The sequence below is a fragment of the Thalia democratica genome, chromosome 2 (assembly GCF_965202585.1).
Source record: "Thalia democratica chromosome 2, ktThaDemo2.hap1.1, whole genome shotgun sequence".
NCBI classification, from domain to species: Eukaryota; Metazoa; Chordata; class Thaliacea; order Salpida; family Salpidae; genus Thalia; species Thalia democratica.
This window is the reverse complement of record NC_139166.1, coordinates 40501343-40573431: the sequence shown is the minus strand read 5'-3', so window position 1 is coordinate 40573431 and position 72089 is coordinate 40501343. Positions and strand designations below refer to the sequence as shown.

Sequence of the window (72089 nt, the reverse complement as noted above, 5' to 3'; positions counted from 1 at the left end):
TCAAGAAAGAAAATTGACAATTGTTATGACAGAACTTGACGAGACAAGAAGCGCATTAGAGTCAAACGAACGTGCACGAAAACAAGCTGAAAATGAACTTCTTGAGCTTACTGATCGTGTTAATAACTTGTCTGCTCAAAACTCAGCTCTTTCAAGTGCTCGTAGAAAGCTTGAGACGGAAAATGAACAAATGAGAGCTGAACTTGATGAAGCTCTTGCTGAAGCTAAGGGTGCTGATGAACGTGCTAAGAAGGCAGTTGCTGATGTAAGCACATACTATACGTATTTCAATTTATATGTAATCAAAACAATATTTTACTTCAACATTAAAACAGGCTGGACGAATGGCAGAAGAACTGCGTCAAGAACAACAGCATCTAGTATCTATAGAGCGTATTAAAAAGACTTTGGAAGCGCAAATCCATGAACTCACAATTAAGCTTGAAGAAGCTGAAGCATACGCACTTAAAGGGGGTAGAAAAGCACTTGCAGCGGTGCAAGCTCGCATGAAGGACATCGAAGGTGAACTTGACGGAGAACAGCGTCGTCACGCTGAAACTCTAAAGAATTATAGAAAAATGGATCGTCGTCTGAAGGAGTTAACCTTCCAAGTTTGTTTTTTGAAATTTAAACAAAACATTTATTTTTATTAACTTATACTTATTCATAAAACAATGTTTTACTCTATGAATCAATAAGATTAATTATATCCTCAGTTACAACAAAATTCTTAGTTTAATAAAATAGTAAATATTATTTTTTAGTAAGAACGTTTCAAAAGATACTAGAGTTAATAGAAGAAGTAAAACATTATTTTTAAATTAACTCATGAACTAATAAACATTTCTTTTTATTGGATTTAAGTTAAGAACTTCGTTTAATAATCTTGAAAAAAATGAATGTTTACTTCAATTTACATGTTTGATTAGGCCGATGAAGATCGTAAAAACCAGACAAGAATGCAAGAACTAGTTGAAAAACTGCAAATGAAGCTAAAGCAATACAAAAAGATGGCTGAAGATGCAGTAAGTTCTTTTCTAAGTTTTAGTAATAAAAAGAAAGTATCTAAAACAGATAGGGTAATAATATTGAGAATAAGAGTAGTAATAAAAATAAATTAAATAAATATTAAAGGAAGAACAAGCTAATCAGAATTTAGCAAAGTTCAGAAAAGCAACACATGATCTAGAGGAAGCGGAAGAAAGAGCTGAAATGAGCGAGTCGACTCTTAATAAAGTGAGGTCGAAATCTCGCTACACAGTAAGTTAATTCTTAATACAAAATATATTGTTTTTTATTGTTTGGTATATTGTTAAAAAAACTATCAATTTTTTTAAAGCTTACTGATAAGAGCGAATCATCTTCAAGTGGATTTTCGATGTCACTTTCAAGAAAGGTTGTTCAATCTTCAGGCAAAAGCTCTTAGCCAAAAGAAAACTAGCTCCGATTTTTGTTGACTGATATTGGTTAGTTTTAGACTGTTTTAATAACAGGATATTTTATACAATACTCTATAGCTTTAGTTTACTTATACAAAGTTTAAAAGTACTTTTTTCAGCTCCCGACTTACGATTAAGCAAACTGACTTTGTAAACGTTGAATCAATTTACAAAACTTCACCCTAGAAGATAGCTTTCATTCACAGTTTAAAAACCGTTACTTTTTAATTGTTTGAGGAGAGATCTTCTTTCTTTTTGAGCGCTTAAAGAAAATTTATGTTGGAAAGATTTGAATTGTACTCTAGTTGTTAAACACATACATATTCGATTGATAACTATTACCTCTGTATGTAACTGTTCAATGTTTCAATGTTTACATTTATTTATTTTATGTTAATAAACCTTTGCACTAAAATGTATTTCTATTCATTTGTTTCGAGAAAGTAATAAGTAAATAATTAGTCGTATACAAATAAATATACTTAATGTATTTTTTAATCAGTTACAACACTTTAAATTTTATGTTTAAGCGTATAAACCTTTAGTTTTAAATTTGTATAAATAAGTTAAACTATAAATGAACATTTTCTGTAAAACTTGAAGTCGTTTTACTAGCTTTGGCTTTCAAAAATGTTTTACATGCAAAGAAAAAGTTATTTAAAAAAGTTTAAATTAAATGTTTATTTAAAAATCTAATAAAGCTAACTTTGACAAATACATTTTATAGTTGTAGGGTACATTATTAAAATTTAGTGCTATAGTCCTCGAAACTTTATAAACAATGCTGAGAAAAACTTATTTAAAATATAAGACCAACACACTTACGTAAATTTCAAGTTTATTGTTTGAACATCAATCTTTCTTAGAAGTTTCTGAATATATTTGAATTTGTAACTTATACATAAGTTAATGTTATAATTAGTTAATTAAAAACGATAAAATAATCAACGCTCAAATATTTCGGTCAAAGGATTTATTGTATAGAAAGACCTTTCGGTCATCAAGCTACACACTAAGTTTTTAATTTATGTTTTTTGTGTTATAAAACAAACTAAGACTTAAAACTCTATATTATGATCATAAAACGGACCATAAGGAGCTTTCGGATCGACTTTTTTCAAAAGTTATTCTTAAGCTTTTTCTAACAATCCCTTTGCCTATGATTTACTTTAGATGCAGGCAACGTTTTTAATCGGCAGGCCGGATCTGAAAAAATTTAGCCCTTGGCGGGCTGGAACATTTCGAATTAGTTATCTACCGGATCCAGTATTTGAATCCGACCGGATAATGCCTTTTTAGATCCGGATCCTAATTTGAAAATACTACTTAGATCCGACCAGATTCTAATTTTAAATTTAGATCTGGATCCGGTCGGATACTATATTTATGGATCCGAATAATCACAATTTCGAATTTAACTAACTCAAAAAAAATTCTCAAGCATGACATTTTAAGTGTTTATGAAGTATTCAGAATTCTATATCTATTACATCCCTGGACAGAATTAATACTTATTTTATAATTACAAGAATTTTTTTACTAAAAACTACTCGAGCTTAACAGTTAACATAAAAAAAATTATTAAGTATTTGAAATTATATATTTTAGGCGGGAACAGGTCACTTTTGCACGGTGTCATTTTCGCACGCAGGGTCACTTTTGCAAAAGTTGACAATTTTGCACGGCGACTCTTTTGCACGAGCGTCACTTTAGCACTAGGAGACAAGGGGACACTTTTGCACGGCGACTCTTTTGCAAACAGAGTTACTTGTGCACGGCGTCACTTTTGCATGTCCACATTTGCAACATTTTTGTATAACAATATTTTTGCACGACGTCACATTTTTACAGTGATATTTTTGCACAGAGACATTTTGGCACGATGAATTTTTTGTACGAAACATCTATTTTACATGCAGGCCGATTAAATGTTTTTTAGCTAGTACCAAATCTGTAACATAAAAAAAAATGAAAACTAAACTTTTATAACAGACTTATATCGAAGACATAATATCAAATATTTAAAATATTAAACAGTAAAAATTAATGTGAGAAATCAAAAATAATTAAAAGAAAAAAAATATTTTCAAAAGAATTGAGTTTATTTAGAAACTAAGATGAAAAAAATACAAAAAATGTGATATAAAAAGTTCTAGTTTATTTTGAATATTACTTATTAATTAACAACAATGCCTTTTTCATATTTTTCTTACTAATACAAGTTTATTGTCCATATGGTGGATCTAGGCCACTTAAACTTATTAAAGAATAAAAAAAATAAAAAAAAAGTTTATTTATTAAAACAAAGATAAAAACTAATTTATTATAAAATTTATAGATTAACATAAAATGCAAAATTTTTAACCACAAACTTTTATTTATTTACGCTTTGATGTAGAACGATCAACATCAAATATTTAAATGCATTGACTAACAACAAAAAAAAAACCTAACGCCCCAAGGACATTAACATTAGAATGGCCAGATAAACAATCATTAAACACATTGAAAAAGGACTCATCATTAATAGAGTAAAGGTCCTGCTAATAAAATTGAACTGACACCATGCAAAAAATTTCGACGTGTAAAAATGTTGCCGTGCAAAAGAGTTGCCGTGCAAAAGTGTCCCCTCGTTGTAAAGTGACGCTTGTGCAAAAGTGTTCTCGTGCAAAAGTGTCCCCTCTTTAAAAAGTTTCACCTCGTTTAAAAGTGACACCCACCAATTTTTGGCACCTTTGGCTGGAGTATATTAAATTTAATAGAACAAATTTTGTGATATTGATCTTGGTGGGCCGGATTCCATTAAACTTAAGAAAAGTCAGGGGCCGGTCATTTTCAATCCGCGGGCCGGATCCGACTCACTTCCTTCTACATATCAAAATATCATTTTTATCTATGTCAGTTAGACAACACTAGAATTTAAAAATACAAAACAGTAATAAAAATTTAAAGACTATTTTTTTCTTCTTTAACAAACATCAACCCGATATACCAATCATGACTATCAGAATTTGGTTCTGCACATTTGTTAAACTGATTTTTTCTTCATTTATTTATATTGCTTTGCCAAGAAATAATAATTACAACTGAAAATGAACAATTTCACAATTTGACAAATATAACATAACACATTTCATTTTTTCCTTAAACTAATTTGAGATCTTTCGTAGTAAGTCTTATCAAAAATTGCATCTTACTAGATTAAACTGAATTAAAATTTTAATAAGATTATACTGTAGTTTTGAGTTTTGAAATATAAAATAAAGTAATAATCGATTGTAAAAGTAACTAATTGTAAAAGTAAGAACTTTGCTGTACTAATAAAACTCGTTAGATTAAAATCAAACTAAAATAAACCAGCGATAAAAATGAAAATATAACTAAACTTTGAAAATTTTTTACGAGAAACAAGATAAGCTTCATTGAATGTTATATGTGTACACAAAATTTAGATTTATTTTTTTAACTGAAACATGGTTAAATTCAAATGTTATTGATTCAAATTTTTGTCCTCAAGGGTATAATATAATCCGTAATGACAGAATAGGCAGGGGAGGAGGCGTTGCTGTTATATTTAAAAACTTTTTAAAATTAGTTGAAGTAAAAACTAATTTTGTTTCATCTGATGGTTTTGAATTTTTATGTTTTGATTTGATTGTTAAAGGACTCAAATTGAGATTTTTATGTGTCTACATCCCTCCAAGTTCCTCTAAATCTCTAGCTGTTGTTTCAAACATGATCGACTTAATCAGAAACCTTATTCAAAAACAGTCTCCTTTTTACATTTTAGGTGACTTTAATTTGCCAAATATAGACTGGAATATCCCAAGCACAACCTACAATGACTGTCACAAATGTTTTATTAAATTTTGTTCAGACAATCTCCTTACACAACTTTTTGACTCACCTACCCATAAGAACGGTAATATCCTCGATTTACTGCTTTGTAATTATATGGCATTAGATAGAGTTAAGTTTCATTTGGTTGATTCACCTTTAACAAATATAAATGATCACAATGTTATTTTGTTTGGGATAAGTGTTCACAAAAGTAAAAAACCATCTCCTAAATCACTCTATCCAGATTTTCGTAGAGCAAATTTTGAGAATATTAATGAACTTTTTTAAGAAATAAATTGGAAAGTTCTTTTTAACAACTCAAAAGATCTACAAATGTTTTATGATAAATTTATCAAAACAATAAACTATTCAATCGAACAATTTGTGCCTTTAATTAAACAAGACAGAAAAATGAAAACATATCCTTCTGATATAAAAAAGCTGTAAAGAGAAAAATTAAAACTCTACAAACAATGTAAGTTAGAAAAGCAGATGATACAAAAATACAAAACTGTATCAGAAAAAATATGAAAAAGCAGTGAAAGTGTTCAACATAGAACATGAAAAACGTTTTTGCCGAAACACAAACTCAAAAAAATTCTACAGCTATGTAAAATCAAAGCTCAAGTTAACACCTTCTTTACCTGTATTAATTAATGAAAATAGTTTTCAAATAATATCAGAACTTGATAAAGCCTCTTTTTTTAACAGGTCCTTTCAAAAGGTATTGTAACGCCTCTGGCTTTAAATTAAATTCAGCAAAAGAGTTTTCTCTAATTAGGGGTTTTTTTGTATTAATTTGTTAACTTTCTAAATTGCCGCCTTAGATTTGGATTATTAGATTTGTAAAAGCTCAAGCTGAACTTCCTATGTGCTAAATTGTGAGTATTGTAATTAATCTCTTGTTTTTTAATTCTGTCTCTTAAATTGAAATTTCTAATAAAGTTAAATTGAAGTTAATTTTACTGTGATTTTGCATAAATTTAAATAACTAAACTTTGGGGTTAATAGATCATTATATTGAAATTATCTGTAAATTGGTTATATAAAATTGAATAAATAAGCTTTGTTGTGGATAATTAATTAAGAAGCAAGCTGCTTTTGGTGCTCTTAATAATCTCTGAAATTTACAAATCAAATTTAATTAATTTAAATATCTAAATATCTAAATATCTAAAATATCTAAATATCTAAAATATCTAAATTTAATTAAATAACTAGTGGGCCACACCTAACTCTTGGTATAGCATATAAAGTAATAGATCCAAGCACACCAAAAAGGATAGTATGTTCTCTAAAGAGAACATACATCACACTTTAGACAAGGTCAACAACCCCGAAACTCGCTGTAGCCAGCGAAACATTGACAGAGGAATCAACAAAAGGGGTGTTGACCCACACTCTTCGCGCCGTAGCCAACCTGGTCCATCAGACCAACCACAAGCATCGTGCGAAAGATATGGTGACCATGACGTGGAGGAAGAGCCCCAGGCAGCAATGGGCAGTTATCAACAACCTAGAGACCAGCCTAATCCAAGTGGTCTGCCAAGACAAAGCTACCCACCCCAACAAAATTCTACACCTAGCAACTATGGGCCTCCACCAAGGGTGACAGGACCACCTAGCAACAGCTCCATTCCTCCAGCAAGAACCTCACCCTTGCCACTCCAACAGCAACTCCAACCTAACAACTTAAACATGGACTATTCCCTCCAAAACAACAGGAGACCCCCTATTCAAGTGCCACCTCAAGAACTGGGTGCCGAGGAGTTAGTACAGGGGATCAAAGATTTGAAGGAACAAATTCGACGGGCTAAACTTCTAGAGGAATTTCGAAAATTACAAGAAGAATTACATGAATTGAGAAGTCTAAATCCATCCACAAGGACAAATCACGACATCTCAACTCAGGTTAGACAGAATACATACATGGATCCTCAAATCCAGGTTCCCCACCAGGTTTCACACACCTCAAAGGCTCAAGACCTACCAAGGAGCCAGGTGATATCTCCGCCTCATGCAAAAAACGAGCTCCCAAACTCTCCGCAGTGAGAGGGAGAGTGATTGGGGCTACACTATCTCACACCATAGCTGTCCAGTTTGTAAATAAAACCGCCCCTCGACAGCAACCCCCATCTCAACCGAGACCAACCAGAAATGCCTCAAACTGCACTATAAGTCATCCAGGAAATGAAGTGTCCACACCTTCAAACAAACCAAAGATGACTTTTCATATAAAGCCAACAGCCTCACGTAGTGCAGCAGAGACACCTGATGAGAACCAAAGTTCTGAGCAACCGCAGCCAGCATCAACAGGGCCAGCGTCAACGGTCAGCGCCGCCGAAGCCAGCACCTCCACGACAAGCGCCAACGATCCGAGCTACCTTAGCCAGCACCACATCGGGCAGTCCCGACGGTCAGCGCAAACACAGCCAGCATCACCAGGGCCAGCGTCAACGGTCAGCGCCGCCGAAGCCAGCACCTCCACAACAAGCGCCAACGATCCGAGCTACCTTAGCCAGCACCACAATGGGCAGTCCCAACGGTCTGCGCAAACACAGCCAGCATCACCAGGGCCAGCGTCAACGGTCAGCGCCGCCGAAGCCAGCACCTCCACGACAAGCGCCAACGATCCGAGCTACCTTAGCCAGCACCACAATGGGCAGTCCCAACGGTCTGCGCAAACACAGCCAGCATCACTAGGACCAGCGTCAACGGTCAGCGCCACCTTAGCCAGCACCTCCACGACAAGCGCCAACGATCCGAGCCACCTTAGCCAGCACCTCCACGACAAGCGCCAACGATCCGAGCCACCGCAGCCAGAACCACAACAAAAATCTCTCGACACTACCAATCACAATAAAGACAAAAGTGTAGAAAAATGGACTTTTCAACTGAATAAATTCCCTGCACCCAAACCGAAGAACCTCCCTCAGAATCTACTATTTTTAGCGGATTCAAACACAAATGTTATCTTTTTGGTTGACAGCGGATCCGAAATTTCAATCCTGCCGAAGGAATTGACTAACGGTATAGACAAATACTTTCCTAAACAAAGTAGATACATCCAAGGGTTTGGTAACAAAACAACCCACCCCATTGGTAGCGCGGATGTCGAACTTCAATTGGGGAGTTTAGAACCAATCAACCACTCGTTCTGGGTTACTCAAGAATCACGCCACTTTGGCATTATTGGCATGGACCTGTTAAGAAAAAACGAACTAGCGATCCTACCATCTACCTCTCAACTATGCAAGATGGGGTCAAACGAATCAGCTAGACTGTTCGCACCTGCTGAGTTGCCCACCCCTATAGTCGCTTCAGTCAACCACATCAATCTGGGTGGTAAGAATACGACTCCGTTAGAAGAAAAATGCAAAAGACTATTAATGGACTTCCCTGAAATTACCAGGAAGCCAACCTACCACGCAAAGCCAAAACACAACTACGAGCTCGAGATAATATTGGATAATTACAAGCCTGCCATGGTCAAAGCCAGGAGACCTGGTGTTTTTTTGTACAAGCATAGAAAGATATTTGGTACTTTTTAGATGAATACTACTTAAGGGCTTATTCAAATAAGCAACAGTTGATTTTCACTGATTATTTTGTACAACACCTAGAAGCTGCTTGCATTTTTTATATTATTGTTAAATGACTTAACTTTAAGATTTTTTTTAATTTCAAAATTAATGGGGTTTTTGATTTTATATTTATTTGTACAACCATTAAAAATTGGTATCTTATAGACATGTATTTTTTTTTTTGTAATTATCTTAGCTAAAATAGGTACTGTGTGATATTTTATATAAAAATCTAAAATTTTCTATATTGCATTGAGTTTTGGTTGTCTCCTGTTTAGCACTGGGAAAGCTTGCCAAGCAAATTGTAAAAATCATGGCTCAGTAACTTTCACTCATCTAGTTTGGTGGGGTAAGTCGAACTGCCACACCCCAGAGACCTCAGAATGAACCATTCTAATAAGAACAAGCTGCCACTACGTACAGCAGAATTGTAGTGACGATGTCGATTCGTCTGGAAATGCATACATGGCAGCACACCTTCGGATCCCATGGGGGCAATGCCAACCCGTCTGCTGATGATGTCAAGCAGACCCTCAAATCCGTTGGCGTTGATGACGATGGTGAACAACGCCAGGTCGCCAGCGATTAATTCGCGGAGAAGGACGTCAGTGGAGCCAAACTTCCCGCCAGAGTTCCGGGAGAACCGCTACAAGAAGAGCGGCCGCAGCTGGAGCAACCAGAGAAGAGGAGGAGAAGGCGAGTAAGAAGAGGCCGAGCCTCAACCTCCAGTGTAAGAGTAAGGAACCATCATCATGAACGGTAAACATTGACTTTTAAACAAACTTTTGACTCATGATTGTAATTAGGAATTTGTAAATTTATATTCAAAAAAAGTCTTTTCTTTACAATTTCTTTAGAATTTCTTTTTTATTTTGTTAAAAAAAACATTTTTACCACACTTTAAAAGTGTCTTAAGCATTTACTACATTTAAATACTTATAGTTTTAATTCTACTTTAAAAATAGCTAGTAGAGTGTTTAAATCCAGATTTTGAATTAGCTCAAAAATGTTGTTATATGCAAGTACCTTTTAGCACATAAAGTTGATGATCATAAGTATCTCTTAAAATATTATTTCTGATTATTACATGTAAATTACAAAAAGAAAGTTATAAACTTATGTTGCATGCTTATATATCTCTAAGTTGAGTGCTTTAGTGTATAATGGTTTTCACCTGGACTATATTTAAAGTTTTTTTTTCAGTTTAACAAACGTTTAACACCTTAAAACTAATATTTATCTAAAAAAACCTAAGTTAAAATTCTAAAAATGTTTAATAAGAGGGGAAAATGTAACGCCTCTGGCTTTAAATTAAATTCAGCAAAAGAGTTTTCTCTAATTAGGGTTTTTTTTGTATTAATTTGTTAACTTTCTAAATTGCCGCCTTAGATTTGGATTATTAGATTTGTAAAAGCTCAAGCTGAACTTCCTATGTGCTAAATTGTGAGTATTGTAATTAATCTCTTATTTTTTAATTCTGTCTCTTAAATTGAAATTTCTAATAAAGTTAAATTGAAGTTAATTTTACTGTGATTTTGCATAAATTTAAATAACTAAACTTTGGGGTTAATAGATCATTATATTGAAATTATCTGTAAATTGGTTATATAAAATTGAATAAATAAGCTTTGTTGTGGATAATTAATTAAGAAGCAAGCTGCTTTTGGTGCTCTTAATAATCTCTGAAATTTACAAATCAAATTTAATTAATTTAAATATCTAAATATCTAAATATCTAAAATATCTAAATATCTAAAATATCTAAATTTAATTAAATAACTAGTGGGCCACACCTAACTCTTGGTATAGCATATAAAGTAATAGATCCAAGCACACCAAAAAGGATAGTATGTTCTCTAAAGAGAACATACATCACACTTTAGACAAGGTCAACAACCCCGAAACTCGCTGTAGCCAGCGAAACATTGACAGAGGAATCAACAAAAGGGGTGTTGACCCACACTCTTCGCGCCGTAGCCAACCTGGTCCATCAGACCAACCACAAGCATCGTGCGAAAGATAGTATTTATTAAAGATTGTGATGACAAAAATTTTAAACTTGTTAGTAAAAAGTGTTTGGAAATGAAAAACTTCTTCATAAGCAATGATGAAATAATTTAGTCGGTTAATCATTTAAAAGATAAAATAATCAGAACGCCTGAAAGCATTCCTTCATATTTTTTTAAACGTACTATTTATTCCCTAATTCTTCCAATTTCACTAATTTTTAATTGTTCACTAGCTACATCCTCTGTACCAAACCAGTGGAAAGTCTCATATGTCATACCAGTGCACAAAAAAGGTAGTAAGTACAATCCTTTAAACTACAGACCCATTTCTTTGACAAGCAGTTTTTGTAGAATTTTCGAACATATAATTTCTCTAAAAATACTTGATCATCTTTTTTTAAATAAGCTAATTTCACATAAACAGTTTGGTTTTCTACCTAATCGATCATCTAGTTATCAACTGTTGAATTGCTTACACTCATGGTTGGTTTCATTTCTAAGCAATAAGTCAACTAAAGTTATTTACACAGACATTCAAAAGGATTTTGACTCTGTATCCCATTTTAAACTAATAAAGACGTTAACTCAATACAAAATTCATAAAAGTTTAGTTAGCTGGTTCAAAGAGATGGTTGAAAACAGAACCCAAAAAGTAGTTATTGGTAAATTTTTCAGAGTCTTTACCTGTTTTCAGTGGAGTGCCTCAAGGAAGGGTTATTGGCCCACTTTTATTTATAATTTATATCAATGATATAGCTTTAGAAGTAGATGTTGATAGCAACATAAATCTCTTTGCAGACGATACAAAAATTTTTAGCCATTCTAAAACAATTCTACAAAAATCTTTGGATAAAATTTATCATTGGCTAAAAGAAAGAAAACTAGTTTTAAATCCTAGTAAATGTCAGGTTCTAAACATTCAAAAAAATACATCTAGTATCACTTCTGAATTTAGAATAAACAACATAAGGTTACCTTCAACTAAAGTGTTTAAAGATCTGGGAATTTTTATTGCTGAAAACCTAAAATGGAACTACCATATCAATAACGTTTATCAAATTGCATCAACTATTTCTTTTCAAGTTTTAAAGAGTTTTAAATCTACAGATATAAACATTCTAAAAAAAAATTATCTCGTTTACATTCGTCCTAAGTTAGAATACAACACACAAATTTTGTCTCCATACTTAAAGAAAGATATTAACCATCTTGAATCCATTCAAAGAAAATATACAAGAATAGTCTTCAACCGTTGCAACATTTCATACACATCTTATTTTGATAGACTCTCAAAACTTGGTATTAAGTCTTTAGAGTATAGAAGGGTTGAGTTTGACTTAATTACTTTTTTCAAACTAATTAATAGTGAAACTACAATTAATTTACAGTCTATTTTTGAACCTCATAAATTTACTTATTTACTGAGAGGTAACAACAGAAAATTTACATGCAGACATAATTTCAATAATAGTGTTTGGCATAATTCTTTTTTTTATCGTTCAGTTGAATTATGGAACAAGCTTCCAAACGAATTAGTTTCTTGTAAAAAAGTTGAGCATTTTTGGTTAAGGTTAAAAAAGTTTGATTTAAATAAATATTTTCTCAGCAAAATTCATAAGTAATTTTTTTTTTGTATTTCTTCATTAACCACTGGTTGTATTTGTCTAATTTGGTTTAACCTATAGCTTTATTTTATTAGCGGCGGCCTTTCCTCTGTGTATAACAAAACCTGTTCCTTAATACATAGTTAATTGGCCTATTAGTGCTTGGGGCCTTGGGTTTTTAAGTTTTGTTTATAGTCAGTGTTCTCAACATTTATCAGCTACTACAAAAGTCCAACAAACGCTGAGTTATTTGAGTATTAAAGATTTGAAAGTAAATATGAAGCAGGCTCTCCTAACAAAAGTGAAACACGTTGTTCAGATAAAAGCGGTTTTAGTTATACAAATAAAATGAAAAAAACAAGTTGTATGGATAAAAGTTAAACCAGTTACTCAAATGAAGGCTGAACCAGTTGTTCAAATAATGTGAAGCCAGTTTTTCGAATGAAAGTGAAACCAGTTTTGGAGTGAAACCATTTGTTCGGGTGAAGTTGAAGTAGGATATTGTTTTTCTCTTTTCGGAAGCACCGGAGTTATAAATTTTGTGTTATAATTTTTGTGTTTTTATGTTAATTTTAAACTTTAATTAGTTAAACTCAGTTTTTTTTTTCTTTTTTAATGTACGATTTTGGTTTATTTTTGTCTTTTTGTTGTATGTCTTTCTGTATAAGTGGCCTAGGTTTTGATGCCTGGGTCCTTCGTATGACAATAAACTTATAATAATAAACTAGTTACTATAAAATTACTTAATATAAGGATTTAAAAAGTCTAGTTTGGTATACGAACTTATTCTGCTTACATAAACTGGGTCTTAAAGATTGAATGCATAAGGATTCTAGAATATGTAGCTGAAAAGAGTTCTCTGCTCAAACTAAAACTAAAAAATTCTCTTTTATATAATTTTTTGCGCACTCATGATTGTCCAACAAATGTTGCTAAATCGCCGAGAAGTATTTTTTCGTAGGTTTCTTCGAACGACCATCAAACAAGCTTTTCAAGATTTTCGGAACATGCTGATCGATTCTTACGTGAAACATCTAAGACTTTTTTCCCATGTAGTCACTACTCACTACCTCAGTGACAACTAAATTTATAGATGATGTTACTTTTTTCTTGGGTGGGAGAAACACCTTTTTAAATTCCACTTAGAGGTCGATCAGTATACAAAATTGTTCTTAAATGAACAGAGCTGAAAACCTAGCTTATTTCTCAGAAATTTTCTTAGAAAACCTCTCAGAAATATTTCCAAGGTAAGGAAGTTTTAAGTATACTGGACACTTCTGAGGGCCAATCATTTTTAAAGCTGTTGAATTTCTTGCTCTTGTTTTACGTCATTTTATATTTTGAAAATTTCAAACTACAGTATAATCTTATTATAATTTTAATTCAGCTTGATTTAGTAAGATACAATTTTTTATAAGACTTACTACGAAAGATCTCAAATAAATTTAAGGAAAAAATTAAATGTGCTTTGTTATATTTTTTATATAAGTTATGCACCGGAAACAAGTTGTTCAAATTTCAGAATACAGGTACAGAAAATTATGAAAAAAACATTAAATATTTAAATGCATTGACTAACAACAAAAATAATTATAAACACAATTAATGTTAATTCTTTAATTCAAAAATATGACAAAACAAGAACTTATTATTTAAACTGTTTAAAAGAGAGAACATTCATCTACACAAATAATATACAATTTCTTAAAATGAACCAACTAGCTATGTTAGAAAAAGGTTGAATGTATGTGTAACAAAAAAGCGTATACATTTAAAAAGTTTGTTTAGCACAAATTTAAGGAATATGTTTATAAGGCACTTAAAAATTGTGGTTGTAAATTGAACAAAAAACATTTCAATTTTTTTTATTTTAAAGTATTAAATAATGACATGGTTATTGAACTTTGTGAAACTTTTTATTTTATTATACTAGTTCAACACTTATTATTTCACGACAATAAACAAAACTAATATCTGTTATTATCACGAAAAATTTACTTAATCAGCTAGTTAAGTTTTTTATTATGTTTCTGTATAAGTTGATGAATTGTAATATATAGTTTATGAGTGTTAAAGTCTTTATGTTTTTACAACTTTAAACATCATTTTTTACACATGTCTTAAACAGTTATCCTAAAATTGTTACAAGCTATTCTCTTTAGAACTTCATAATTTTTAAAGCATCTCCTATCTCCATAAAACAATTATGCAAATTATTGTAAATTGTCCAATATTATCTATTTAAGCTTTATTGTTTTTAAGCTGGCTAAAGTTTAAAGCTTTTTTTTTTCGACAAATTATACTTTTTTTATTTCTTATAGTCTTTTTTGTGTGGGTTTAGAGTTTAAAACATATTTTAAATATATCTTTTTTTTTATAAAAAGTGAAAAATTGGCTTGTAGTAGATATAAATAAGACTTACATACATATATTTTTTTTTTTTTCAAACATACCGCATTTTTTAGTCTTGACTCTTTAAAACCTTTTTTTTTGAATTTAAATTGTCTGTATTTAAATAGTCGTGCACCCGTCAAAACTATTTTAGTAAAAAAGTCAAATAAACTTTACAAAAATTGTAATTATATGTAAAAAAAATAAGAGAGGAATTAAATTCTGAATTAGATAAGCTTAAGATTTGCACCTACTTGATTAACATCTTATATAAAGTATCAGTTCAACAAAACAAAAATTAAAATAAAACTTAATATAGGTAAGCTATCTTTAAGTATATGTTGAAAAAATAATTATTATTTTATGTACATGATCTACTTGCAATTAAAAAGCACGTACTTATACATAGCTTCTTTATACCTTATATACTTTTAAGTTCTTATACTTTTTGTACATAACTCTATCAAATGACCTTAATAATCATAAAAGAGACACATTGTTAGTTTTAACAAATTAAGTACTTTTAAAGTTGTTGTTATTCAATTCCAACAAAATTGTTTCATTCCGATATTTTGAAAAACATTTATTAATAAAATTTTAGCAAAATAAATAGTTATTATTTTATTAACTCAATAGGTTAAAACATTTAAGCATAAAAAACTAAATAAATTTCAAACCTGTTATCTTTTAGTATCATTCGTATTTTTAAAACACTTACTGAGCTAAATTTATAGTTTAACAAGTTTAAATTAATTTTCAAATGATACGTGCTGTTTAGTTAGTTTTTATTTTAATACTTATTTAGTTGTTTAACTTTTGTAGTACACAAAATTAAATTATATTTTAATTTTTTTGTTTTTTTGTAATAAACAAAGTTTATATAATAAGTTACTTTCATTACAAAGTTTAAATAAAATTATAACTTAAATTGTTAATTTTATTGTATTAAAAACAGTACACTTTTAAATAATTAGTATCTAAAAAAACTTACAATTTTTTTTTTAAATCAGTTTCTGATACAGTTATAATACTGTTTATTTTTTCAAAAGCTTGTTTGGCGAACTAGCAACAATCAAACGTATAATATTACAATTATTTATTTATACTATTTTTACACGAAAATTTGTATTTTAGTTTATTATGAAACTAGTATTAAGCTTTTGTGCCTCTCATTAACAATTTTATTTTTTAAAGTCTAAAATAAATAAATAAACTGAATTTTCAAAAGTGTAAATTAAATTTAAGTTGAGCAACAAAAAACAATAAAAATAAGTTGCTTCAAACTTGATATACACATGAACTGCCGTACCGAGTGCTTTTTCTGTATTTTTTTCTTAAAGTAGAACAAAGTCTCTCTCAACGCTACTTTTTTTGTCAGCAGTTAACTCTGTAGAAAAAAATATACAACAGAATTCGTTGAGCGATATTTATCGAGTTTGTTTGCCTTAAAAATTTTAGAAAACTATTTGTTAATTAAGATAAAATTAATTTTAAAACTAAGTTTTTAATTTTTGTTTCCTAACAAATCAATTTTGTTAAAAAAAAATTTATTTTATTTATAAACAAAATATGTTTTACTTCTTTTGAAATTTTTTTAAAATGTATAACAATTACTTACAGTTTAGAAACTAAAAATTGTTTAATTTTATTTTAAAATGTTGTATCAGTTAAGAGTTTTACTCTTAAATATTGTATTACTAGTCCACAGTAAGCCGATACAACTCAATTTTTCTGAAAAAAATGAAACATTTAACGACTCAAACTTTATGATGTACGATGATCTGATTACAGAAGCAATAATGACATCCGCAGTATCATATTTATCCGACAACCCTAGAGGCGAAGACTCACCAATTTCGCGTCGTCAAATAGAACCATTCACCCCGACAAAATTGTTTGAAGTCTTTTACAGAGGAAAAGATGCAAGCTCTGTTGAATTTGAAAAATCCATGCGAACATTTCGTAATTCAAAGTACTTAAATGACACATTAGTCGACAGGGTACAGTTTCGCAAAAATCTATACAAAACTGCGCGTGCTGGAAGTTGGGAACTCTCCCGGTCAATAATGGCCCACTTATTGCTTATGGTAGTCTCTGATTATGCAGATAATACATGGTACTGGCAAAAGTACAGATGTGTTCCTTTAAATAGAACAGCAGGAGCTAAAATGGCAATCACTATTGAATTATCAAGGTTAGTCCGGTGTAAAATGCAACATTTATTTTTTGTTACTAAGCTTTCAAGCTTATATAATTATAATAGCTTATAAATAAACTTCCTGAAAACATCCTTTTAATTTTTCTATAAAGTTTTTTGTAATAGTTACAGTAAGTAGTTAACCGCACCGTACGACAATCAACAATAATCCACTCAACATTCTGCAAACTAATTTTTTTGTAATTATGAGTCATTAGTCTAAATCAGGGTTTCCCAAAGTGGGCGATATCGCCCCCCTGGGGGCGATTTTAGTAAGTCGGGGGGCGATAATTAGTAAGGGGGCGAAAGGGTGGGCGATAACTAGTAAGGGGGCGAAAAGGGGGCGATTTTAAAATTTTGGGCTGTCATAAAATTTTTACTTTTTATATTGCTATTTTACTACTTTTAGATTGCTAATAAATATTTGACCCTGAGGTAAAACTTCAACGAAAAAAGTTTACATTGTTTATGTAAAAGATTGAGAAAAAAATCAAGTACTTATGACTCCTACTTTCAATGGAATTACATATTTTCATTCATATATTTTCTTATTATCAAACATAGATCATAGACGATCGGAATCCCTCTCATCATTTTATAACCTGACATATATGTTATTTGGGATCATAAATGGTTTGTACAAATTTAGGTCATATATTATTAAAATTCTAGGTAAACTTGCAACCTTGTATACTTTTATTTCCACTTGTTTTTTGAATATTCACTAATTTAGACTAAGAAATAAAACTATACAAGGTTGCAAAATTACCTAGAAACCTGGAATTTGAAAATTTACGCAAAAAAGAACCTAAAAAATCTGGAATTTTTAACAATTTCAACATATCAAGTAGTAAAATTTCGATTTGACACAAAAAAGCTATCATATAGTTAAAAATATGGATCCCTTCGAGGCAGATCTTTTTGAAGTAAACGACTTACAGGAAACCTTCTCAGACTTACAAACTGACCTTGAACTTAAAGTATATTTTTTCAAAGACCGATGTGAAAGCTTTTGGACTCAACAAAAATTAAGGCAAAAGTATCCAATCATTTGAGAGGAATTTAGATTGTTGTTTATAGTTTTTCCTTCTAGCTATGTTGTTGAGAAAGCTTTCAGTTCAGTTATCAACATCTTGCGCAAAAGATCTAATATAGATATTTGTAAAGGAGGCTTAATTTTACTGATTAAGAATCAGATTAGAAAAACTTGCAAGCAGTCATGAACATCATCCTTCACATTATATTAGACTTCAGTAGCAGAGATTATTTTATTAAAGTTTTTTTATTTATTTGATCTTTTAAAATACTTCTTATTTAAATTGGTTTGTATTATTTTTAAGTAGTCTTTTAATAATAAAAATTTTATTAAGTTATTTATTCTACACCACGTTTGAATAATGCTTAATAAATATTAATTACGGTAGACTTCCTCTTGAGTTCGCACTTTTAACCCAAAAAAAATGCAAATTTATATTTTCTTACATTTAGCTTAAATAAAGTCTATTACTAACTAAGTATTAACAAAACAAAAAATACGTAATATTTATATAGATCTATTTTTTTAATGAATGTTTGTTTTATGTTTTAAATCTGTTAATAGTTTTATTTTGACCTGGTTAATTTTTTAGTTTACTTTTGTCGTTTTACATTACACTTAAAGTTTTTATAGCATAGTGATTAAAGTATTTGTTTGAAAGAAATTTATTTGACATATTTTTGTTAATACTTGTTTGACCTGTATAAATAAAAAATTTTTGATAACCATTTAAGTTTTTATTTCAAATTTTTTTTTTTGGTTTTAAAAGAGTATGGATTTGAGGTTTCTATTTGAAATGACTTCAAATTTTTCATTTAAAAGATTCTGAAACTTAATTTTATTTTCTAACTTGATTTATTATTGTTAAAAAGTCTATATATTAAGGAGTTTTAAACTATTAATACAACTGTTTTTTGTTTTATCTTAATTTTTAATTTACTAGCAATTAGAATGTGTTGTTTATTTTAATAGTTCAACACTAGTTTTTAGTTTTTCACTATTTTCTTCTGGTAAATTATTATAAGCTAATAACTAGAGAAAAAATAAGTTTAAACAGTATTAAATAAGCCATCAAAAAGACTGCTACAGTTACAAAACAAAATTATAACCTAATTAAAAAAATTTTTTAATCGTTTACTTTCTTTTCACAGAACTAACTGTAAAACTTTAGATTCTTTTTGAATTTAAATTAAGAAAATGTTAAAATTAAGGTTTAGTTTCCTAAAGGTTGTTCCAAGTAAAATACTATTTAATGGTATTCTACTACAAGACATATAGTTTAAAAAGTTTAAAATTAAGTTTTTAACTTTAAAACTAACTTGCTTATGATATATCTTAGCATTGAAACTAATAATTTTATTGCATTAACTGAAGCTGTTGATGAAACCACTTTAATTTTAGATAATCAACCAGTCGCTCAAACTTCTTCAAACTAGATCAGAAATTATGTTTTAATATCTATTTTATTATGTGTAAAATAAACTGTCCACTCTTTTATAGTATTTTTAATCTCCGGTATAGTAATTTTAGAATATGCCTATTTATAAAATAATTCAAGTATTTTGTGCGGCTTAAATAAGTTATTTAGTATTAACTTCTAAATGTCCGAAGTTCGTTATATGAGAGATTATTTTAATGTCAGGTTTAAATTAAGATTTCAGATGGGTAACGTACGGTTAAGATTCAGTCAAATTTCGACCCGCTAAGTAACTTGAAAACTGCTTGTGCAAAATAAACAAAATTTAGTTTTTTGATACATAATATTTTGAAATACACTTTCAATTCGGTTTTCAGTCCACAATAATATTCCTCAGATCACAATAATACTTAATCATTTTATTACAATTTTGTTCGAGTTTTTTAATCTTCATATATGTTATTTTTTCAAATTATGCAGCCCGCAATTACATTTCTTTAACGAGTTGAAGCTAAAAAATATTTTTTAGTAAATATGAATTGCTGACTACAAAAGTTATCCACCACTACCCTAAAAGTTTCATTAGTTTCAAAACAATTCATATCTAAACAGGATTGATTACAGATTACACAAAGCTTTTTAATAATTAAGTATTTTAATACACTTTACTGGGCTTATAACAAAACAAATGTAACTTATTTACTCAAGCCCTGTAAACTACTTTGAACACAGTCCAAAAGTGCGTGCATAACCAGACTAAACTACAATTTGAACACAACTTTTTCTGCTCAAAAGTTTGTACTCAAGAAAAAAACTACTTGTAAAATTGTGGGGGGCGATTATTTTTCAAATTTCTAAAAAGGGGGCGATTTAGAAAACGAGTTTGGGAAACGCTGGTCTAAATGAATAATCGTACTAGTTTAACTAAACGTTCTTAAGAACACTATAATTTAAGCTTGTTTTAAAATTTGACGCGACTAAATTCTTTTAACAGTACCCACAAACGGGTACTTTAGTACTAATTCACTTAACCACTTTTGTTCGTTAGACCAACACATTGGTTCACATTAACTTTTTTTTCCTGATGAGCACTAACAAAAACGAAGCTAGGTTGCAGAATGTGACAGGGATAGTTAGTAATGGTTAAACTACGAAAATTTTATTGCTTATTGTACATAAACGATTTGCTTCGAAGCTTACAAAGCGATTATACATATGAATATTTCCTTATAAATGAGACAAAAATCTAACTCAGTTTGATTTTTTGTTTGGGTTTTAGTATAAAAGTAAACCATGTATTTTATAGCTAGTTTTAAAAGTAAACAAAAAATAATGAGTATTTAGTTGATTCTATTATTTTTTTTTATAACATCTGTTTTCTTAAATGTAAAGTTTATAAAAATTGTCTTAATTTTTTTTAAACTTGATTAGCTGTTTATGAAAAGATACTTTTTATAAAATGCACAAACTAAGATTAAACTCAAAAGTCTTTGGTGAAATATAACTTGAAAAAATATTCTAGTATGGGTAGGGTTTTTATTCAATTTTAGATACCCATCAATTAAAGGATAAACGTAGATATAATGTTTTAATTATACAATTTAAGTATTAAAATTTTTACATACAAAACAAAATTGAGTTTTTCTATAAAGTAGATAACAACTTAAAAACCAACATATTTTGAACTTAACATTTTTAACATAATTAGGTAAACAAAGTTTTTCGGTTTTTACTTCGAGCATTTTATAAAAACTTACATTTTGTTTTGGGTTGATAAGCTGAGTATAATGAATAGAAAAATAAATTTAACAAACTGTCAACAAGTTCAAAAGCTACAAGAATTTTTTTAACCTAATCTGTTAATCTTTTTTGTGCGGTCTCCATTTATTTAGATGTAAAAACCATTTTTTGTACTTTACATTTAGTTGCTATTTTTTAATATATTTTAATGTAACAAAAACAGTTAAAATGAGCAGAAATTAAAAAATGAACATTTATAATTGCTTTGCCTGTGTTTACTTTATAATACAACTTAACTAGTTACAAGTTCAGCGAACTTTTTATAAATTCAAATTGTGTTATAGTTAAAATTTAAAATTTCTATTTTTCTGGTTGGTTTCAGGTTTATCTAAAATCAATTAGTACAAGAAGCTTTTATGTTATTAAACATTTATTACACGCCATTATTAACCAAATGATTAAATTAATATTAAAATTTTCAAAGTTTAAATCAAAGCTCCAATTATAATGATATGTCAGTATTTTATTCTTACCTCGTTTTTATTATGCAAGCTTGTTTAAGTCAGTTTTATTGTATTTATGCTTTAAAAAAATTGAATATGCTAAATACTTACTTATAGAAGTTTTGAAAACAGTTTTTCTTTAATGTTCGAATTTAATGCACAAAATTATGATTTAACTTCTAGTTGTTTTTATTATTCGAAATTATTATAAAGTTTAATACTACATATAATTTATTATTTCAAAATTAGATATATTGATTCTCCTTTAGATATAGATATCTCTGTTTAATATTTTTTTAAAACCTTAAAACGTGTAATATTAATTAACACTTCAACTTAATTTGGGGGAAATATATGTTTAAATAGTTATTTATGTATACTTAAATAAAATTTTAATAGTAACTGGCAAGACTTTTAGTAAAAAAGGAATATAAAAAATGATATTGATATTGTTATCATTTTGTTTAAACTTTTTTATAATTAGTAATATGTATGCTTATTTAATTTTAATAATTATAGAAAAATTGTTGACATCAGCATTATTATGACATTAATTTTTTAAGATCAATTTAAGTATATTCTTAAAACTAACTGACTTACTCTATAACAAATTATTATCCACTTATTTAAAAAATTAAACCATGGTTTATTATACTGGAACACATTTTAAAGCTTGTTTGGACTGTGTAATCAGATTAATACAGGAAAGCTTAAGTCTTTAAATAAATTTAAATATTTTCGAAATTTGTTAATAAATTGAATTAGCTCTTTTTGTTCGGGCGTGTACATTTTATATATCTAAATTACTAGCTTTTAGAAATTTTAATTAAAAATTATAAGTCTGTAAATAAATTAACCAAAAACTTAAGCTAAAAAACCTTAAGGTTTATATTGATTTATATTTTGATTAACATAATCAACATAAACTTTAGGAAGTTATTAAATAACCATTATAATTAAAATATTAAAATATCATTCACTGGTGACTAAAGCATGTTTTTTTTTGGTTCTCAGTATTCCTTAAAGTTAAAATTCAAAGAAAACATGAACAGTGTTAAAGTGTAGCTTTTAAATTGTTTAAAACTTTAATGTAAAAAAAGTTTTAATACCACTAATACTACTTTTTGGTTTCATTAATATATTTTTGTAAATGGTTAATATGTAGTTTTATATTTTTTAAAACACTTAATGTAAAATAACTTTTTTTTTGTTTTGTTGAGTTTTTAAAACACAGTTTTGATATTATAGACTGCGCAATGAAATAGGTGAAACGAATTTCGGTCAGTTTTTAGACTTAGGGGTTGGCACAACTCTTGCATTTGTAATCGATGATACTGGAAGTATGAGCGGTGAAATTAATGCTGCTAAAAAAAGGGTTGAGGTAAAAATTTTTGTACAGCTAAAAATATATTGTTGTATTTTATTTCAATAAATCAAACTTTTAAATAAAACATTAGTAATATTTTATAGTAAAGAAATTTCTAAAAGATTCACGTCTAAATTGAAAATTAAAAACGTTTAACATTATATTTTGAACTTGTATTGATAAACGAATTCGAAAAGAATTTAATTATTTTAAAATAAAAAGTTTTTATTTATCTATTATAATTAAAAATAAGTATATATTCTTCTCACATTAAAAATCAGTAAGTTTTATCAATATTTTCATATTTTAGTTGTTTAAATTTATCTCATTTTTTTAAATACCATTTGCAATATTAAATAAATGAAAATAGTATATTTAGTTTATCTAATTTTTCATTTTATGTACGAAACTTTTCGACATAACTTACTATCTAATTTTATATCTATTTTATTACTGGAACTAAATACAAAGATTATGTCGAAAAGCTTTAAGAATTTATAAAATGTTTCTAATAAGTATAACGTATAGAATTAAAACTTTTTAACGAATAAAGAAGTTTTAGCCTGTTTATAGTAAACAAATTATAAGTATGAATATGCTAATCGATAAAATTTTTTAGTGTTAATTTTCCTATTTAGCAGTTTGATTGTTTACCTTAGGTTTCTTTTCTTTGACTAGTATCGATTCCAGACTATGAAGTTCACTCTGCTTGCATCGTTTTAAAACCTTAAAATTTCATACTATATTTAAATTTTGGCAGTCTATGCAATCAAATAGTTGATCGATATTAAGATGTGTTTACCAGTTCGACTACGATCAGCAATTCTTCGGATTTTTTGTAATGCCTTTCTTAATAAAAGGCGCCCTAATCGAGATATACAAATTTACTGACATCATTTGCGTCAAGTATTTCTGAGCTTTTTCTTAAAATAGTCAGATACTTATTGATAATGTAAACCGGCTTGATGACTGAAATAGATCTATAGGTTTTTGTAATCGTTATAAAATTTACCTACGTAAGTTTTCGTAAAACAATACAATGTTATCATTTTGCTAACTTCTTTTAGTGTCTATATTAATCTTTCTTTTTTGTCTGTTTATTAATTAAAGCATATAGTTTTGATATTTTAATATCAATTTTATGAAATTATATGAACCTAAACAAAATTAAAGGTAAAAAATGTTAAGTTCATACAGTTTCATAAAATCAATATTTAAGCATCAAAATTATATGTATTAATTGATAAATATTCAAAATCGAAAGATAAATAAAGACATTAAAAGAAGTTAGAAAAATAGTTATTATACATTGTTTTACAAAAACTTACGTAGGTAAATTTTATTACGATAACAAAAACATATAGGTATATTTCAGTCATCAAGTCTGTTTACATTAGCAAAAAGTATCTGACTATTTCAAATAACTTTAAATATAAATTTACAGAACTAAAAGGTTAAAAAATGTTAAGATATCACGTCAAACCTAAAGAATTGCTGATCATAAAAGAACTGATAAAACTTTGCAATATCCATCAACTATTTAAATGCACACACTGTCAAAAATAAATTATTGTTTAACAACTTATAGTTTTAAAACGATGCAAACAGAGTGAACTTTAGAGCCTAGAATCGATATTAAACAAAAAACACAAACATAAGTTAAACTCTCAAATTGCATTAAATTAAAAATAAATAACACTTTTAAATATCTTTTAATTAGCATATTCTTATTAAATTTTTTATTTTTTTAAACAAGCTACCGTTTTTATTATAAAATTTTTTGTTGTGAATGTCGTAACATCTTAAATAAGCTTCATAAGTTCTTAAACTGGTATATAGTATCATATTTATTCTATATTTTTAAAAAGTAACAAAGTATATTTAAAAAACATTTTATTTTATAAAAGTTTAGAAAAGTGAATAAATACTTTTTGTTAGTCGCAAGTTGCAGATAGTATCGGAACGTTAATAAACTTAAAGCAATTATATAAATAAAAATTTATGTTAAATTACTTAGTTATTCTAAATACTTGATAACAAAACTATGAATAATGTAGTATGTAAACTTAAATTAATTTAGAAGATATTATACTTGTTTAATTTGATTAATTTTAAAAGCTTTCAAAATAAAATTTATAAGTTTGTTGATAGAAGCACAACAGTAGAATTAATCAGTATAAAAACATTTATTTACTAACAGTTTTGAAATAACTTAATAATTCAATTTTCTTGTCACACTAAACCAGCACGTCAATTTAAATATTAAGTTTAATCGAAAGTAAACGATATGTTTATTCTAACGTACACTATTTTTAAAACAATAATAAATTTGTTACAAACCTAATATAAGCTGCCCGTAAATGAACTATCATAAGTATTTTAATTAATTGTAGGGATACAAATGTTCAATGCAAAATAAACTTCTATCAATTGTTCTTTATGATTAAAACATCAACACTAATTATTTCCGTACTTAGTTAAAACCCTTTATACAGCAATTAAAGCTATTGTTTTATTTTACTGTTTGTAAATAAAATAATGTTCATACCTTTGAAAAATTTTATTCAGTTTTAACTTTTTGTGAATTACTAACTTCTTATTTTAAATATCTTACTACGAATAAAACAATTACTAATAAAACTAAATAATTTTAACTTATCACTAAAGTAAACAACTTGTTACAATTTTAGTATGAGTTTTTTTCTAAAAATTAAAAAAAAAATTAACTTGCAATATTTTACAGCTTAAACAAAGTGCAATACAACAGGTGGCAAACTTTAGAATATTGTTTTATGATTTTTTGTAGCAGTGTGAAATCAATTGCCGCGCTTCTAAAAAACCACTTCAATAGCCTTTCAAGGCTATCGAGTTTAAGATAAAAATTCGATAAAATAGTTAAGTACTCTACCGATAGAAATAAAAATATGCGCAGCATGATTACTACTGAATAAAAGTATCTAAATAGACATGAGTCATACCATTAGTGTTTATGGTACTGTTACCAGCACTTACAAGTAATATTATTGTAAAACTAACTATTTTACTTCTGATTTTAATTAAAAGCTCAAAACGTTGTAACAGTATTGAACACTTAAAGCGACTTAAATACAACTAAAATTTAGATCAAAACTTCAATACCATTTTATAAATTTAGAAATTAATAATATCTTGTTGCTTTAATAATAACAAGTTAAATGAATTTAAGGTATATTAAAACTTATGTAAACCTTTAAACGGTATTTCTTATTAGTAGAACACCTTTGTTCATTTTCTAATTTTTAATTTAGATAAACTTTAAAGCAGTTTTGCCTTATAATGCAACTTTACTATAATTGATGCATTGCTTTTATTCTGTTTAGTAAAACTCTCATAAAACTAAGATTTAAAAGATCTATAGTATTTTTATAGTAAAACAAATATTTTCTAATCTATAATTGCTAAAATATTTTTAAAATAAAACTTAATTTTTCATTCTATACTGTTCAAAAATTATTAAATTTAACCGTATGGATCTTAACTTTTTTTTCTTAACAAAAGACTAAATAGACACAAAATAAAAATACAAAAATCCACAACTAAATTACATATTTTAATTACAGAGAATTAATTGAAGCGATCTAGACTTATTATTTTTTCTTAATCATTAAAAAAGATTAATTTACCAGACAAATTTTACATTACTGGTGTTCAATAAGTAATTTTGGTTTGTGATACAACAATGCTACCTATTGTTTATATCTACAAACGTGTTTAAATTTAAAAACTGAAAACAAAGAAAACATGAACAACTTATCGTTTTAAAATTCAAGTATTTCATAAAATCTCAAGTTTTTACGCTCTATTTATTTTTTACATAAATTTCTTAATACTTTTAGTACCTTATACTTCTTCAACTTGCTTATAACATTTTATGTATAGAAAACTTTTTAGTGAAATTAATAAACAATCTGTTTGATCGAGTAAACATGACTGATTATATTATTGTAAACAAACAAAATATTTTTTAAAGTGTTTGATATAAAATTGAGATAATTTTCTAAAATGGTTGCCTACTAGTAGATATAAATTTTTATCAATATGAAATTAAAAATGCATTAAGTAATGTTGTTACTTTACTGTATTAACTATTTTGCTAAAAAGCATTTGTCATATAGCTGTTCAACCATAATAAAAATTTTAATATTCATTTGCTGTGTGTATCAATTCTTTGTAAGCTAAATTTTTTAGGGTTAAATTTATTCTCAAAGTTTTTAAATGTCTGTTTACTTAAATACAAGTTTTTATAAACTTTAAAACCATAAAATACATTGATAAAACATATATTATCAATTTTTTTCTGTAATTTGGTTACACGGGCTAATTAATGATGTAATAAAACAAAAAAAAATTACTAAACTTGATTTTTAAAAACTTATTAAGTACAGATTTTTGTTTTACAAAGTAGAAAAATGTATAGATAAAAAAACAAGTTACTAAACAATAATGATAAGATTAATGAAGTAACAATAACATCACTAAACTTCGGTTTATTTTGCTATTTTTTTAAAGTAGCTACAACATCATTCTTAAATCTTTATTAATTTTCAGTTTACACTGCAAAGAAAACACTAATGAAAAAAGAATTTTTAGTTAGTATAATTTTTAGAGAATCACAGATCATGTAAAAGATTCAACTGATCAACCACAAGAATACGTTTTAATCCCGTTTAATGACCCTTTTGTAGGAGAAATCACCAACACTAGAAGTGATGTACAGTTTAAACGTGCCCTTGCAAGGTTTTATGTCTTAATATATCTTTTATTTAACTGTTCAGAACTTTTGAATTTTCAATTTTTCATTTAACTTCTAACGATAAACTTTTGATAATTAACTAAACACAATCACTTGAACTAACTATTAATAAGAAAAAAAATTAAACAATACTTAAATAGAGTTAGTTTTAGATAATTTTTATTCTTTGGTTACCTTTAAAACTTTTAAAACGAGTTAAAGACGATAAGCTTATTAACAAAACTTAAAACATGTGAATGTTATAGCTTGTTACAACTGGGCAAATTAAGTTTAAAAAAAACTTTATGCATACCAAATAGTTTCCACTAAACTTTATGTTGCAAAAAAAAGTATACTAGAACTTAAGAAGTAAAACTAAGCAGTTTTTTAAGTATAAAGAAGATATGAGTTTAACAATACTTAAAAATTACTTTCACTACGATATAATTTCTATGCACGGTAAATTACATTCTGCCCTTTTAGAAATACTTTTTTAAACCGACACTACTTTGTGTTTTTGTGATTATTTATAAACCTTTAAAAATTAGTGTTGTATAAATTTTACTAGGCAGATAACTTTGTGCACTTATAACTTAAAAGCTAAAACATCGTATTAAATTAAAACTAAGCAAACTTTAAAAAGTAAAAAGCATTAAAAAAATTTAATGAGTTTTTCTCTTAAAATATACGGTTTTGCTTAAAAAAAAAAAAAAGAATTGAAAAAAATTAAAGGAATGTAAATTGCATGATTAATTAAGTTGTTTACATTACTTCTTTAATCTTAAATAAGTATTGAAACGCATTTCAATGTTTGTTGTTTATTTCATTTAAATTCAGTACAAAAAATATCACTTACTATAAATTTACGAATAGTATATAACTATTCAAAATATAAATTTAAGTGTTTGTTAACAAAAGATCCTAGTGAAACAAGTTAACTGGAATGTATAATAAAAACAAATTATACAGTATCTTCTTTTATTGTACCGACATATGTTTCTGTGTGTTAACGGATTAACGCACTTCAACTGGGTTATGATTGGAACGAAGAACTAGTATATAGTATATATTAATTTTTTATAGCAACTAATAGTAGCTAAAAAGTACTGTAGTACATATTTGGAGTACCCAGTCTACTATCTTGCTTAACTATTTAAAATATTATACAATCATTTTTGTTTTTCTATTACGACAGCAATAAAACTATTTATTAACACGACCTATATATGAAACTATTTTTAATTACAAATATAATTTTTCACTTACGAATAAATTTAGACAAATCTTGTGTTAGCCTAAAACGTCAACACTTATAAATATTGATTTAGTTCAGAGTTTTATTACCAATGAATTAGGTGTCTGAAAAGCACAGCGTCACTTTTGTACGGAGAGACACTAAAGCACAGAGTGATACTTTAGCACAGAGTGACACTTTAGCACGGAGTGACACTTTTGCACAGAGTGATTCTTTTGCACAAAGTCATTCTTTAGCACGGGGTGACTTTTTAGCACAAAGTGAAACTTTAGCACGGCGTGAAATTTTAGCACGGCGTCACTTTAGCACGGAGTGACACTTTTGCAAGGCCTCACTTTAGCACGGCGTCACTTCACTTTTGCACGGAGAGACACTAAAGCACAGAGTGATACTTTAGCACGAAGTGACACTTTAGCACGGAGTGACACTTTAGCACAGAGTGACATTTTAGCACGGCGTCACTTTAGCACGGAGTGACACTTTTGCACGGCGTCATTTTAGCACGGAGTGTCACTTTTGCACGAAATGACACTTTAGCACGGAGTGACACTTTAGCACGATCGATACTTTTAAATAATTAATTAAAAATTAGATTTTAAAACCGGAAACTTACCTAAATAATAAACATAGTGCATTCAATTAATTTTTCGTTTAAATTTATAATTTATCAAAAGTTTATTTAGTAATTATAACTGTATATTTCTGTAATTTTGGCATCTTACGTACAGAAAAATAAACATGATCTGTGATTTAACTTCAGAAAGAAAATAGTTTGTACAAAAGAAATAAAATAAAAACATTTAACAAATTAGTTTAAGTGATTTCTTTTTTATTTCATTTCACAGTAAGACATTTCTACAGTTTCTTAATTATAGTTTTTCTATAAATAACTTTTAAATGATTTTCAATTTAGGTTTACTTGAAAGTTCAAATTCGGACAACTCAAATTACGACAATTAATATTCTTGAACAAAATTAAAAGACTATTTCTCAAAAAGTAATATAAAATTGGAAAAATAATATGTAGATCTTATTAAAATCTACAAGCCACTTTTTCTTTTTTGCAAAATCTTAAATATTTTTTAATCTATTTTAAAATTACTAAAAACAACTTTGTTTTTTACTTTATCTAAGCCATAACTCAAAAATTATTTAATATTTTGCATAAAGAAAAAAACTGCTTGTAGATATTGATAAGAACTACATACGTACTTTTTATATTTGACAAATATACATTACTTTTTTAGTTGTTGCCCTTTCAATTTTTTTAAGAATTTGAATTGTCCGAATTTTAATAGTCGTGCACCCTCTTATAACACATACATACGTATTGAAAATTGCAACACACGTAGATGTAGAAATAAGAGGACCTTAACATATTTTTGCAATATTTAAACCTATACGTACTTTCGTACTTTTTAAATAAATAAATATAAATAATGAACTTCACCGCACGATCAACAACAACAGCATTCGAGACAATCCTACGACCGGTTTCGTCCTTATTAGGACTCATCAGGCAGGAATAGTCGCGAGAAACCTCTGTTGTGATCTAACCAAGCGGGCTTATGTACAAAGTACTCAAGTGACCGTTTGTGGGTAAAGTCCGAAAAATTGACGCAGGCAAATCTTCACAGCCCAACGTCTTAGACATTGTCAGCTTAATGTGAGATTTTACTCTCCACGCTCGTTTTATCAGTTATAGCCAGTATTTATTTCGGCGATCGTCAACAAGTTGAGATGTTTTATGCCATCGATAAAACTGATAAAACTGATAAAACGAGCGTGGAGAGTAAAATCTCACATTAAGCTGACAATGTCTAAGACGTTGGGCTGTGAAGATTTGCCTGCGTCAATTTTTCGGACTTTACCCACAAACGGTCGCTTGAGTACTTCGTACTTAAGCCCGCTTGGTTAGATCACAACAGAGGTTTCTCGCGACTATTCCTGCCTGATGAGTCCTAATAAGGACGAAACCGGTCGTAGGATTGTCTCGGATGCTGTTGTTGTTGATCGTGCGGTGAAGTTCATTGTTTATATTCGATGGCATAAAACATCTCAACTTGTTGACGATGGCCGAAATAAATACTGGCTAAAAATACTTTTTAAATGAATCAAGTAAATTTTTAATAATTTATTAAGTTATTGGAGCTTTAAAAAAACAAAAGAAATTTATTTATCAGTATTTATTAAAACTTATGTTTTATTAACTAAAATTAGTTTAAGCTAATAAAAAATGTATAAAATACCTGAAGCTCGTTTATGTTGCTAGGTTTATACAAATAGTTTTATATTGAAAATTAAAAGTAAAAGTTTTAAAATACCTTCGTTACAATGTTTTGGTAAAATTAGTTAATAGAATTTGTAAAATTACTTTTACATTGTTATCAAAAAGTTAAGGTTTGCTTTAAAATACTAGTACGGGGACGTAGCTAGCTCGAAAAGTTACAAATCTGCAAAAAATTAAAACATCTGAAATAATGTGTGATGAGCGGGAACAGAGCAAATTAAACTACCTCTAATGTTATTTTATATTAAAGTATGCAGATGTGTTAAAACTTCAAAGATAAATGAGTGCTGAAGTATAAGTAATAACTGTATATAAGGCAATTTATCTTTCTCCACGCCCCCTATAACTTCTTATATGTTGATACTTGTATAAAACTTTAAAAACTTTCATTCAAAATAAGTATAAAAGTTCACAGTTTTACTCAAAAATAAGTTTGACAGGCCTAAAAATTATAATTCAAATAATATTTTTTGCAATTTTACACTTTTAGGACTTTATTAAAAAACTAAAGAAATATACAAAAGTAAAGTTCACCACATTTAATAATATTGCTTAATTTATAACATTTTATTTATTAGAATTAATTTCGCAATGCATACCTTTTTGATAAATAATATCTAATAGGAGATAAATATATGCAATTTAGATGTACTTAACTCCTTCAACATTTACTACACTAAAAGTGCCAAAGAGTTTCCAGTTTCTCATTCAATGTTATTACTGATCATTCTTCATTGATTGCTATGAAACATGTTTGAAGAGTTTATGTATATAATAATGATTGGTTATGTCAAAATTATCTCATACGTTTTGTTCTCATACAGATTTGCAGATACGTACAAAGCAACTTGCCTGAGTAGTATTTTATATTAAACACGAATGATATTTAAAGCTTGTAACATTTTGCATAGTGCATAATTTGGTTTTAGACTTTTAAACGTAACAGTAAAAATTTTATGGAAGCATAAAAAAAAAAGATGTCAGTCCATGCTAAAGTGCGCGGTGCTAAAGTGTCACTCTATGCTTAAGTGTCATTCCGTACTAAACTTTCACTCCGTGCTAAAGTGTCGATCCGTACTAAAATGTCACTCTGTGCTAAAGTGTCACTCTGTGATTTAGTGTCACTCCGTGCTAAAGTGCACTGTATGCTTAAATTATATTCTGTGCTATAGTGGTGTCACCCCGTGCTAAAGCGACACTCTGTGCAAAAGATATGTTCGTGCTATTCTGACCTATTCCCTACCAATGTGCCAGTTTTCATAAACATAATTTTATTTCTGTCTAAAAAGCTGTATAAAGCTCACAAAACTTATCTTATTTATAGTCTAATAAGTAATAGAAAATTAGCAAAATAACAATTCAAAAATTAAACCAACAAAACAAATTTAGATTGAGCTTATTTAGGCTGTTTTGAACATGTCATTCAATATTTTTGCACCAACTTTAAGAAGCAATATTTATAAAGAAATCTTTAAAAACTTAAAGTTTAAAAATGTTCTTGTTTTGTTTTTGATATAGATAGTTTTTGGTAAGTATAAGGAGCGTATCGTGGAGCATTGGAACTGATTCTTCACCAAAAAAAATTATAGAATTATTATAATATTACAAAACTATTAATTTTTTTCAAAGCTTTTGTTTAAAACGACTTTTTGTAATTGTACCATATTTATCTCACTAAATTAGTTTTAAAAATGATTAAATTAAAGGGTTTTATAAATACTTGTAAATTTTCCGCATCACCTGTCTCCACGCATCTCCACTGGTAAGTATATCTCAAAATTTACTTTCTAATTCAAGAAGTTAATAATGTTTTATAATTATGTAAAACACAAATCAAGTTTAATGTGTTTCGGTATATTTTATATAAAATAAAGTCGGTTACTAAAAGTTATGCTTCAGAAACACGATCCGGCAGGAACGGAGTACTTTAAAAAAAGTTCAGGAGGTTTTATTTAGAAAAACATCTTCAAAAAATACTTTTCTAATAGATTTTTCAGAACTATTTCGATTATAGTTAGAATAATACTATAATGATACATTTTAACCGGTGCATTGGGTAATCTTAATCTAACCTACAGGCTAGAATTTAATCTTCTAAACAAACTTAGGTTGTACGCTCATGGTGGAGGTGATGTGCCTGAAATGGCCATGAAAGGCATACAACTTGCTATAGAAAATTGCAGACCTGGGTCTACAATATATGTTATTACCGATGCTAGTGCTAAAGATTATGAAAAACAGGTTTGTTAATAAAAATAATCTTATTTGCTAACTTTTTACATTTGTTTAAACGTTTAATAATGCTAAAGTGCTATGATTTGTCTGAAAGATATTTAAAAGTTATAAATTGTATTTAAATAAGTATTTTTTTAAATACTTATAGTTTAACTTTATCCTGTTTGTAAGTTATTTAATTTTTATTATTAGTTAAATAACCACATTGCTTTTAGCTTTTGTTAACACTATTTTATGTGTTCACATTTGACATACTTCGATTGTTAATTCATTTCATTTCTATAGCTTGTAACTAAATAGAATTTTAAAATAAAAACTCAATTTTTAGGATGGTGTTATTGCTCAAGCAATAGAAAAACAAATAACAATTGTTTTTCTATTAACTAATGATTTATCAAGAAATTGTCATACTTCACATACTGATGAGCTTGTTGGAAACTTTAAAGTCTGTTATAATCTTTATCAGAATATAGCTGAAAAAACAGGCGGAAGAGTCAGTCTATTGAATGTTGATCAAAATTAGTAGCTTGTAAACATTTTAATCTCAAATGCTAATTTAAACATTTTCTTAGTTTCACTTAAACCTTTGTATTCCGTAGATACTTATATAAATATAACTAGATTTATTGAGTTTAGATTGTTAACACAAAAAACTAGTTTTAGCTAAAAAACTAATAGGTAATGGTTGTTGGCAAAGAAAAGTTTTTCAAAGCAACACAAATTATACAATCAAGTTTAAAGCAAGGACTGGTAGTTCTTAAAAAACAAGTAATTAATCTCAAATCAGCAATCAGTTAGTTTAATAATTTTAATTTTAAAAATCTTTATAACTCATTTTAATAGGTTTGATTAAAAGATCTTAGCAACTTTTAAATAAAGTAGTCATCAGCACTTTAACTTTAATTTCGAAATTTGCTTAGTTTATTGTCACGAATAAAACTTAAATAACATAGTCACAAGTCACGACTTATTCGTTAACTTTATTTGTTTTTACTTAAAAATGTTAGGAGATGATAAAGAAAACGTTGAACTTTATTTTGATGTTGATCCCTCGGTTAGCGAAGTTGTTGTCGAAGCTTCTGGAAATTGTGGAAATTTAAGCTTAAAAGCAATAAATGGAAAAACGTCCACTATATTAAAAAGGTTTACTTTTTTTTTTATACAGTTTAGCTTTCACTTTTGTGATAATTCTTTTTAATCTTTAAATTATATAAAAGTATATTATTTCAATTATATTATTAATTAGTTTAAAAAAACAGTCTAATTTATTAAGGAAAACACTAATTTTATCAACAGCTTTGTAGTAAATAAGTAAATACTACATTAAAAGAATATGTAAAATCAAACCGTTTTCTGTTTTAGAAGATGTAAATAATTTTTTTTATTAGTAATTATTTTTAATTAATTTCTAGTTAACTTTGTAAAGTTTATAAGTTTTAGGACTTTATTATCATTTTTTATTTATCGAATTTTTTAAACCACTTTATAATAAAAAGTTTTAAACTTTTATTGACCATTGTTTTTTACAATAGTCTTTAGTTATGTGTAAAATATATTGTTTAAAAGTGCCTTAAGCAGCAGATTATTATGGACAACTTTTTTATTTTCTTGAAATATATTTTTTATCAGAGTTGGAGATGCTTACATTGCATCTAAAGTAATAGGAAAGAACCATCCTTCAGGAAAGTGGTTTGTCCAATCATCAAGGTTATTTGAAGAAGAAAGTGAAAAAAATTGTGAAATTAAAACTAGCGGTAAAAGCACAGCAGGGTTTGTTATAACTACTGTAGTAAAAAATACAGACGAAGAAAATAATAAATACAAGGTTAGAAGTAAAACATACTTATAAATTAAATATTGTATAACATAAACTTGTTAAAAGTCTTTCTAAAATTTAAAATAAAAACGATCAAAAACTTTAAAATTCGAAATCGAAACAAAAGTATGTTTAGGAATAAAGGCTTGTGTATCTAATACTAAATAATTTTTATTAAATTAATGAATATGATTTACTAGTAAACGAACTTTTTAATTTTAAAGCTAACTATTTAAAAATTAGTTAGATGTAAAGTGTCAAAGTAAGGTTCAATGCAGTTTTGTACAGGTTACAACTTTATTGTTTCTTTAATACTTTTTACTTCTTCCTAATTTAGTGAGTACACTATTTAGTACCTAATTAGTAATCTTTTTTTTTTTTGCTTCTTTTGTCTGACTTGTGGTTAGTCTAGACTTGACATTTAAAAAATACTTTAAATGCCTAAAACCCTTAAAAAAAAATTAAGTAGTGTTAATTGCTTTTTTAATTTAGTTTTGAGTAACTAGTTTAAATGCTAGTAAAGGATATTAAAATAGCTAAAAACATTTATATGGGGTTTATAATAAAATATTTTCCTAAGTATAAAAGAAACGAATCAAATGTTTTGAATTCTGGCCAGTATACTTCGTAAAGAAAAAAACATAATACAACTAATAGGCTCTTTTCAACTGTATTTATTTTAGAAAATAAAATTTCGTACGTCAATACGTATTAATAAGCTTATGTTTAATCTTCGCAAATAATAAATCTGAATCATAGGTAATTAAACTTCGTTTTATTTAGGGTTAGAACAGTTCATAGTTTTAAAACTATGGGACTGAAATTAATAGTTATATAGTGTAAGTTGTATAGATTAACAAAATGGTTGCTCATAAATGTTAAATGTTTTATTTGTATGTTTTTACTTACAAAGTTTCTAGGTATTTAATTTAATAAAGTTAACACTTTCAGTATTGATATTTTGTATACATTATTGTATTTACACTTGCATAGGTTTTAAATGGCTTTCCTTCCAATGATCAGTCTATAGGGTTTGTTATGGACTTTTATGGCCTAAAACTCATGCACAGTTCATCAAACAGTAGCAAAAGTTCAGTGAGTCGTGTACGTTTTGTTAATGAGGAAGGTCATGATGTCATTACTGCATTAGACACTGGTGACGCTGAAAATAAACTATTAGTTAACGGAAACCAACTTGAATTTTATATTGAAAAGGGACTTCCAGCTTACATTCAGCCTTTTTATGTTGTTGTTGAAGGGAAAATCCAAGGTTGCTTTTAAACTATAAGAAACTATTTAAGAAAATTAAATTGTAAACCTTTTAAACCTTACTTTTGATAAAACAACTTCCTACTTTTATCGTAAGTGAATTTTTCGTAATTTAAGCTTTAACTAAAAGTTTTTTAAAAGATAGTTACATTTTAAATAACTAGACCTTTTCAATTAAAAAAACTTTTTATATTTTAAAATAGTTATTGCAGTATATCTATATAAAAAAACTAAGTTAACAAAGTTTTTAAAATGTTAATAAATACTTTTTGTAAGGTAGTGCAATCGTGATACCTACTAATCAATTTTTTAAGTACTTTTAAAGTAACAGCTCTTAATTTTTACATATAATTGTAAAACTAGTTTTATTATCTGTTGCTCTATAAAACTTAACGAATTTTAGGTAAACACTTTTCAAGAGTTTCTAATCGATTGACGTATGTATCACACATAAATGTTAAATGTAGCATAGAAGATGTTGTCTTCAGATCTGATTCAACAAATTATTTTAAAGTAAAAGTCGAAAACAATGGAAAAAAAGAAGTAATTTAGAACTTTGAAACTTAATTGTTTTATTTCACTACCGAATTAATTTAAATAACCTAACTCTTAAAAAGATTTTCTAAACACAGTCTAAAGTACAAAAAACAACGTAAATTAACAATTGTAACTTAGAGACTGATATGATTATAAAATACCTAATGAAATTTTCTATATTTAGAACGAAACTATAGTTTTAACATATGTCTTAATTTTCTAAAATGAAATATTATGTTTTTTACTTACTTAATCTTAATTAATAAATTGTTATAAAATTAAACAAAACTACCATTATAAATTAAACAGTACTTAGCAAAATATTATAATTACTTCGTTTTCTACTTTTGAGAAAAGAAGTTTACAGATGTTTAGTATTAACATATAACAACTAGTATCTATTTTTTATAAAGTTTTATATTGTTTAATCAGCTGAAGGTTTTTAAAAAAACTTGATTAGTTAAAAAAAATTATTTAAGTTAATCATAAATATAAAATGATTAATGAAAATAACTAAGGAGTTGGAATTAACTTTTATATTTTTGCTTTATAAACTAAAATTTGGCTAAACTTTTTATAAAATTAGTTTAAAAAACTAGCTGCAATTACAAAAACCACGTAATACATATTATTTTTTTACTAAACTATAGTGACACTAATTTATTTTCATTGGGTACTGTATAAGTATTTACCTAGCTTTCATTATGTTTTCTTGTACAGATTTTATCATTCTTTTAATTAGTTTGTAAATAAACTCAACAAAGAAAGATATATTTATTTATGATAAAATCTTGCTGAATTGAATCTACAATGCCTGTGATTAAATGCCCTCTTGAGTGTTGCACATATGAAACACTAGACGTTGATGCTTCTGTAGCTGCTTCTTTACTTATCATTCACAACAACGTTCACATTAATGCAAATTCTTCAAAACCAAAGCCTCCAAAAATGGACCGTCCTCGAATAGGGAGAGACTGCAATGAAGAGGGTTGGAACATATTTTTGCAAAAGTGGACTATTTTTAAAGATAGTATGGAAATGACAGAAGTAGAAAAGCATCGTCAACTGTACCAGTGCTGTGAGGAAGATCTAGGCGATGCTATTTTGAAGGGACATAATGATGTAGTAAATTTAAGTGAGCAAGAGCTTTTAAGGATGATCAAGCAGCTTGCAGTTATTCCTGTTTCAGTTGTTGTACGACGATCAGACTTTCTTAGTACAAGACAGGATTTGACTGAAAACACGAGATCATTTGCTGCCCGTTTAAAGGGAAAAGCTAGTATATGCTCGTACTCATGTAAATGCCCAAAGGATGGCTGTAACCAAATGATAGATTTCACAGATATTATCCTTAAAAATGTCATGGTAACCGGTTTAGCTGATGAGGATATACGCAAAGAGGTGTTAGGATGGGGTAGTTTAGACGAGAAAGATGTCAATGAGACAATTGGTTTTATTGAAGCAAAAGAGATGGCACGTGATGCAATGACACAACCTGCTGTTACTGCCTCAGTTTCCTCGTACAAATCCTTTAGGAAAATTACAAAACGACCAAGTGGTAAAATAACTTGTAATATATGTAGTAAAACATCTACAAAATTTATTTGGAGCGGGAAAAATAACAAGTATATTGAGTGTTCTACATGTAAGCAATGCTGGATTAAATCCAGGAAAAAAGTTTATCATGGTGACAACAATTGTGCAGATGAGACGAATGCACTTCTAGTTGGTGGATCATATACACAAAATTTTGATCAGTCAGTTGATGTTAATGATAGTGTAGTAAAACTTGATCATTACGTCTTTGATTGTTTGAATGGATGGAAAGCATCAGTGTCACTGAAACATCCAACAATTCAATTAAAAGCTTCTATTGATGAACAAGCATACACTCAGATGAATATAAAATGCCCTAGACAAAATTATTGCAAAATTAATGTTGTTACAGATACGGGTGCTCAGTCATGCTTATGGGACCTTAATAGTTACCTCAAACATGGTTTTAAGAAGTCAAGTCTTATACCAGTTAAAAGGAAAATGTTAGCGGCCAACAGAGAACAGATCAAAATAACTGGTGCTATATTTATGGAATTAATGGCTAAAGATGTACAAGGTAAAGTTCATGTTGCAAAAGAAATGGTATATATAAGCCCATGTACTGACAGGTTTTTCCTTTCAAGAAATGCCTGCATAACACTTGGCATAATAAATCATGATTTTCCTCGTATTGGTGCGACCATTGAATCCTGCACTGTCCATGAAGAACTGCAAACTTGTGATTGTATACCTAGAACTCCTCCCCCTGATAGGCCAAAGGAGTTGCCATTTGCTTGCATTCCTGCAAACAATCAAAAGATGAGAGAATGGCTTTTAGATAGGTACGCATCATCTACATTTAATAAATGTACTCACCAATTGCTTCCAGAAATGACAGGTCCACCTTTGAAAATTCATATTGACCCAGATGCCATTCCAAAAGCAATATCAACTGCTTCCCCAATTCCAAAACATTGGGAAAATGAAGTAAAAGAAACTTTGGATAGGGATACTCGATTAGGTGTGCTTGGTAAGACTCCAGTTGGTGTTCCGTCTACTTGGGTACATCGTATGGTTGTGGTTGCTAAAGCTGATGGTAGCTGTAGAAGAGTTGTTGACCTTTCACCTTTAAATAAGTATTGTGTACGAGAAACACATCATGTAAAGCCTCCATTCATTCAAGTATGTGAAATTCCTGCAAACACCTGGAAAAGTGTGACCGATGCATGGAATGGGTTTCATTCAGTACCACTTCGTCCAGAAGATCATCATCTCACAACATTTCTCACTCCATGGGGGAGGTACTACTACAAAGTAGCACCACAAGGTTATTTGGCAAGTGGAGATGCATATACGCGCAGGTATGATGAAATCATAATAGATATACCTAGAAAGACAAAATGCGTTGATGACACTGTTTTATGGGATGAGAAGTTGGCTGATCATTGGTGGCGTATGATTGACTATTTAGATTTAATGGGAAAAAATGGAGTTGTACTCAATCCTGAAAAGTTTCAATTTGCACAAAAAGAAATAGTTATTACTATTACGAAATAGTTAATACTATTAACTAAAGAAATAGAAATTAATACTAAAGAAATTAATACTAAAGAAATTAATACTAAAGAAATAGTTAATACTATTACGAAATCTGAAATTAAGCCACAAGAAAAGTTCATAAATGCTATTAGAGATTTTCCTATACCAAAGTCAATAACAGATGTGCGATCATGGTTTGGTTTAGTGCACCAAGTTTCACACTACAACCAATTGACTTCTTTGATGATTGTGTTTAAGCCATTATTAAGTCCAAAGACTAAATTTTACTGGAATGATGAGCTAGATGATACATTCTACAAATCAAGAGAAGCTATAGTTGCAGCCATAACAAAGGGAATACAAATTTTTGATTTGGGAAAGCCCACTTGTATACAGCCAGACTGGTCTACAACTGGTATTGGTTACTTTTTGTCGCAGAAACATTGCTCTTGTAAGTCTGCTGTGCCAGGATGTTGTCAAACCGGATGGCGTATTGTTTTAGCAGGCTCTCGCTTTCTTAGACCTTCTGAATCACGTTATGCTGCGGTAGAGGGAGAAAGCCTTGCAATTGTATGGGCACTTGAGCAATCACGGTATTTCACACAAGGATGTGATAATTTGTTGGTTCTGACTGATCACAAACCACTGGTTAAATTATTTGGAGACAGAACACTTGATGAAATTGCAAACCCCCGCCTTTTCCGGTTAAAGCAGAGAAGTCTTTTATGGCGATTCAAGATTCTACATAAACCTGGTAAACTACACCTTGCTCCAGATGCAATGTCACGTCATCCAGTGGTTACCGTACATAAAACAAAAGATGAAGTTGAGATAAGTGCTTCTGAAATTTTAGCTGGAATACGTTTGCCAGACAGTGAGTGTATCATTGCAAGTAATCAAGTAGGTGACAATTTTCAAGCTGTGACTTTTGACCGAGTTAAAGAAGAAACTTTAAAAGATAAACAAATGATGAAGCTTATTCATTATGTTCAAGCTGGTTTTCCAGAGACCAAAGACCACCTACCATTAGAATTGCATGAGTTTTGGATAGTTCGCTATTCTTTGTTTATGATGGATGGGGTCATTATGTGTGGTGATCGTAAACGAGAACTTGATCATAATAAGTTTCTATCACCTAGCAGTATACTTAAGGATGATGTGTATAGAATTGTTATTCCTCCATCATTAAGAAAAGAGGTTTTAAAAGTGTTGCATTCTGCTCATCAAGGAGTCACTGCAATGAACGAGCGAGCAAAATCGATTGTTTATTGGCCGGGAATAACAAATGACATTCAAGGCTGTCGGGAAAATTGCAATAGTTGCAACTTAATTGCACCAAGCAATCCTCGCCTACCTCCAATTGAACCATTGATTCCAAAGGTTCCTTTTGAGTCAATTGTTTGTGATTATTTTCAGTTCAAAGGTTGGTATTATTTTGTAGCTGCCGACAGACTTTCAGGATGGACAGAACAACAAAGAATCAAATTGGGTACAAATAATTCTGGTTCAAAAGGGCTGTGTAAAGCTTTGCGTCGTATTTTTGTGACTTTTGGTGTTCCAGTTGAAATATCTTCTGATGGAGGTCCAGAGTTTTCTGCAAAAGTTACCAAAGATTTTCTGAAACGATGGGGTATACACCATCGTATGTCATCTGCATATCATCCAGTGTCAAACGGTAGGGCGGAATTAGCAGTAAAGGCTTCTAAGCGATTGTTAATGGAGAATGTTGGTTCAAATGGTGAACTAAATAATGACAAAATGGTACAAGCTTTACTTACGCAGAGAAACACGCCTGATCCAGGATGCAAACTATCACCTGCACAGATCCTTCTTGGAAGAAATTTAAAGGACTCCTTGCCTTACCTCAGGAAGAGTATTATGGCTTACAATAACCCGCAGATCTTAAACATTTGGCGTAACGCATGGAGTAAAAAGGAAGAAGCTCTTAGGTCTCGTTATGTTAAGTCTCTCGAGAATTTAAGTGAGCACACAAGATTGTTGCCACCATTGAATTGCGGTGATCATGTCATGATACAGAATCAAGCAGGTAACTTCCCTAACAAGTGGGGGAAAAGTGGTGTAATAGTAGAACTAAAAGACTATCATCAGTATGTTGTCAAGATTGATGGATCAGGTCGCTTAACTGTACGAAATCGAAAGTTTTTAAGAAAATTTAATCCTCCTGTTTGCAAATCTCAAAATAGTATCCCTTATCTTAGAAAAGCAAACATACCAACGCAGAAGTTGGTTTTTTCTGGCAACTATGAGAGAAAAGATTCCAAGGAAAGTTTTGATTGTGTGCGCTCCCATAAAGGAATACGTTTCAAAGCTGGAGATAACTTTGACAAAATTTGCAAAGCGAAACCAGCTACCTTCCTTTCACCTGAGGACTCAAATTGCACTGATGAAAGCCAATCCTCTACAAATCAGAAAAATGGTGTATTGTCTCGTTTGGACCCTAATGATAAATCTAGGGTATTTGAAAGAAATTTTAATGACGATGGAGTATTTCCAGAAAATGAACTGCGTCGTTCCGGTCGTGTAAGAACCCGGAGAAAGATTTATGATGCCGAAAGCGGTACATACAAACCTGTTTAAACTGTTGTTAAAATTAATGTTTTTGTACAAATTGTAACTATGTTTATTGTAACATTTTAGTGATTTACGTTCGTTTTGAGTGTTGTTTCGTTGATGTTAGCACAGAAAACGGTATTTAAGTTTGCAATTTTGTAAATAATTTGTTTTGTTAGCTAGACGTGTCGTTTCATCTCCTTGGTGATAAAATCTGGGGGGAGATGTATAAGTATTTACCTAGCTTTCATTATGTTTTCTTGTACAGATTTTATCATTCTTTTAATTAGTTTGTAAATAAACTCAACAAAGAAAGATATATTTATTTAGGTACACAATATTTTCTTGTAAAAAAAATACTTTTGTGGTATTTTTATGAAACAAAAAAATATTCAATTAAACTTCGTTATATTCGTAATATCATAAACACAAAAATAGGATAACTTTACAATGTCAATATCGGATGAAAAAGGATATGCGTATTTTAATGAAAGCAACGATCGCCAATTAAGAATTCATGCTGACAAATCTGCTCATTTTTATGTTAAAGTTGAAATTCCTAAAAATGTTGCAGAAGGAACTGCTTCTAAAGTAACAATTTCAGGTAAATACATTTTTTAATGTAAATGCTATATTTAATAAAACTATTTTAAGCATTTATTTTGTTATTCTTCTTTTAGCAACTAAAAACGTATAAAAGCTGTTCTATTTAGCATATAATTTTTTTAAATACTAAGTAAAAATGTGTTTAAAATATGTCATAAACTTATCTATATTAATTTAGAATTAATTATCCTGACTATTTTACAAATTACTTTAATCATACTTAAGCAGGCTTAAACTTTAAAAATGAAAAATAAACAATGAACCTGTGCCCATTTAGGCTATATAATTACTTTTTATAAAATAAAACACCTAAGATTAAATTTCAGGCTTAGACAAACCTTATTTGTTGAATTACAATATTTAAAAAAATGTTATAAGTTTATTAAAACTTCAGCAAGTCTTAAGTGTGTTAGTAGAGAAAAATATTATTTTTTTGAAGATCAAGTGTACACAAAAGTGGTTTTAGTAGAGCCTCTTAAGAATACAACAAAGTTTTGTAAACCATGTTGTGAAGTTTGAAAAATGTTTTTAAACTAAAAAATAAAATGTTAGTATTCGAAGGCATGTTTATATAAATTATTGTCAAGCACAATAAAATCACTATTCTTGTAAATGGTGCTTACATTTTCAAGGATAATTGCAAAAAACTTTTTTTTTTGGTTTATTAAACCAAAAAAAAAGTTTATTGCATGCAGAGATAAAACTTTAAAACCACCGTTTTGGTTTTATTCGCCAGAAATTTTGCTTAATTCATTTCATGTTGCTTAAGCGAAATTATCATTCTGATGATTTTTTGTACTATGATGCTTTTTTTGTATTGTTGTTGGTGGTTTTTTATACACGATTGTTTATTCTAACTTTAGATAATTTTTTAATATTTTTTTCTTATTTAAGAAATTAAAAACTATTTTTGTTTAGTTTAACTGTGTTTTTTTTGTGAACAAGACAGGAATATAAAATAAACAATTTTATTAAAAAATAAACTAACATTTTTGAAACAACTATGATCATTTTGATAAAATTGTACTCCAGTATAGTATTTGTACAATTTCCAAACCAATATCAATAACTTTAAAAATCATAGAAAAAAATTAAAAATTACTTAACTTATAAATGTAGAAGTGCTTCAATCTAAAATTGGTTTTTTATACCCCGGTCTTTCTATTTATTTTCCACTGACAACGATTTCTCAGACAATTAAAGCAAATTGTCGAAAAACTAGTTATTGCATTAATATTGTTTATTGGACGATAAAAAAAGCGCTCAAAAAGTTTAGGTTAAGGACCTAGTGTACGAAGGAACCTTTCATTTATCGTGTCGTACACCATTAATAATGAGTCGTATACACGCAATATTTATAATATCTAATTTAGATCTTTGTAAGTCTGATGTATAAAGTCTATGTAAACAGACAATTAGAAACTGTTTTGTTTTTCTTTTTATAACATTTAAGTGCTTTAATTATTTTAGGATTAATAAATAAAGATAATAAAACAATATTCTTAGGAATTGAATAGTTACATAGTTCAAAACTAATGAAAAACGCTCAACTTTTTTGTACACTATTTTTTATACCTTACATTTACTTCTTTTTTAATACAAAAAATTTAAAGTTTTTTGTATGAAAATAAAATAATGTAATTAAACTTAAAAATGTAAAATTATAAATTTTTTTTTAGATATGAAGTTTTTAAAACTATGATTGGGTAGGAAATCTTGCAATAAAAGGATAGATCAATTTAAAAACAAATTTTCTTTAAAGAGTTTTTTCATTATTCAGAGTAGTTTTTTATTTACACGTCCCGCGAAAAAACTTAAACTTTATTTTAGAATTCCGGATTGCTAAAGATATTTTTTGGTAAAATTAAAAACTTTGCATATACTTTTTAGTTATATAAGTATGCCAGAATATAAATACAAACAAATTATACAGTAAGCTTCCTTTATTGTACCATCATATGTTTCTGTGTGTTAACGAATCAATACACTTCAACTGGGTTCTGTAAAAAATTATTACTGTAATAAAAGAATAAAAGCATAGAGTAAAGTAGGTGTATACATGTTTTCATTAAAATTAAAATAAAATAGTTTCTACAGATTTTTACATGTTAAGAGTTAATAATATGTAAAATACTTAATATTAAATCAGACTGTTCACTATTTTATTTTATTTTAATGAAAACATGTATACACCTACTTTATTCTATGTTTCTATTCTTTCATTTGTAATTATTTTTTTACAGAACGCAGTTGAAGTGTGTTGATTCGTTAACATATCTATATTCCAGTGAACTTGTTTCACTAGGATCTTTTGTTAGCAAACGATTAAATCTAAGTTTTGAACAGTTATACAAGAGTATATATGTTTTAATTACATTGCTTTTAACTTAAACAAATAAAATAAATAAACTTGTATATATAGCAAAAGGTTGGAAGCCAGGTTCTTTTCAATATCACGTTTGTACAATAGTTGTTGGTCAAAACAAACGTCCTAAAGTGGAATCTTTTATTATCAAGGGACTAATTTCTAGCAGGTTATTTGAAATCTGTCTGTTTTATTACATTAGCATTATAATAATGTTAAAAGTTCTGTTATACTAAAGATTTATATTTAAAATTTATATGTTTAACTTAAAAAAAAAAAAATTTAAGTAGGAAATTTAAAAAAACGTCATCTTAGTTACAAAACACAATTTAAAAAAGTAAACTACCAACATTGACAAGTAGCATTGAAAAATTGTAAAGCGAATCTTTAACTAATGAAAAATTGTAACTTTTTAGATATATATTTTACTATCCGTCGAAAATACTTTTATACAGCTATAAACGACTTTTAAATGTCTTACTATTGTAATAATGTGTGAAAATTAACAAGACAAAAATTCAAGTCTAAACATACTTGTCACTATCAAACAAAAAGTTTTTTTTTTAGAGTTTCTCAATAGTATTACCTATAAATTTTGACTTTTATAATTTAAAACAAACATTATGATAGAAACTTGTTAATCATCTTTCTAATCAAAACTTTTATATAAGTTTCGAAATATGCTTACAACAAAATATAGATTTGCCGAAACAGTTGTGCAGTCAACAGTAACAAACGACGCCGACGTATCACGTGATGCGGAGTTTGAAGTGATGCTTCCTTCACAAGCATTTATCAGCAATCTAACTATGGTGATAGGAGATCACACTGTTGTTGGAAATGTCGAGGAAAAGAAAAAAGCTGAAAAACTTTACAAAAAAGTAATTACTTTGAGGACCTATAGAAACATTTTCTTAACTGAAGACTAACATTTATCACCTAGAAAAATTGTGAATAAAAAGTAACAGCTTAGTATACCAAAACTTAAACAGTTAAACACCTGCTTCAGATGAAATCTTATGACTTTTACTTAAATAGTCCTTGTCAAATATTCTTTTTTATAGTTTAGATATTTCTATAAACCAACAAAATTTATTCTAAGAGTTTAAAGGTCTACTTCAACAAGCTTTTTAAAAAGTTTATTACTTTAGTAAACCATTTCACGTTTAAACTTTTCAACTTTCTTTATATTGCGTATAATAATTATTTTTTCCAACTGTTTATACAAGAATTAACCATAAAGTTTGCCTTTTTCAAAGTTTTTATTAGAGCTAACCTTTAGTACTTATAGCTTTTTTGTTAGTACTTAATTAAAAGAGTTATGACAAAAAAATTCAAATAACGAAAATTGTAAGAATAAATAAACAAGTAAGGACAACATTTAAACAAGTTAATATACTTTTAGGCACAGAAAATGGGTAAGGCAGCAGGGCATATTGCAGTCAGAGATGATTCAACTAGAGTGTACAAAACAAACATGTTAGTTCCTGCAAGAACTACAATAACGTTTAGATTGACCTATCAGCAGTTGTTAGAAAGGGTTAGTGAAGTAATTCACTTTTTTATTGTACTATTTTTTTGAATTTTTTGTTCTAGTTGAAGGTTTTTACCTACACAATACTTTACATTTACTTTCTTACAAAAATTAATAAACAATTGCATTTTTATCAATAGCTTTTTTTGTTGATCTTTAATATTAAGAGTGGCAAACAAAACTTGAAATCAACCTTTTTTTTTCCTAATTTTGTTGTGCTACATTCTGCACTGCTTAAATAAAAATATTTAACTATTTGTCATTTTAAAGAAATTGTTCTAAAATAGATATTGTAATTCTTAGTATTTTTAGTAATATACTTAAAACTAGGACATAAAGAGTTAAATCAGTATAGTTTAAAGTTAACTTTTACAAAATCACTTATCCTGTGCTTATAAACAATTTAAAAAACATTTGTGTAGTTTGATAATTTTTAAATTTTTGTAACTTAAAATCAACTAATATTAACAAATGTATAGCTTTAACACATTGTTTCCGAAACATAAAAATAAAAGTTTCTATCTAAGTTATTTATAGCATAAGTTCAACTAAATTTATTGTTACTTAATTTGATTGACAAGCGGTTATAATCTTATTTTAATAATTTGTATTTTTTTCAATGAGACATCCGTGTCTAAAGAAGTAAAATCTCGGTCAAAACTGCAAGTTGTCAAACTTATAATTCTTTTTTTCTTATGTACATTAGAAAAATATATTAAAACATAACCAACCTGAAATAAGACTGTTTTTACAAATTTTAAAGTTTTTTTATGTTTTTAATTGTATTTGTACTAAATAAACAGTAATAGAATACACAAAAAAAAAGTAAAATCAGTTAAAAAAAATCAGTCTTATCATGCTAATTTATCAAAAACAAATATAAAAAAAGCTACAGTTTAGTTAGAATTTAAAGAGTTTAACTGAAAATTCACTTATATGGTCAGTAATAATCCGTTTTTGATAAGTAGTTAGTGCTTAGTATATTTTAAAATTTTATAGTTTCTGTTTTTAAAACTAAAGTAATGAAAACTCTACAACAAAAACTTTTTTTTTCTAATATCAAATAGCGCTTGATAATAACTATGAAGAGTTTTTAATAAGTTTTGATTAAAAATTAAAAGTCTTAGTTATAATAATTGTTCACAGTAAAAACCACAAGTAATAAACATTAATATTGTTCATACTTTGTGTCAATAATAAACTTACGTAATTAAAGTCAGATAATAGTTTTTAAATTTTTTACTATGTTGTATTTTTTTTAATAGACTAGTTTTACAGTATGCAAATTTTCTAAGTTGTCGTATATAATCTTTGATACTGAAACTATGTATGCTAGCTTAAAATAGTTGTAATTTTGTAGGTAAACTTGCATACTTATTGTACTTTTATACAGCGTTTTGATTACCAAATCCAGCAAACTTTAATTTCTATAAAAATATGTTTTTATCAACACAAATTAACTTACGCATTTCTATTATTTTAAAATTTATCCAGCAAATAAAACTTTGCTCGAAAACCTTATGAGTGCGTTAAGAAATATATTCTGAAAAACGTATAAAAGTAAACGAAGATAGATTGCTATAATGAGTTTTAAGTTCTTGACTAACTAGTTAAGACTTTTAAAAAAGCTAAAAGTGTTTTCTCAATGTTTTACAAAGTTTTAGATATCGGAGGATTTCTCTACGTTACATTTTATTTAAGACAAAAAAAGTTATTTAATTTTAGAAATATTGCTATAAAAAATTTTAGTTAGCTGATGTTTGGTAAAGTGTCATATTGCAATATGTTAATTGTTTTTAAGTTTTGCCATTTAATTAGATTAAAATTTTGAAACAAGAATTTAAAGTTAAAAACTAGGATGTCAATCTTTGTTTTTAAATGAATCTTTTTTAAACTAGCATGCATGTTTTTATTTAAATAAAACAGTTAAATTAATTGTATTTATATCTATACTATAAAAAACAATTTGTTAATTTTATTTTAATATAGCTTTTTCTTTCAAATTAAAAGTTTTAATGGCGGAGTATTTAAGGTTGCCTAACGTTTAGCGTTTATAAATAAAGAAAAGCTAACAAATACTTTAAACTTAGTTCTAATTTTAAATGTTATTAAAAATTACTGTTATAACTTAAAGGTTCGTGGAATGTATGAGTACTCAATTGTTATCGATCCAGATCAGCCTGTAAAAAGCCTTCTAGTTGATGTTGAAATTGTGGAGAGTTCAATGATTAAGTTTGTTTCAGTTCCTGGGTTTAAAACAGAGCAGACGAATCGTAAGTTTAACAACTTCGAATTTGATTTAACATTAGAAGAGCAAAAGCAGCAGAGAGAGCACGGACCTCCTTCTGCGGAATCAGCGACATCAATTACATTTAAGTATGAGATATATAATAGAATTATTAAACAAATAATAGAGAATAAAAATATATTACAAAAAATCTGTTTTTAAGAACATATAGATTGAAGCTTATCAGTTATGTACTTTAAGTTGAAAGTTTTTTTAAACATTTAGTAACTTTTTAAGTGAACATGTAAATTGTAGAAAGATTAAAATCGTTGAATTTAATTTAAAAGCTTTTATAATTTTAAGATTCTATTTGAAATAGTATATATATCATTACTTATATAATAATTCATAATAATACTTATAACTATTTTTTTTTTAAGTTAAAAAGATTTGCAATTTTTTTATACAACAATGTACAAAACTTAATTATCGTTTTAATTATAATAACTTAATAAATTTTCTATAAATAACTTTTTTTATTCTAGTTAGGTGGCTGAAACTGAAACAACTTTTTTTTTAATATATATTAATGAAATTAAGTACAAAACCAAGCAGATTTTACTGTCTTTTTAGATTATCTTAGATATTAATTGTAGTCAGTACTAAACAAAAACCAAAAATAAAGATTTTTATCTCAATATACGCAAATTTTTCTTATTTAACTTTCTAAAAATGGTTTATTTATCTTATTTAGATTTTTTCAGAATAATTATTTTATGTTGTGTTGTAAGAATAAAAACAAGCTTTACTTTATATTTAGATAAAACTTTGTTATTAATCAATTGGTTTTAAAATGCTCTACATACATTTAAATTAAATTTGAAGCATTCAATATAGTAATTGCTATTGAAGTTGTTTATAAGCTAAAAATAATATTTCTATTTAAATGATTCATGAATGCTTCTAGCTTTAAAAACTTAAACTTAATAATGCTATTTAAAAAATATGTATGTATAATTTCATGTTTTTTATGTAAAAATTATCTGCTTTTCTATACTTCTGCTAGTAATACTAAAATACATATTAAAGAAAACAAATAAAGTATGTATAGTTTTAGACTAAATATTTTCATTAAATTGTCTTCTAAAACTATTTATAAAATTTATCTTTTATTAATTTTTCTATCCATTCCAAAAATACTTGACATCTTTCAGAATGATTTATTAATCAGAGTGTAAATAAATCATAAAAAAATCTTAACTCCAGTAATTTGGTACTACACTTTATGCAATTATATAAACATAATTTAATGTTTTTAAGTTTACTTCTTTCACCATAACTTTTGTTAAATACATTCGAATTCAGTTTTTTTATCTAGTCTAATATAGGAATCAGCACAAGGGATGTCATGTGAGGTACAAGCCGTCTCTTTCCACACAAACTAAACATTCGCCGCTTGGAATGAAAGGCGTGTACACAGTTCAATTTGATGTAAAAAGGACAGAATCAAGTGGCAAGAGCGTAGTTGCTGGAGGGTATTTTTTAATTTGGCATTATTTAAAAAAAAAACATTTTTATCCGCAATTTTTTTATATTTTCTAATATTAATAAAACAATACTAGTTACGAAAACAAGTCTCAAACATAGCCTTTAAAATATAGTATAAGTAAAGTTAAAAAAGCGTATAAAGTTTTTTTTTTCAGATGTTAAAGTTTGAATTTGTTATTGATTTATTGATGATTATACCTGTGTTTATGTTTGAAACAACATGTTGTTCGATCAAATAAACAAAAATACTTACGATACAAAAACATTATTAAAAGTTCATTATGTTTAGTATGCTATTAGTATTAATTATTTAATTTTTTTTTCTTGTTTATCCAAGTTTGTCAATAAGTGTCTTTAATCAGCGTTACATTAAGCATTTTATTTTTAAATAGCTTTTTTGCACACTTCTTTTCTGCACCATTTCTTCCAAACCCACCAAAGATGCTTACTTTTGTAATAGACGTCTCAGGCTCTATGTTAGGACACAAAATGGAGCAAGTTAAGCAAGCACTTAAAGAGTCTATTAAGGCATTGAATCCTGAAGTTAGTTTAATTTTCATTTGTTTTTGGAGTAAAAAAACTTTATGTAAATAATTGAGTATTGAAAATTTAAGAGTACGAAAAGAAATTTTTTTCAAACGTAAAACTAGTTTCATAAAACTGTCTAAAGTAGTATTTTGTAACAAAAATTTCTAACAAAATATATTGTAGATAGTAGTTATGTTAATTATTTGAAAAGCTTAAATAATGGGTTTTTTAAATAATTTCTATATTCGTAAAGCACCTTTTTAATACTTTACTTAACAATTTATTTCAGGACTACTTTAATTTGGTATTTTTTAACAACAATCCTAAGGCATGGATTCCGTCTATGATGGTTCCTGTTAAAGATGTAGATATTAATGAAGTTATGAATTATATAACAACTTTCCAACCAGAAGGGGGAACTAACATTGGCGGGGCTTTTGACTTAGCCTTCGATCTTCTAATTCCGTATTTTTCTACCAACGGTAATAGAGTATTTATATCTCAAAATACTTCTAAAAGTATTATTGAAAAGTCTATGCAAGTTGATTTAGTTTTAAACTCATGCAAAAATGACTAAACATAAGTTATAATTTTTTGGATATACTAATGATGCAATTTTTTTACGTTACGAAATAGGCAACTGTTTTTATTTAATTTAAGCTTAAATTTTCTATATTTTTGTCACTATTGTTGTTAAATTTGAATCAAATTAAGATACTTAGTTTACTACTAAAGCTGCTATCACAATTAACCTAGTATAACGGGTGCACGACTATCAAAATTCCGACAATTCAAATTTTAATAACTCTAAGTTGTTTATAATGATCTTCTTTTATAGATATTAAAGCCAAAATAATTTAAGACCTTAATCTACTAGACGTACATGTTCAACTTTTGTTGTTTTAAAATTGATAATAGTTTTTGAGCTATGGCTATAATAAGTTTTTTCAAAAATTATCAGCTATTAGTTTGTCTATACAGATCCTAAAAAAAGTTAGTTAAATTATAAAATAGAAACTAAATTTATGCAGTACTTTTTTTTATTCAGCAAGCATATGTTAAACAAGTTAACACAGCTCGACGGATTTCTGTAAAAAATAAGTACTGCAAAAGAGAGTAGAAGATAAGCAGATGAATAGGTGTATTTACTAAAATGTAAGCCACAAGTATAGATTAATAATAAATTGTAAATACAAAAGTTTTATGTAGAACGACTGTTATACATTTTGAAATGGATAAAACCAATAAGCATTAATTTTAAAAAATTAACTAAACTACTATGAAAAGTTATGTACTTGTTGTATAAAGCGTTTTAAAATGATTGATTATCATATTTAGTCTATGTAAATTGGATATTAATAAGAATAATAATGTTAACGATAGTAATAATGATACTAGTAATAATAACATTGAAAATAGAAATTTATAAGTTTCATAGTAGCCGTGTGTTGTAATATAACCCACCATACTTTTCTAGCCTCAACATAAACTTAAGTAAACAATTATCAAACGATTTACTTTAAATCTTGAATATTTATATACAATTGAAAGTTTTTTTTGTTAATTTGATTTAAACTTCATTTGCTGATAACTTCATGGATAGAAGACTCAAAATTCAATCTAGATCGAGAAAAACTTACGATCTCTCAGATCTATAATCATTGTTTATTGGAAATTGCAATCCAAAAGTTTGTCAACAACGATATGCTTATGACTTAAAATTATATAAATAGCGTGTTTTTAATATTCTTTTTGTTGTCGGTTTTGTAATATTTTAGTCTTTAATTCGGTTTTTTGTAAACTTTTGTAACTTTATAGGTTTTTGTTCTTTTAACTTTATCTTAAATATACATATATTTAAGTCAGAACAGAAATATTTAGTTAAAATTTATACATATAAACCGAGGTTGGAAATCTTTTATAAGTTGCTGACCCCAATCTGAAGAAAAATGTCTTCCGCGGGCCGCAGTTGTTTTAAAACTGTTGTAAAGCAATATAAAACACTGTTTTAAACAATAAAAGAACACAAGTAAAGAGTAATAAAGAGCCTAATTGTAAGTTTTTACAAATTAATATATTTTAAGTACTGTAAAAAGGTGTTTTTTTAGTTGAAAATTACCTCGCAGGCCGCAGATTTTGACTGTAAGGGCAGCAGTTTGCCAAACCCTGCTATACACAGACTATTGACATTTAACTCTTTATGACGTAACTAATTTTTACTTGTACTCAAAAACATTTTATACTAAACTAAAGTTCATGCTATACTTATATTAGTTTTTAACAATTTTATTATGTTTAGCGATATACGAATTTACTAGATAAAGTTTCTTAAGTTTTATAAGAGTAAATTACAAATAAATTTTCTAATAAAAATCAGTACTAAAATAAAACTTTTTTTAAATAAACATATGTTTTTATTAGTACATAGATTACTGTGAGTTTACATTTGAGCACATTATTGTGACGAAACTATTATTAAAAATTTTTATTTTCTAAAACAATTTTATCTTATACGTAAATCACTTTTTGAATCTTAACCTGACTGTTTATTTTGTATTTTATTTTATTGTTGTTGTGGCTTTACCTTAATCCTTGTTGTTATTATAAAGTTTGAAACTAATTTTAACTTAAGTAGCTTTAAATATATAAAGCAATCAATTTAAAAATTTTTTAAAGCAATAACATAACTTTTTATAATACTTTAGTTTAAATTTATTAATTTATGCTTATTGGTTGAATCTATTTCACAATGTAAACATTCAGTTTATAAAACATATATTTTATCTCTAATTAGTTATTATCCTACAATAATTATGGCTTATATTGTAGTAAATACACACATTCATCTGTTTAAACTTTTTTTTTTCTTGCAGTACTACTTTTTTAGAGAACTCCGTAAAAAATGTGTTAGTTGAATAAATAAAAGTAATGTGCAAGTTGTTGTCATTAAAAAAAAAGTTTTAAAACTTACTAAAGTATAGTAATTTATAACTTTCTACTTTTATATGTTTTTTTGTTACTTTCATAACCTTATTATTTAGACCTAAAAGTTTTTTTTTTTCTTTCAAATATATGTTACTTTTTGGGATGTTGTCTTAAAAACTAATTCTAAGAAGTTGAAATGTCAGAATTTCAAATGCTAAAATTTGAATTGTCATTTAACTAGTACAACATACTTCCAATTGATCTATAAAAACTAGTATTTTTTGTTTATATGGAAAGCTTATAGAATATTTATCTAAACTGTTTTTATTATTGTTGTTGATCCTTAAAATTGTGAAACATGTGTTGTAAAAAATTTTAAACTATTTAAAAAATTCTTTTTTTATGAAAGTAATAAAGTCTAAACTCTAAAGTGAAACTCAATACTTAAATTTAATTTACCTGTAAGTAAAATGGTGTAGTAGTACAGTCAAACTTTACAAAAACTTCAAAAATTATTTTATGACAACCTTATGCTTCTTAAACTAAATTGTAGAAGCGAATTAACCAAAAATACTAGATGTTTCTTACTTTTGAAACGTGTATGTTATTTGAGAAATTAGAAATAAAAGTATATATAAGGTCGGTAAATGTATGGTTCGCAAATGAACTGTAAGTTCTGTTTTTTTTTTACTAAGAGTAAAATCATCTTAATAAAAAACTAACCTAGCTGAAAATTCAACTGATGTTAACGAAGTGTTTTTGGATGAACTTGAGAATAAAGACCAAGAAAGTGAGATATTTAAATTTGATACTATTAGAAAACGACGTAAAGCAAGTATACGCAGATTTGCTCAAAATGAAGATGTTTCAAGACATTCCAAAATGATAATCTTTCTTACTGATGGAAAGTTTGTTGCATTTTGTTAAATAGTACCTAATCTTTACATCAGAATAAAGTGTTAAGACGTTAAATGCTAAAACTCAAACAAACTAGGAAAGTACAAAAAATAAAACAAGTTATTCAATTTATTTATATAAGATATATATAAATAATTTATTATAAGATTTTTATATTACTAACAATCTTTCCCTGTATACAAAAGTAGTGGTTTCCTGGATTCTGTCTTTAATCCTGAAGTGCGAGTCCAGCCAGATCTTGATTTGATAAAAATGTACGATCCAAAAAGTTAAAAACATATCTAAAATCAAGCGTTTTTAAAAAACCAAAATTCAAAATTTCAATAATTATACTGTTTTTTCTAATCCCTTAAAAGTGCATGGCTCAAATCTAACTAGATATTTATAAAATATTATTTTACCTATGTTTTTTTTTAATGTTCGCATCGTTTTAGATAATAAAAATTGTTTTATAGACAGTTAATATCAAATTTGTACCTTACTGGCATACTTATTCTTTACTTGGATCAATAAAAGCAGGTTAATTATTTTTTGCCATTTTACCTTCTTCTTTTTATGACACACTAAGACTTGTTTTTTTACTTTTGTATTCTGTTTTTTTAATTAAATAAGAATATTAGTGCAAGTTTAAGTATTTTATTCACTACTAGGTTTCGGTGGCAAAAAAATACGACCTTGTCAAGTATAATAAAACACTTTATTATACTTGACAAGGTCATAACTTTTTTTTTGCCACCGAAACCTGGTAGTGAATAAAATACTTAAACTTTCACTGATACCGTTATTTAAATAAGCTCTTTATACTCCAGTAAATTGAGTAATACTTTTTAGTTAAGACAAATAACTATATTGGTTTTTTTATAATAAAAAAATGTCAATTAACTTTTTATACTTTATCGAATGTTCTATATCAAAACCGGTTAAATGGAAAATAAACAAAAAAGTAAAAAAAAAACTTCTCTATTATCCTTTCAAGATTTTCTTTAAAATGTGTTATTAGTTTAAATTTAAAAATTAGTTAGTTTTTTTAAGCCAATTAAAAATATTTGTTAATATATTCAGTGAAATTTGTTCGTTCAGACTTTTTATCTTAGCTAGGACCTAATTTTGGGTATTAAACACGTAATAAAACTATATTTGGAAAGTATGGTATGGTTACTATTTAAAAATGTTTAAATTTGTAGACTACTATTTAAAAAACAATATTCGAATCCGGTAGATAACTTATAAAAATTAAAAACGTAAAAGTTTTTTCAAACACTAAAATAGTTGTTTTAAATAATTTTTATCAAAGTTTTTGTCGTATTAAAAAATCTTTTTTTTGAGTTTTTGATGTTTAAAGCTGCCAATGCATAAAGTTGTATCAGAATATAAACCCTTAAATATAAGGTGAAAACTAAAAAAGACTATAAAAAGAATAACAATATGATACTAACTAATAAAAAATATAAAATTAATTGCAAAGCATGAAAGTTTATATAACTTTTGCTTGTAAAATTCTAAAGTTAGATAGAATCTTCAATGAAACTTTATGTTAACTAAACTTAAATCTACTTACCCTATAACTTTGTACAGACCTACAGTTGGAAAAACAAGTGCAAAAGATATATTAAAAAAAGTTAAAGAGATTAACAAACAAAGAGTAGCTGTTCACACAGTCGGATTTGGTACTTTGGTCGATATGCAGTTTTTAAACAAGCTATCAGGGGAAAACAATGGTATTTCAAGACGTGTTTTTGAAAGTCTCGATGCGGCAGCTCAGGTAAGCTTTAAGTACTATTAATAGAACTTTTAAAGTTCTATTAGATTCAAAGTTTTAATTTTAATTATTTAGAAAAAAAGTTTCTGAACAAGACATTTTAAAAGCTTAATCTTTAGTTTAAGTATAAATACAACTTTAAATTTATTGTAGTTTATTTGTGATTCAAATAATAAAAAGTTCTTCAATTTGTTGTAGCAAGTTACTATTTTATCTAGACTGCTTATTCTAATGACTTATAAAATATTTGCAGATTCACAATTTTATAGATGAGGTTGTTACACCAGTTATGAAAAATGTAACAATCAATTTTGAAAATGATAAAGTTGGAGAACTGACCTCCAACCAAGTAAAGACAATTTACGATGGCATGGAAGTAATTGTTGCTGGGAAAATTCTACCAACGTTATTTTTGTTCAAATATTAGTAATGCTAGTTTTTAGTTTTCAAAAAACATAATGGTTATGTTAAAGAATTAAATTGTTCGATACTTACTGAATTGTGAGAGCTTATTTCAAGATGTTATTCAACTTGCACGTTTTACGCTTATCAATAAGGTTATACTGTATATATCCAGTTCTTAAAGACAACTGTGAAAACGAAATAGTAAAGTCTGAAATATCTGTACAGTTTAACTAATAGAAAAAAAAGTAATTACTAAAATGTTTTTAACTATCGGTTGTCTAATTGTAAAAACTACAAATAGTTACTAATCAGTATTTATTTCGGCCATCAGTAAGAAAGTTGAGATGCTTCGCAACATCAATAATATGTACTTAAAGCCAGGTTGATTAGATCTCAACATCGGTTTCTCGCAACTTTGCCTCGTAGACTAATAAGGACTAAACCGGTCGTAGGTTGTCTCGGATGCTGTTTTAGTTGGTCTTGTAGTGAAGTGAATTACTCATTAAACTATAAAAAGAAAGACTTAAAAATAAACCATTTTCATTAGAACAGAAATATATTGAACTTTGTATCTAAAATCGGCATACTGCGGCCCTCAAAGCAAAAATCTGCGGCCTTAAGTGTACTAATAAAGTAAAAACATACTTTATATAAAATATTGATGAAAAAACTTTCGTTTAGAATTTTATTCATAATTAGTAATTACTAGTACAGTCACCTCTCGCAAATCTACGCATTTTGTTTTGATATACATTCTTGTTAAGTCACGCATTTTAGAACTCTTTAAAAAAAATAGTTTTATTGAAATTTTTAAATTATCTAATATATTGGGTTATAAACATGTTTGATATTTTATATACAAATTTTATATCAAACTTCTTCAAAATTTTCAAATTCAAAGTGTTACAAGTCTGCTACCTCTCGTTTAGCTACGCATTTTTGCTGTTGACACAGTGTGCGTAGATTCGCGAGAGGTGACTGTATATCTTTAATGGTATGTTTTTTCATAAACTGTTTTTTTTTTTTTTTCTCGGTTGCTAAATTTTTATTTTAATAACTGTGGCCTGCAAAATACTATTTGCTATTATGTTGGCCCGCAAGTAGTTTTTATAAAAAAAATTGCCGGCGACTTATAAAATTTTGCTGACACTTTTTTAGATAAATTTTTTAGTAGAATTAAAGGAATAATTAAACACGAGTAAATATAACAAACTAGTTTACGTTAATAGGCAATTAAAAAACCAACTATACTTATAATTCAGTCGAATAGTAATTATCTCGTTTCTAAAGTTCAAAGTTTTATCTTTTGTCATTTTCAGCTTTACCCATCCGTTTTTTATTTAAAAGTTATAAACACACCAGATTTTTTGATAAATTTTGTTTTATTTTTTAAAAGATTAACGAATTAATGTTCTTTACATTTTTTCTTTATTAGATTAAATTTAATAAACTTGCTTGTGATCCTTTGTTACTACTCATATTGTATTAGTACTAGTTAAGTAAAACTATTTTATTATAAGTTTTCTAAATAATCAAAGTATATGTTTTTTTGGATAAAATATTCTTTTAATTTGTTCTAGATATAGTTCTAACATTAAAAATTTACTTTTTATAAAACAAACAACTAAAAATATTTGTTGTTGATTCACTATTTATTTATTTAAACAGTGCATTCGAGGACACTAGTAGGCAGCTAAGATCTATTAAAGGACAAGTAAATTATTTTAATGAACATTTTTATAACTATTAAAAGTGTAAATTTAACACTAGAAGTTATTGTTATTCACAATTCACTTTTCTTTTTTAAATTAAAGAATAAACAGATAAAAACCTATTTTTGAAAATTTGTACCAAATAAAACCTTTCTTAAGTACTTTATCTTTATTACCTGTAAGAAAATTTTTCAGATAACTTGAGACTAGCAAGTATTTATATATTTTAAGTTATTGCTTAAATCAGGTGCAAGGTAGATCAATGAATGATGATATATCGATAGACTTTGATATAGACGCAAGTGATAATCAGAGAGACCAAGCTCAGTTGGAAACTGTTAGCTTGTTTTTCAACTCTTTATTTAAAATTAAAGTGAAAATGTTTTTTTCTACGATCTCAAAAAAAAAGATTGATGAAGCTGCACTTGTTTTTGTTGAAATACTGTATACAACTAAATAAACTTTAACTGTGTTTAATTTTTTTTTAATGTGTTATAGAAGCTTATTTGAACAGGACATGAAATTTACAGAGAGACTGTGGAGTTATTTAAGAATAAAAGAACTTTTGAACCAAGCGAACCTTGCTGAGAACGAAACAATGAAAGAAAATCTTAAGCAGCAAGCACTTAATATGTCACTTTCGTAAGTTTTTATATAGTTAGAGTCTACTAAAAGTTTGATTAATAAAATTTCTATACAGTAGGATTATAAAGTATATGAAAATAATCAAGTATAACTTAACAGATATCTTATACGTAACTTAAATAGTTGTTGTTATATTACAAGGATGTACAAAAATGTTACAAATCCGAGAATCTAAATCATCTAACAACCGTAAATTTCGTTAAAATTTACAGAATTGTATTATAAACGTCACTTATCATTAAAATAAGTCAAATGCCAAAAAGAAAGTAACATTTAGATAAGACCTTGAAGAATACAAACAAAAATCTCAAGGTTTTAAGTTAAAATTAAATATTAAAAGTTTATAGTCAAATGCATTAATCTTTAACTTAGCCTTATAATCTACAGTAAAAATGTTATGGATTAGAAACGTCTCAATCTTACGAAAACGGTCCAATAACAAGAAAAAAAATCACAGGTTAAGACAAGACCTTTACGGATACAAATAAAAAGTTGCGAGTTCTAAATTAAAGTTAAACTTATTAAGTTCTGTTTCAAGGTTAAACTTTATATAAACTTTGTAGTAATAGCAACGTCACCACTCAAATTAAAACGGTCCAGTGTTCAAAAAACTAACAGTTTTAATAAACCATTTAAAAACCTTAATATAAAGTTCAAGGTTTTAGAAAAAAATTCATTATTACAAAATTTACAGAATTTCTTGGTATCAAATATCGAGTTTCTTAAATACTTTTTTGCTAATGTGACTTGCTCCCAGTATCACAATAACAAAAAGTTATTTGAATTTTATTTCTGTTTAAACACCTACTACAAATGTCTTTTATCAATACAAAAGTGTTTTTAAGGTTATTATAATGAATGAATTACAAAAATCAATTAGCAAAAATATGAAAAGTGAATTGGGTTAAACAATAAAGTTATTAATAATTATAATTGTTATCATTGTTATTAATAATATTATTATAATAACATTATTGATAATGATAGGATTTATTTAAAAACTTGTTTACTATGTATTTAACGTTCCTGGAAGAATATTAATTTACTTCGTATATTTATATTTTTTATCTTACTAATTTGACTCCCTACATCTCACATTCTTCTTAAAATTTGTTATGCTGAAAAACATATCTGAGTTAAAGTTTACAAATAAAGACAAACGTATCAACTAAAGTGAGACCCTTTATTTCTTGCTTTTAGGAGAACTAAGATGAAAACGTTGGTAATTGTTTATTACGATTCCAAAAATGACTAGCATCTATATTTCAAGGGTCAATATTGCAATTAAACCAGCCTACACCAGAAAATAAGTTTTAAACTACTTCAGCAACAAAAGTAAATGCTCCGAAATATTTGACGCCAAGGTCAGTTAAAGATACACCTGCTCTGTAGATAACAGATTGTTAGATCCTATATTGGAAAGACATCGAGACAAGTTTTCCAATAGATTTCAAACCACTGTGAAACAGATTATAACAGCCCAATATTCAACAACCAATTTGTTGCACACACTGTCAAAACTCTGAGATCGTACAAAATTATAAAGTTTTGAAACTATGTTATCAGAGCGAAATTTACAGCCTGGAATCAATCTTGGTGAATGAAGAAAGGCCTAAGTTAAACAAATTTATTAATAATTTACTAATTGGCATATATTTACTAAAGTTCAGCTTGCTACATTCTAAAACACATATTTGTTTGAATCCTTTATTCATACGTCATGATAATTTTAACTTATTTTCAAGGTATTAGTTTGCGGTATTTAAATAATTATTTGATTTGATTCCTCGATACAATTAATTTTGTTTGGTATGTCCTGGACAAGACGTTAAAAGGTATTCGTTGTAAGCGAGTCGATAACCGAAAGGTTTTTCTTGCACTTTTTGTGTTCTTTTTTTTTTGTCGTTCAATAAACTATGTATATTATTTCAATGAGAACAACTTAAAATGTTTCTTTTTTTTGTGTTAGAATAGTAATTCTGTAGAGTTTTGAAGACATGCTAAGTAGAAGAGAACTTATATAAAAACATTTATAATTTAAAAATTTTTGAAATTCAAATAAAGTAAAAAAATGTATATATTTGCAGTGCTAAGAAATTGTAAAACTAGTTAACAAGAAAGTTTGTTGCAGTAAGCATATATTTATGAGACGTGATACTTTGAACTAAACTTATTCATTTTACAAAAATAGTTATCTGTTACAAAGGTGTATATAAAACTTGCTTCTGTAGCTTTTTATTTTAGAAGTTTATAAATAAAAATTGGTTATTCTTAGTTTTATGTGCACATACTTTGATTTAATTTACAGAATTTTTTTTTGCTTCTTTTTCGACAATCTTCAGCTCTTTTTTCAGATTAAAACCATTTGCAGGGCGTTGCTCTGCTAATCTCCATACATTACCGAATGTAGTTTTAGCTGGAAACTTCGGAGTCGCTTTAACTGTTAGCGTTAGTGTCATTTCAAAATTGCGTTATTAAAACTTATTCATTTTTCTTTTAGGTTAGTAAGTACAAATAACACTAAATCAAATTAATACTATCGCTAAAAGCTAAATTTATACCTAACAAAACGATTTCTTTGTTACAAAAGCATTCATTAGTATTAGCAATACTTAATATACAAAAACTATAACACTATAAGAAAACAACAAATTAAATGACTCTTTGTTAAAGAGACTTTTAAGTTTCCAGCTAAAATGACATTAAGTAATATATCTACTATTATTTTTATTTAAAAAAAAGTTATTGAAAATAAAGCTAAAAATTTCCTGTAAACTGCATCAAAGCGTGCGCAGAAAAAAACTAAGGATATCCTAAAAATTCCTAAAACTTTCTATTTCCACTTTTATCTTACTAATTAGTTTTTTAATAAAAAATTTGGTAAATCAAAATACTTTTAGTGTGCAGTATTAAAAATTCTTTATACTTTTTTTATTTGTCATTCGTTTTTAAAGCAAAATGAAGTTCTTACTCAAAAGTTTATGTAATTTGATTTGTAACACATTTAATATTTAATAATTAAATTTAATTAAATAATAAAAAATAATATAATTTAATTTAAGTAACACTTAAAATCAGGTGAAATTAATCACTTTCTTAAAAACGTGATGACTTAGAATCACGTAAAAATAACTAAAATTTTGAAAACTTTTAAGGAAAATATAGTGCAAGTAAACTTAAAACTAAAAGTTAGCCTTTTATATTTTTAAGTAATTTTATAGCCTAGAAAAACGATTGCCTTCAAGTTTAGAATTTAAAAAAAAGTTTTTTTTAATTCATTTAATGATAAACCTAGTAAAAATTATAGGTATAACTTTGTAACTCCTTTGACTTCATTAATTGCTCTCGAAACTGATGACAAAAAAGTTTTAGAAAAAATGATCGAAAATGAAAAAAATCAGACAAATAATGTTCCTAAAAAATTAGCTGAAAAGGTAGTAGATCTTGAGAAAAAAATTGAATTCACAAAAGAAAGAATTTTCGAAGACGCTGCGTATTATGACTACAGTGATGAAGTAGATTATGGAGATGAGTATTCGTATTCTGATGTCGATGAATTAAAAGAGTATGAAGATTCTCCCATAACTTATTCTGATTATTTAAGCTCATACGCGCCAGCACCTCGTATGATGAAGACTTCAAAGAGTTTTACTTCTGCTTCTGCTAGTAGAGGAGGGTTTTATGGAGATCCTCATTTTGTTATACCAATTGCAAAAAAACTTAACTTTTGTTTCAACTGGAATAATGAAAAAACCCAGGTAAGCTACTTATATATTAAATTGCATGCAGATTAGTTTTTTTTTTTTGTAGAACTTATATACAATGTTTAATACTACTACCTATAATTTATAACAAAAATGTATTTTCGCAACGTTTAGCAAATGCATAACACTAATGAAAAGTTATTTAAAACTGTAAGCTTTTTCTTCTTTATATATTTTTTTTAAATAACACACAGCTATCAAAATACGTTATGCAAATTAATCTAACCAAAAAACTTTAAATCTTACCTTATTTTAAAATTTTGATATTTAAACTAAAGATAGCTAGTTTTTAAAGTGTATATAACTAATGTTTTCTAAAAAGTTATAAATTATACTTAAAAAGTTTGTTTTTGAAAAGTAAACATTTAATTGAAACTTTTTTTAAATACGGGTATCAACTTTAAAAAATTTATAGTTTTATAAAAAGCCTGATAAGTTCATGACTGTTTGTTTTAATTTACCTTTGAGAAGTATAATGCCAACGAAATTTAGCTAGTTTATAACAAAACACTTTTAAAGTAATATATAACTTTAAAGTTGTAACTTTAAAGTTACATATATTTTTTAGTTCTTATGTTACTAAACAAGATTCATAGTACATTATTAAACACAAAATTCAGTTAATTTTCGTTTAGTTTTATTTTCCTTCATTTTCTTTTCGTTAAACTGGTTGTTTTATTACTAAAGATTTAAGTGATAAAAAAACTATGTGTAATAGCTCGTAAGAAACTTTATAAGCATGTGGTGTACGACTCGATAACCAAAAGGTTCCTTTGTACACCAGGTCCTTAGACCAAACTTTTTGAGCGATTTTTTTATCGTTCAATAAACAATAGTAATAATAACTAAGTTCTCTAATTTACCTATAACTGTTTTTTTTTTAGTTTTACAATTTGTTCTACGATCAAAACAACAGTGTTGTTGTAAATGGTGTTTTTACAACAAATAGAAAAGAGTATACTTCAGAATCTCACAAAACGTTTGTATCCTCTCTAATGTTTATTTTCAAACAACAATATATTTATCTAAAAGTAAGTACCTTATAGTGATTTCAAACCAGTTTTTTTTTTTATTGAGCAAGTTTAAAATTTTTAAAACTTAGTTATAAAGGGTTATTTAACACAACAGTTAATATAAATAGTTTAAGTAACTCGTTAGTTTATAACAGTTAACAATAATATTTTACTTTGTAGTTTTTGATTTTAAAGTAGTATAGAAAAGTTTTACTTTTTAGAATACAATAATCTTTCTCTTGGGTAGGTACTTTGAACACAGCCTAAAATTGAAAACTAGTCTAAATTGTTAATTGCATTTTAAACATAAAGTCTTGGTTTAAAAATGCGTACTCAAAAGGAGAATTACTGTATTAAAGTTAAAAAATTGTATAATAATTTATAAATTTTTAAAATCACAGATTTATAAGATTAAAACACATGATCAACTCGAGAAAATTGCATTTGTTTATTTTATTGTATTTTTTTATAACTGTTTGTGTTGACTATAAATATTACTCCATTTACTGAGAAAATAGCTTATTTTAACCATAATAAACGTGTCTAACAAATATTTTTTAAACTAGAAAAAAAAAATTTAGACTTAAATAAGTATACAATACTAGTATAAAATAGTGTTTGACTTTATGAATGATTTTTGTTGATTTTTGGTTGATACTTTATTAAAATTTGAACTTTTTTGATTAAAATATTTAACCCCACTATACATTTATGAATTTAAAAGTTTTGAATGAGCAAAATATTTGTTTTTCTTTTTTTATGCATAAATGTTTTTTATTTATCATGTAAACAATGCTCTTAAAGTAAATTAAATTATTTACTTTACAGTTTACCATTTTGTTAGTTGTTTGATATTGTCAGATTTTTTCTCCACCGAAACTGGTCATAAATAGAATAGTTAAATAGCACTTCTACTACTTTTTGGTAGAAAACTAAAGCTATAATATTATCTGATGCATAAGTTTTCCCACGTTAATGTTTTGGTTCAAATTAAACCTTACATAAACATTCTGATGTAAAATTTTCTCCACATAGGGAACTTTTTTTTGCTCCGTTCATTTTTCACTTGAATAAATAAAAAAAATTTTAAATCTAAAAAAAATTTCTACAAAGTAGGTAAACATATTTTTTTAATTTTAAAACTTATTAAACAGCTTAGTCATAGTTAAAATATGTTTATAACATTTTTAAAACATAATCAACATAAGCTTTAAACAGGTAAGCACAGAAGATGCAGTTTTAACCACCTTTTCAGGAGTAAATTACCCTATAAACTTCAATTTACGTGGTAGTTTCTCACTTAGAGGTGTAACATTGACAGTCACTGAAGTTTCACACAGTCAAGTTTCAATAACTGTAACAACTTTAACTGGAACAACTTTTCATGTATAAGCTTTTTTATTTTTTTATAAACTAAAGCAGGCTTAAATAGCTATACTTATAGGTTAATTCACATACTCGAAGTTTTACAACACCATACCTCGATCTTTCTATTTTAACGATCGAAGACGATAAAAGTTTTTATGAAGGCATTATAGGGCAATTTATTAAATCTAATGTAACAGAATTTCATCAAAGTAGTGATGGGACTCTAGCATCTGCAATAATAAAGTATGAAAAATTAACTACAATTTTTGATTATTTTTTTTTTATATCAAGTGAAATATAATATTGAGTTATAAATTATAAATAAATTTCACAGCGGAAAACATGCTAATCTTAGAGTCAGAAAAAGACGTGACCCGACGACATTAAAGTATGTATCTTGTTGGCAAAGCGTAGCATTTGCTGAAGGAATTAGCAAACGATCCAAAAATGCTTATTTACTTTCCTCTTTACACGACACTCCTTTTTACAACGAAACTTATAACTAATTTTTTTGATAGAATATCCAACTGCAGTTAAGTAAAACTTAATAGATTTATTTGAAACTAAATAGAGACATAAGTTTGTTTTTTATTTTTTTTACTTAAAGTATGAAAATTTTTTAATATTTTGCTTTTTTACAAAATAAATGTTTCTTTTTTTTAATAACCTACTATTCTAAACAATTTAATAGTTTTATAACACTAAAAACTAATCCTTTTTGTAGTTATTTTTAAGCATTAAAAAAAAAATAGTTTAAACAAAGAACTTTTAATTTAGATAATTTGTGCCTTTTTGTCTTTTTTCATTTTGATGTTTTCTTCTTTTTTTTTGAATTTTCCAACGAGTGTTTTGTTTAAGCCAAAAAGTTTAAGTTTAAGCCGAAAGGCTTTTTTAGTACATTTTTCTAACATAAATATCTCATGAACTCGTTTAAAAATTTCGATATAATAAATTTCACATAAACAGCTATAACGAAAGGTCTTAGTTAAAATGTTTAATAAAGTTGATAGTGTAAGAAGTTTGTTTCAATTTAAACACATTATATTGCACAAGTTGATTTAATCAGTAAACTTAAATGTACTTATAATTCTCTCACGATTACAAAATATTAAAGGCTGATGTAATTTGTATCGCGAAATTTTTAGGATTTCTTTATCAGTTTTGAAACAGAATTAGCTAATTTAAAATCACAAACCCATGTTTTCATAAAAATAGTTAACTACAGGGTAGCTTTGCATTTTATTCATGTAATAACTTAAAACGGCATAGGTAAAATACTTTTTAAATAATACTTTATAAGAAAATATTAACTCAAAAGTTTTTTAAATTGCATATAACGTTTTATAGCAACTAGTTTACTTTTACTGTTTTGAACTTTTTAAACATAAATGATAGGAATATTACAACAAATTTAAATTTTAGAAATTAATACACTATTAAAAGTTCATTCGAAGTACTTTTTAACAGGAAAATAATTAATTTGTTTTAGATTTTTTACCCGTGCTAAAGTTTTTAGTTAAAACTAAAGTCTTTATTTTTATTTTTTAAGTCTCAAGTGTTTTATTTACTGGGGAAATTTAGCACGGTCAAAAAAAATTCAACTAAAAACACTGGTATCCTCTTTAAAACAAGGAAAAATTTTAAATCTCAAATTAAATACAAATATAGCCTTAAATCAGAGGTCGGCAGCCTTTTCCTATATTTTTTTTCTAGAAAAACTTGCTTGTGGGCGCACTGTATAAAAATTTTCCGCGGGCTGCTGTTATTTCAAAATATATAAAGTAATCAACATAAAATACTATTTTAAACCATAAGTATGATAAAACATGCAACAGTAGAGCACTAGTAATGAGTAGTTATTAAATCAAGGGCCTAATTAAAAGTTTTACCATAAAAAAAACTTGCCTTATGACTGCTTTTGAATAGGTATGTTTTGAGCCAAAATGTACGTGGCGGGCCGCAGATTTTTGCTTTAAGGGTCGCATTTGGCCCTTGGGGTGCACGACTATACAAATTCGAACAATTAAAATTCCGACAATTCAAATTTTTTTAAAAAAATTAAAGGGCAACAACTCAAAAAGAAAAATTTATTTTAGAAAATATATATGTAGGTCTAATTAATACCTACAGATATTTTTTTTATTTGGAAAACTTAAAATATTTTTTGAGACGGCTAAAGTTAGGTTTAAGGTATAGTAGCGTTTCGTAATTATTAGATTTAATTAGTTTATTTTCGACTACCACAATCTTTTTAGTTAGATCTACAACCGCTTTTTATATTTATTTTAAATATAAATAAGTTTTTAAGATATAGTCTCTTCAACATTTTTTTAAGAATTTGAATTGTCATGTAACCGGCTGACGGGCCGCAGTTTGCCGACCTCTGCCTTATATAAACAAAATGAATTATTTTGCAAATGTTAACATTTTTAGCTGTTATTTTTATTCATTTTGGACGTTTACGCAAGTTCAGCGTGTCTAATAATTAAACTGATTAATTTTATGACGTAACAAATCTTAAAGTTCAAGCCTAACTTCACTTTTTCCTTGACTTAAGTTTTATTTTACTATTTACTTAATAAATGACTGAGGATCTATTCTGTTAACAGAATAGTGAACAATTGTTTTAGAAAAAACCGTAGTGTTGTATAATATATATATACATTTATTATTAAACATTAATAATGTATATAATATATGTATATATATACATTATTGTATAATATATATAATTTAGAATTTGTTGTAGAAAGCCTTTCTATTTCAAAATTAACTTAACATTAGAAGTTTAGATATAAGCATATACATATGTGTATATAATTAATTTTAACCAACAGTTTTATACAGCTGTTTCATATAGGAGATATTTTTATCTCATATAAGCCTCAGTAAAACTTTATTTTATTAAACATATTTTGCAGAAATTTTGAGTTTATAAATTTTATAAATATTGTGACGTAGTAATAATGAATATTTTTGTGCAGTAGGTTAATTTTAGAAATGCGCTGCTTTTAGTTTTATTATTAGCTTATAAACTTGTGCATTTTGAAAAAAAATTTGGTTGTTGTTAAAAATTTTGTAACTTCGGAAAGGAAAAGTTATACTAGAAAAATGTTTTAAACTGCTCGTGTGCGCGTCTTGAAATTTTATAAGGTTTAATTTTGCTAAAAAAGAACTTTTAGTTATGAATGCATATACTTTCTCTTTTGCTTTTCTTGATTAGTGTTGTGGTCTTGTCTGATTTATTACTTTCGATTTGTTCTAGGTAACAAAGTTGCAGCCAAGTTTAGTGCTAAATTTTGATTTTTTCCGGCTTAGTATTTCAAATTTAATTTTATAATCTGTGTTGTTATATTTTAATTCCCAAATATAGTTTGCCAGTTATGTTGTATGTCTTTTATTAATATTTAAAAATGGTTTGTGATTCCTATATATTTCTTTAAAACTGTTTCCTGTAGATCCCAAGTACTGTTTGGTTGCTTTATTGGATGTTACTGTTGCTCTATAGATTATTTTAGAAGTTAGATACTGATTGTTTAAATGGCAGGGATCTTTGCGGCAATTGCAAAGTTTTCCCACCCGCACACTAATACCACCCAAAAATTATTTTCATTTTATTTTTTATTATTACATTCATTTATATATTATGATCTTGTAAAAGAATATGGTGTACGACTCAATAACCGAAAAGTTTTTTCGTACACCAGGTCCTTAGACCAAACTTTTTGAGCGCTTTTTTTATCGTTCAATAAACAATACTTATTTAAATTCTATTTATTTATTTTTTATTTTTGCTCTCACTGTTACCCCTAACTCTTAACCTTGGTCGGTAAGCGGTTCTTGGGTTTGATCGGGTGGAAATTACGCGCGGGTAGGAAATGATCGCGGGTTGGAACTGAGCGGCTCCCGTTTTCGCTAAAGAATGTGGTAATTATACTTAAGAATTGTTTGCATATTTTAGAACTTACAGTTAAACTAAATAGTGGGTTTAAAAGTATTATATCTATTTTCTAGTCTTTTATTTCTTTTTGAAAGAATGGTCTTGTCGTGTTTTAAGGTATCTTTGTAATTGACTGAAATTAATTCTTTTCGATATTCACTTTTACATTGTTAAAAAATACTTCATTGTTAGAAAGTTTTATGAGTCTTCTTTTTATTGTTTCAGGTAGTTGTTTTAGTACTTGCCGGGGTGATTAAAATTATTGTTTACGTATAAAGCTTATGAGTTTGGTTTGTTTTAAGGTTGGTTATTTGATTTTAATATGTTTAAAGATACACCTAAAAAACCTGTTTGGGCTAATCCGAATTCTATTGTTATTTAAAGCCGTTTTCTTTAAATAATTCACTTAAGTATTTAGCAGTATTTTCAGCTGATCTCGGAAAATCTTAAATATAAAGCAACAGTCACAACTGAAAACCAGACCAAGTTTTATGTTGGTTCGACTGGACTATCGTTCAAAAATCACTACACAAAACACAAGTACAGCTTCAAACACGAAAAACAAAAGAAACGAATTACAAACTGGCTGTATACATTATCGAAAACAATTTATTTAAAACTCTGTTAATAATTTTGTCTAAAATCAACTATCTATTTTATTGTTACGTAATACCTAATTTTGTATAATTTTATTGCTGTACTTACAAGTTTGCTTTTTATTGAATAAAACTTGACACAAGACGCGTATTAAACGCAGAAACAGCTGTTCCAAGAAAAAGTATTTTTTGTGTATTTTAGTTTTCTAATATATATATATATGTATACATTTTGTATGTATAAAAAATGAACAAAATTTATTTAGCTTAATCAATTTTTACTGAGCCTATTATATTTTTGAACTACAAATACATTATACATAAACTTTGAAAAAACAACAGCTAAAAATAAAAGCAAACTAAAACTAAGATAACGTATAAACAGTACAAAACAAAAAGTTAAGTAGTTGTACAATATTTTTTTAATTGAATAACCGAAATTAATTTAAATAATACGTCATATTATTTATAAATGTACAATAAAATAAACCTTTGCTAATAAACTTTATCTGTTTTGGTAATTGACGCTTTTTGCGGAGAAACGGCTGTCAGCAGTAACGAAAAAAAAGTAATTTCTAAATAAAGTAGATAACTATTTTTATAAGTACTTCTTTTTACTAAATAAATGTGAAAGTTTAACGGCTCTCTTATTATCTTATCATGTAATTAATAGACTGACTGATGAACTATCCTAATTATTAGGTGAGGGTAACAATTATGTGAAAAAAAACTGTATTGTTTTATTAGTAATAAATAAAATTATAAATTTTCTTATTCATTTAATTAATACTAACATACAACACAATATGATACACTTAAAATTTAAAATGAAAACATCACTTTTATCTTTTTTTATTTTGTATTTCAAATTTATTTTGATAAAGATGTGAGCATATAAAAGTACTAAGAAATTCGTTACACTTTTTATTATACTTTCATATTTTTTGTCTGTCTTTTGTTGTTAATTTTAAAAAAATATCTAAATAAGCTGCAATATTTCTTTATATGACAGTATAAACTACTTTTAATTATACTTTTAAGTTTAACAGTAATAAAATGCAACTACTGTTTTAATTAAAAAAATAGTTAAAATATTCAAGTTTTTTAGCTTGTTTACGGACTGAAAGATGAAGGTTTAAGAAATTTAATCAGATTTTGGTTATAAAAACAATTAATTTTTGCATTGGTATCTTAATTAAAACTTGATAACTTGTCATGTCTAAACAATTTTTAAAGTATCATCAAAGTTCCGCTTATTTTGAACACACTAGAAACAGTTCTAATCATTAAA

At 27.3% G+C, this 72089-nt stretch overlaps 2 protein-coding genes across 4 annotated transcripts in view; both read left to right on the top strand.

Moving 5' to 3' along the window:
- Positions 1–1856, top strand: part of LOC145849604 (uncharacterized) — a 10776-nt gene extending 8920 nt beyond the window's left edge. The window contains exons 30-35 of one of the 2 annotated variants that reach the window (XM_082954573.1): positions 1–265; positions 336–611; positions 930–1025; positions 1135–1260; positions 1340–1466; positions 1559–1856. The exon at positions 1–265 is cut by the window's left edge and continues 65 nt beyond it. In XM_082954573.1, the coding sequence (XP_082810699.1) occupies positions 1–265; positions 336–611; positions 930–1025; positions 1135–1260; positions 1340–1426 (850 nt within the window). In that variant the 3' untranslated portion in view covers positions 1427–1466; positions 1559–1856. Of the gene's footprint in view, positions 266–335; positions 612–929; positions 1026–1134; positions 1261–1339; positions 1467–1546 lie in introns of both variants that reach the window. The other variant, XM_082954574.1, reaches the window with a different exon arrangement.
- A 14637-nt stretch (positions 1857–16493) lies between these two features.
- Positions 16494–67048, top strand: LOC145849619 (uncharacterized). 2 transcript variants are annotated; one of them, XM_082954591.1, is made up of 29 exons: positions 16494–17061; positions 23009–23141; positions 27772–27902; positions 33551–33683; positions 34006–34170; positions 34356–34470; positions 34685–34820; positions 35307–35502; positions 36487–36763; positions 37166–37305; positions 43384–43549; positions 45974–46085; positions 46617–46797; positions 47322–47456; positions 49585–49826; positions 51066–51212; positions 51618–51768; positions 52043–52235; positions 55406–55586; positions 57172–57358; positions 57609–57760; positions 59429–59474; positions 59720–59809; positions 59987–60114; positions 63425–63875; positions 64766–64912; positions 66113–66280; positions 66339–66505; positions 66597–67048. In XM_082954591.1, exons 1-29 carry the CDS (start codon positions 16523–16525, stop codon positions 66766–66768), a joined length of 5181 nt encoding a protein of 1726 aa, XP_082810717.1. In that variant the 5' UTR covers positions 16494–16522; the 3' UTR covers positions 66769–67048. The 2 variants fall into 2 exon arrangements, with proteins under 2 accessions (XP_082810717.1, XP_082810718.1); XM_082954592.1 differs by lacking the exons at positions 63425–63875; positions 64766–64912; positions 66113–66280; positions 66339–66505; positions 66597–67048 and adding an exon at positions 61318–61990.
- Positions 67049–72089: the final 5041 nt, after the last annotated feature.

Excerpts from the sequence above, each read along its gene's own strand:
- LOC145849619 (XM_082954591.1), top strand. The coding sequence starts at position 16,523 with ATGTTGTATCAGTTAAGAGTTTTACTCTTAAATATTGTATTACTAGTC. Across the intron at positions 46,086-46,616 it reads AAGGGACTAATTTCTAGCAG|ATTTGCCGAAACAGTTGTGC; the intron begins GTTATTTGAAAT and ends AACAAAATATAG. Across the intron at positions 57,359-57,608 it reads GTCTCGATGCGGCAGCTCAG|ATTCACAATTTTATAGATGA; the intron begins GTAAGCTTTAAG and ends AAATATTTGCAG.